At 35.8% G+C, this 71543-nt stretch overlaps 5 protein-coding genes, 1 long non-coding RNA gene and 1 other non-coding gene across 8 annotated transcripts; 2 read left to right on the top strand and 5 right to left on the bottom strand.

The window, feature by feature from the left end:
• The first annotated feature begins 6914 nt into the window (after positions 1 to 6914).
• Positions 6915 to 6996, top strand: TRNAS-AGA. The gene has a single exon. It is a non-coding gene; the product is annotated as a tRNA-Ser (tRNA).
• Positions 6997 to 13762: 6766 nt separating this feature from the next.
• LOC110886702 (nuclear pore complex protein NUP205) lies at positions 13763 to 29660 on the top strand. 2 transcript variants are annotated; one of them, XM_022134540.2, is made up of 42 exons: positions 13763 to 14059; positions 14810 to 14905; positions 15081 to 15155; positions 15248 to 15352; positions 15430 to 15540; positions 15633 to 15792; positions 15939 to 16024; positions 16103 to 16225; positions 16320 to 16532; positions 17088 to 17177; positions 17256 to 17357; positions 17433 to 17549; positions 17641 to 17847; positions 17951 to 18052; positions 18123 to 18257; positions 18330 to 18583; positions 18666 to 18786; positions 18855 to 19052; positions 19186 to 19304; positions 19696 to 19846; positions 19923 to 20035; positions 20119 to 20200; positions 21004 to 21090; positions 21182 to 21259; positions 21340 to 21537; positions 22307 to 22399; positions 22502 to 22615; positions 22703 to 22873; positions 23459 to 23587; positions 23670 to 23860; positions 23948 to 24074; positions 24162 to 24404; positions 24509 to 24679; positions 24762 to 24899; positions 24975 to 25118; positions 25216 to 25323; positions 25898 to 25993; positions 26073 to 26210; positions 26291 to 26391; positions 27988 to 28107; positions 28796 to 28871; positions 29382 to 29660. In XM_022134540.2, the coding sequence occupies exons 1-42, from the start codon at positions 13922 to 13924 to the stop codon at positions 29463 to 29465; spliced, it is 5505 nt and encodes a 1834-aa protein (XP_021990232.1). In that variant the 5' UTR covers positions 13763 to 13921; the 3' UTR covers positions 29466 to 29660. The 2 variants fall into 2 exon arrangements, with proteins under 2 accessions (XP_021990232.1, XP_021990233.1); XM_022134541.1 differs by having other exon boundaries at positions 13922 to 14059; positions 18333 to 18583.
• A 575-nt stretch (positions 29661 to 30235) lies between these two features.
• Positions 30236 to 32517, bottom strand: LOC110886703. Its single transcript, XM_022134542.1, has 8 exons — positions 32343 to 32517; positions 31977 to 32107; positions 31733 to 31820; positions 31074 to 31156; positions 30957 to 30995; positions 30797 to 30867; positions 30576 to 30690; positions 30236 to 30482 (listed from the first exon to the last, which is right to left on the bottom strand). The coding sequence occupies exons 1-8, from the start codon at positions 32500 to 32502 to the stop codon at positions 30414 to 30416; spliced, it is 756 nt and encodes a 251-aa protein (XP_021990234.1). The 5' UTR covers positions 32503 to 32517; the 3' UTR covers positions 30236 to 30413.
• A 2972-nt stretch (positions 32518 to 35489) lies between these two features.
• On the bottom strand, positions 35490 to 39151 carry LOC118483245. Its single transcript, XR_004869995.1, has 3 exons — positions 38306 to 39151; positions 37458 to 37510; positions 35490 to 36506 (listed from the first exon to the last, which is right to left on the bottom strand). It is a non-coding gene; the product is annotated as an uncharacterized LOC118483245 (long non-coding RNA).
• Positions 39152 to 51509: 12358 nt separating this feature from the next.
• LOC110883431 (putative F-box/FBD/LRR-repeat protein At4g13965) lies at positions 51510 to 52208 on the bottom strand. The gene has a single exon (XM_022131188.2). The coding sequence runs from the start codon at positions 52206 to 52208 to the stop codon at positions 51510 to 51512; it is 699 nt and encodes a 232-aa protein (XP_021986880.1).
• Positions 52209 to 53188: 980 nt separating this feature from the next.
• Positions 53189 to 55638, bottom strand: LOC110886705 (peroxidase 25). The gene is made up of 4 exons (XM_022134544.2): positions 55374 to 55638; positions 54581 to 54760; positions 54088 to 54250; positions 53189 to 53796 (listed from the first exon to the last, which is right to left on the bottom strand). The coding sequence occupies exons 1-4, from the start codon at positions 55581 to 55583 to the stop codon at positions 53375 to 53377; spliced, it is 975 nt and encodes a 324-aa protein (XP_021990236.1). The 5' UTR covers positions 55584 to 55638; the 3' UTR covers positions 53189 to 53374.
• Positions 55639 to 59758: 4120 nt separating this feature from the next.
• Positions 59759 to 62405, bottom strand: LOC110886706 (SPX domain-containing protein 1). The gene is made up of 2 exons (XM_022134545.2): positions 61933 to 62405; positions 59759 to 60480 (listed from the first exon to the last, which is right to left on the bottom strand). The coding sequence occupies exons 1-2, from the start codon at positions 62233 to 62235 to the stop codon at positions 59908 to 59910; spliced, it is 876 nt and encodes a 291-aa protein (XP_021990237.1). The 5' UTR covers positions 62236 to 62405; the 3' UTR covers positions 59759 to 59907.
• Between the last annotated feature and the right edge of the window lie 9138 nt (positions 62406 to 71543).

Here is a 71543-nt window from a genome sequence, read left to right as displayed (position 1 = left end):
CCTTAGGAGGGAGACCTTTAGTCATCGGATCCGCAAGCATATCCTTAGTACTAATATACTCGATACAAAGATTATTTTCCTCAACACGTTCACGTACAAATAGATATTTCGTATCGAGATATAAACCAGCTCCAGTCGAACTGTTACTGTTCGAGAAACTAACGGCAGCTGAATTATCACAGTAAAGCTTCAATGGTCTAGAAATGGAATTAACGATTTTGAGTCCAGTGACCAGATTTCTAATCAACATTCCATGACAGGTTGCGTTATAAACAGCAATGTACTCTGCCATCATTGTGGAAGTTGTGGTCAACTGTTGTTTATGACTCTTCCAAGAGATAGGGCCGCCTGCTAACATGAAGATATAGCCCGAAGTGGATTTCTTGTCATCTTTGCATTTGGCAAAGTCAGAATCAGAATAGCCCACCACTTCTAAATGATCACTTCTTCTATAAGTCAGCTTATAGTCTTTCGTCCCTTGCAGATATCGAAGTACCTTCTTAGCTGCTTTCCAGTGATCTAGGCCAGGATTAGTCTGATAACGGCCTAGCATTCCAGCAATATAAGCGATATCTGGACGAGTACAGACTTGAGCATACATCAAGCTCCCGACTACTGATGCATAAGGTATCTGGCTCATTTGCTCCTTCTCAACCTCTGTTGTCGGACACTGAAACGAACCGAAAACATCTCCCTTAACTACTGGAGCGACGGAGGGTTTGCACTGTTGCATGTTATACCGTGTAAGGACACGATCTATGTAGGCCCTTTGGGACAATCCTAAGATCCCTTTGTTTCTATCTCGGTGAATTTCGATGCCTATGACGTAAGATGCATCTCCGAGATCCTTCATGTCGAAGTTATGCGAGAGTAACCGCTTCGACTCATGCAACATGTCTAAACTATTACTTGCCAATAGAATGTCGTCAACGTAAAGGACAAGTATAGTAAAGTTGCTCCCACTCATCTTGAGGTAGGTGCATTGATCCACTTGATTCTTCATAAAACCTTGCTTCTTCATGACTTCATCAAACTTGAGGTACCACTGACGTGATGCTTGTTTTAACCCGTAAATGGATTTCTTCAGCTTACAGACTAGATGCTCCTGACCTTCAGGCTCAAAGCCTTCAGGTTGCTTCATGTAAACATCTTCGTCCAAATCTCCGTTAAGGAAAGCGGTTTTAACGTCCATCTGATGCAGCTCTAAATCGAAATGAGCTACTAGGGCCATGACGATCCTTAATGAATCTTTACGAGAGACAGGTGAAAACGTCTCTTGATAATCAATTCCCTCTTTCTGAGTGTAGCCCTTTGCAACCAATCTTGCTTTGTAGCGTTCAACGTTCCCATTAGGATCCAGTTTTGTTTTGAACACCCATTTGCATCCTACGGGTTTGACTCCGTTGGGTAATTCTACCAAATCCCAAACGTCATTTTTCTTCATGGAATCAAGCTCATCAATCATTGCTTTATTCCATTCAGAAGACTGATCACTGCTAATGGCTTCATTGTAAGAGATAGGATCAATGAGCTTTCCGGGATCCATTTCAGTCAGGTAGGTAACATAATCATCCCAATTAGGAGGCCTTCTTTGCCTGGATGACCTCCTGAGTAGATTATCGGGTTCAGCGTTGTCTTGGTTTTGAGCGTTTGATGTGCCTTCGTCATGAGGTATAATGGATTCTGATTGTAGAGGTGCAGTAGCTCCAGGTGTAATAATTGCATTGGGTACAAGAGGAGTAATCGGAGTAATGGTAAGCGACGAGTCTCTCCCCCCCGCGTCTTGTACTTCTTGCAATTCTTCGTAAGGGTTGGTACTGCTCCCACTGACCTTGAAATCCTCCAGGAACGCGGCACGCTTGGTTTCAACAATACGGGTGACATGGGAAGGACAATAGAAACGATAACCCTTAGAGTTCTCAGGATACCCGATAAAGAAACAGGTAACTGTCTTAGGGTCAAGTTTCCTTAGGAAAGGATTGTAAAGTTTTGCTTCAGCAATGCAGCCCCATACTTTCATATATTTAAGACTCGGTTTCCTTCCTGTCCAAAGTTCATAAGGAGTTTTAGGGACAGACTTAGAAGGAACTCTATTGAGTATATGAACAACTGCTTTTAACGCTTCAGTCCAGAGGAATAATGGTAAGTTAGTGTTGGCTAACATACTGCGCACCATGTTCATAAGGGTACGGTTTCTTCTTTCAGCGACACCGTTCTGCTGAGGTGTACCAGGCATGGTGTATTGGTTTACAATCCCCTGGCCCTTACAAAACTTATAAAATGGACCAGGAGCTTGACCCACATCAGTATGTCTTCCATAATACTCACCGCCTCTATCTGATCTCACAACTTTAATCTGACGATCTAATTGCTTTTCAACTTCAGCCTTATAATCTTTAAAAGTTGTTAGAGATTCAGATTTCTCCTTAATAAGATACAAGTACATGTAACGAGAATAATCATCAATAAAAGTGATAAATGAAGTATGTCCTGTTATGCCAGCGATTTGGTAGGGACCACTAATGTCAGTGTGAATGAGTTCTAATAAATTAGAACTCCTAGTGGCACCTTTCTTATTCGCTAATGTCATTTTACCTTTAAGACATTTGACACATGTTCCAAAGTCAGAGAAATCAAGAGGAGGTAAGACTTCATCCTTTACGAGACGATTTAATCGCTCTTTTGAAATGTGGCCTAAACGCTGATGCCACAACATGGATGAAGTCTCTAAGTCTCGTTTCTCTTCCATCTTTGTGAGTGATTCATTAATGTTATATGACAACAAAGATTTGGAAAAGCCATCATCTAGTTCTAATCTATAGAGACCTCCATCCAGAACACCAGTACCATAAAGAACAGAATCATAATGGATAGAGAGTTTGCGATGACCATGTGAAACAATAAAACCGTCCATGTCTAACTTTGGTCCTGATACAAGGTTCCGAGTTACCTCAGGAACATATAAGGTATCATAAAGTTTAATACATAAACCAGTTTTCATAACTAATTGTAATGTTCCAATGGCCTTCACTTCTAATTCTCGATCATCCCCAACCTTAAGCGTTCTTTGGTTTCTTTCCAGCTTCCGGATTGAAAGGAATCCCTGAGTAGAATTGGTAACATGAACCATAGAACCAGAGTCAAACCACCAAGAATTAGCAGGAACACTTAAATTATAGGACTCAAGTATCATAAAATAATCGTTACCTTTCTTAGCCAGCCACTCCTTAAAGTCAGGGCATTCCTTCTGCATGTGTCCTGTCTTTTTACAGAACTTGCAGCGGATATTGCCTAAGGAGTTCTTAGAGCTGGAAGGTGCACTTGTATTAGGGTTAGGATTAGACTTATGGACTTTAGAAGCATCCTTCCTCTGATAATTGTGCTTCCTTTTCTTAGGATTTGAGGTAGTGAAATTGGCAACATCAGTATGGCGATCCATCCTCATACACTCCTCCTCCTGTACGCACATGGCGACCAGCTCACTCATCGTCCATTTTTCCTTCTGAGTGTTGTAGTTGATCTTGAATGCTTCAAAAGAAGAAGGAAGCGAAGTAATGATGAAATGAACAAGGAAACCATCACTGATTTCCATTTCCAGCCCCTTCAGCTTATTGGCCATGTCATTCATCATCATGATGTGCTCGCGAATGCCGCTCCTCCCATCATACTTAGTTGTCACCAGCTTGAGAATAAGAGTACTAGCGTGCGCCTTAGACGTCCCTTTGAACTGAGCCTCCACATGTTCCAAGTAGGTCTTAGCATCTTCAGAATCAGGAATAGCTCCCCTGATTGCATTGCTTATGGATTGCTTCATAAACATAAGAGACATGCGGTTACACCTAGTCCACTTTTCATGAGTTAACTGCTCAGCAGCAGTACTTTGAGTGGTAAGGTCCGCTGGCTTTTTCTCTCTTAGAGCATAATCAAAATCAAGCAATCCGAGAGTAAGCATGAGAGCATCCTTCCATGCAGCAAAGTTATCACCAGTCAAAGGTGGAATCCCGCAGTTGGGTGCTGATAGTGGAAATAAGATGAGCAAGTTATGATACTAAGGAAGAAAACTAATGTGATCTATGGGCACGTTAAACTAAGGCAGGCAAAATAATGACCATTTTACATAATGAAGCTGTGATAATGTCTATTACTAACATCAAAATAATAGACTTAACTAAAAAATTCTACTTAAACGAAAACAAAACAGCTTTGGCCAGAAGTGTAATCATTTAAGCATATGTGCAAAGTGGTTGTAACAAATCAGCTTTGGCCAGAAATTGAAACAATCACTTTAGTTATGCACTTGCTAAGTATGCCATCTATGAAAGAATTAAATCAGCTTTGGCCAGATATTAAAACATTCATGCTTATGATGCACACATAGCATAGCTTTCGTAATACTTGAATGATAAGTAGATGTATCAAGTCAGCTTTGGCCAGAAATGATATATCAAAAGCTCATTCAAGTTAAGCTATTCTGGTTTTGTAAAACATTACATTATCTGATTCTGATTAATTAACTAAGTAAATTACAAAACCATTTATTTAATAGCAAACTACCCGTTAGCGCGGATCGAACTAAGTAAAAAAATTTTCGTCATGGTTGCGAGTCACATTTAAACAGCTTAAATAATGAGATTGCGAGTCGCAACCACGATCTCGACTAATGATGTTATGGTTGCGAGTCGCAACTACGGTCTCGACTAATCACGTTATGGTTGCGAGTCGCAACTACGGTTTCGACTAATCACGTTATGGTTGCGAGTCGCAACTACGGTTGCGAGTAGCAACCTCATGGTTGCGAGTAGCAACCTCATGGTTGCGAGTGATGACGTTATGGTTGCGAGTAGCAACCTCGTGATTGCGACTAATGACGTTATGGTTGCGAGTAGCAACCTCGTGATTGCGACTAATGACGTTATGGTTGCGAGTAGCAACCTCGTGATTGCGACTAATGACGTTATGGTTGCGAGTAGCAACCTCGTGATTGCGAGTCGCAACCTCATGGTTGCGAGTAGCAACCTCGTTAACAGCTGTAATTGTGATATCATAACCGAAAATTCGAAATCTAAGGGATTAAGAGATATCCTTTCCTGTTTAAGCTGATCTAATTTTGTCAACAGATTTCGAAATTTCAATCTCTTTATCTTTTAACAGTTTTCTAAAAAATTTAGAGGACAAAATTAGATCAAAATCAGGAAAAACACTTAATAATCCAAATCATATTCCAAAACATAACAGAATATTCGAATTTTCACATGAACATGATGAACCCTAATCATAAAAAATAAAATTCTGGAACCCGAAACCTGAATTTTAATAATTTTACTAAACAGATTTCGGCTAAAATTATAATCCAGTTAATTCGGTGAACAAAACAATTAATCTTTTCATCGAAAATCATGATTTCGAGTCGATTCTTATGACTCGAAACCGGCTGTTAAGGTCATTCGGTTTTTAAAGAAAAATTCCGTTTTCCAAGTTTCAATCCCAGAATTATGGATACGAAAACAGAACTGACTAATCAACATATGCTCTGATACCACATGTTGTTTCAGTTCTGTTTAAGCATGAAGGAAAACATATGAATCATACCTGTCACCGCAGATAGTGCAGAGGAGAATCCTGTGAGAGAGTTCGACATGCCTGTCATCTTGATTCGGTTCCTCCTTAGGGTGCTGACTGATGATGGTGACTTAGAAACCGAAAAGGGTATCGGTTATGGAGAGGAGGTTTCGTGATGATGTTATGGCTTATGGGGTGTGAATTGTGAAACTGAGTAACCCTTAAACCTCCACCTTATTCTCCTTATATAAGCACCCAGGAGGAAACCTAATTAGTTACTAAGGGTAATATGGTCCATCAACAATTACCAACTAATTATTTAATAGGTTCTAATATATTTTGATCTCTATAATGTAAATGATTAAGATGGCTATAGATTAAATATTAAACATAACAATATTTAATCTTACAGAACACTAATGATGATTTACACTATTTGTAGTTTTGTACCAACTATCTCTAAAGTACTTGATTCAAGTTTCTTTCAACTATATGCAACACCAATAAAAGATTTTAAGAACAAGTAAAATACAAGCAAAAAGATATAAAGTTGTGTTGTATGCTGTATGGCATTGATCATAATTAGTGGTGGAAAACAAGATTCAAAATCGAATCTAAAAAGCTTAGAAAGTAATTTTTTTTTTGGTTAAATAATCATCCGTTCACATTGATCAATCCACACGAAAAATGACAATTACAAAGCAATGGCAGGTAGTCGGGCAACAAGTTGCGCGGCCACCCCTTTTTGAATAGAAAAACCAATTCTACTAAATACAAAGTTTGAAACCTTTAGCGACGAAGAATTACTAATAACGACTTTTTGAACCCGATTCAAAAGGTATTAGAAGTTGAGAACGCATAATCAGTATGAAATTTTCAGAATTTACTCGGTTGTAAATAAGTGACAAAATATAAAATGCATTTGTTATAAGACACAAGAATTGTACAATAAGATGTATGCCGGATACAAACATTAAGTTTAAAGCGGTTGATACAATCGTCATAATTAGTTATACCTATAGTTTCTAGAGTTAGAATAGTCGTAACTCATCTGTAATTAGCTCGTTAAAAACTCTATTAAAATTTATTTAGCTCCGGCTAGTTGATTCTTTATGAATTTTCGAGTCGAATTTGAGTTAAACATGGCCCGCTTTAATAAATTCCCATCCTTGCCCTCTTCTTATATGTAAATCCTTTTCATTTGAGTTTGTTAGCTTGCTTTAAAAACTCTTACTAAATCATCAAACTAGATACCAGTATAAAAATATGTAAATAGCTGAATACATGCATAAACACAGCACTGTGTCACTGTATAATACTTCTAGTAATTAAGTATGGTAAAAAAAGCATAACAAGTGGACGTGCCGGAGTGGTTATCGGGCATGACTAGAAATCATGTGGGCTCTGCCCGCGCAGGTTCGAATCCTGCCGTCCACGCTTTTTTTTAATAATACTATTTACGTTGTTTGAGACTAATTCTTTTTGCGCGTTCGGTTTGAATCTTGTGGTGTTTTTGCTTGTTGGGAAAGCGTCAGCTTTGACAATGAATGTCGCGCGTGTGGTTAAATATTGGTTGTTGATTGCGTTTTCATGGTCCGTGATTAAGGATACGGTTACACCAATTAAACTGTTTGGTTACGAGATTGCTTTCTTGGGTGTATCTTATTTAATCATGCAAAGTTGCAAGCACTTAAGGCTTGAGAAGCTGAAAGTAAGCCTGCTGAAGAGGCTGGTAATATTGGTTGTTGATTGCGCTTTCATGGTCCGTGATTAAGGATACGGTTACACCAATTAAACTGTTTGGTTACGGGATTGCTTTCTTGGGTGTATCTTATTTAATCATGCAAAGTTGCAAGCACTTAAGGCTTGAGAAGCTGAAAGTAAGCCTGCTGAAGAGGCTGGTAAGCTTTTGGAGGAAAGTAAAGGTGATGATGGATCAAGGAAAAATGAGTCAAGTTCTTAGATTTGATGCAATCTTTTTATGTTTTGATTTTGTCACTTGGTTTGCATGTTTATGATTCATGGTATTTAGACCGTGGGGTATCGTGGGGCGGGGGTTTGGGGCATGGGTTGACACGTGGATATGGGCACTCAATACACAAACCCAAGTTCACATAGGGGTATGGTGGGCGTGGCTGGGCTGGCGTGGCCAAGCCACATCATTTTTTTAATATATACTAGTATTAAGCCCCTGCGTTACATTGGTTGTTGTAAAACTGTGTCAAGTAGTACCAATGCTATACCACTGTCAGCGAGCACCAACACCGGAAAAACGCGTAAAAACAAATTAAATAAAAACGAAAAAAATAACGCCGAGCGAAAAACATACATGAAATCTATGAATCACGAACGCTCGTTGCAGAGAAATTAAACAGAAACGTAAAACACATAAAAAAATAACTAAGTCAATCCAGGACCCACGCGTTGGTCGAACTTGTTAAACGGAGCAAAATAGATGTGCTGCGACGGGCCAGTCAAACGGGAAAAAATGTACGAAAAAAATGTTGAACCCCACACGCACGTTGCAGTGCATTAACTCACAAAATTTAGAACGAAAAGAAAAAATTGGGAAAGATGATAAGTATGGTGGACCAAAATTGAAAATAAAAAAGAGTTGGGATTAAATTGTAAAAGATGAAAAACTTTAGGTTAAAAGTAAAAAAACAAAGGGTCTATATTGCAAAATTGAAGTTATTTATTAATCTTAGATAAAGACAAGGATAAAAATAAATGATATATATTAGTTATTAACATTAATATTAATATTAAAAAAATTTATTAAATAAATATAAGTAAAATTTATGAGGTTGAAGGAGAGAATGTCATGTGACATTATTTGGAGTCTTTTATTATAAGTTAGATATATCTATCTATCTATATCTCTCTCTCTCTCTCTCTCTCTCTCTCTATATATATATATATATATATATATATATATATATATATATATATATAAACCACTAAAAGCTACATAAACATACATAATAATTATAAAAAACATAGTATCAAAATAAAAACAATCATTCTTCGTCGTCTTTGTCGGTTTCGAACCCAGGAATCGTTGAAACATGACCCACCAAACCAGATTGAAGGTTGTGATGTATATCCTTTGACTTGATCAAAAATTCATTTGACGATTTATCTTCGTCTGTAACTGTTACGTTATCTGGTTGGGGGTCATCGTCATCATAGCAGGTAACGACCGCTCTACCTTCATCCTCCAAAATCATGTTGTGAAAAATTATACATGCGTACATCACGTTTCCAATCTGATCCTTGTCCCATAGTCGACAAGGCATTGTCAATATTCGCCACCTTTTCTTTATAACACCGAACGCTCGCTCGACGTCTTTACGTGCAGCCATTTAGATCCTGTTAAACTTTAATCTCTTTGGATCTATGGTAACGTGTCTTGTGAACGATTTTACGAAAACCCCCCACTACGGGTAAATCCCATCAACTAGGTAGTACCCATACACGTACTCAACCCCGTTTACAAAGAAACTTCCTTTGGGTCCTATACCATTTACCCTTTCATTGAAAAGGGGCGAGTGGTTTATGATGGTAATATCGTTATGTGAACCTGGCATACTGAAAAACGCATGCCATATCCAAAGATCTTTGGACGCAACCGCTTCAAGCATGATGGCTGGCATCCCGTGAAATCCACTCGTGTGAGCGCCTTGCCATGCGGTTGGACAAAGTTCCCAAGGCCATTTCATACAATCTAAACTACCTAGCATCCCGGGTAGCCCATGATAATCTGCGTGATGTTCCAATATTTGTTGCATGTCACTGAAGGAGGGCTTTCTCAAATATTTTTTTTATAAAGTTCTAAAATACACGAACAAAAGTTGTGAAGACTTTCTCTAGCTACACGTGCAGACATTTTTAAATAGTCATCCATAATGTCCGAACTATTGCCATACGCTAACTGTCTAAGTGCGGCCGTAACCTTTTGCCACGTACTAAATCCTAATTGCCCGGTTACATCCGGTTTTTGTTGGAAATAAACATACATCTCTTCAAGATCTATAGATATCCTTAAAAATAGGTTTCTACTCATACGAAAACGACGCCTAAACATTTTTTTCATCATACTTAGGTTCCGCTGAGAAATAATCGCTTACCAACAAATTGTTAGCAGTGTGCCGTTCACGAGCGATGTACCTCCTCCGTTTAGGTTGCGAAGTCTCTTCCTCATCGTCTTCCACGATAGCTTTCGCCACTGTCGCGATCGTTTGTAGAAATATTTCCGCACCATCGTCAGATGATGATGACGATATATTCACTTGAACTTGAAGAACTCATGGCAAGATTGTGTTTTATGTGTTTGATATTGTGTGAGAAAAATGTTAAATATGGTAAGGTATTTATATAGGAAAAAAGGTTCTTTTTTTTTTAAATAATGCCCAACGGCTAGTTTTGTTGGCCAATCACATCCCGCCATGTCACCTTGATAGCCCCGTCTAACGCCCGACCTTAAACTCCCGCCCAAGGGGCCACGCCCAAACCCAAGCCCACCCGGGGTAGTGACTTGGGCGTTTATGACCAACCCACGCCCCAACCCTCGCCCCATACCCCATATTCTTATTGATGCTCCTAGTGGAAATGAGTGTAGAATGTTTGTCCAATTGTCAGTATAACAGTTGAAGTGTATGTTGATTCCTTTTTAGAATATAGTTATATAGTGTTGTTGGCCACCTGTTGGTACTTATTGGGTGTAAACGAGCTCCGATCGAGCTTGTCTATGCTCGAGCTCTAGTTTGACTTGTTTAGAGATCCCATTCTAAAGCTTGACCTCGATTCATAGGTAGCTTTTCAAACTCAATCTCGATTCGTGATTAGCATTTCAAGCTCTAGTTCAATTTGTGAGTAGCTTTTCAAGCTCTAAGTCGACTCAAGTTTGTTTGTTATTTATTGATTAATTTATTTATAGACATTTATAATTATTTATAATAATAATAATAACCATTAGGGCGGATAAATATCTAATCTAAGAAAAAAAATATGGGTCAAACTTAAAGATATATAAACGTAAAGATATATTTGAAGTAAGAACGGATATTAAGTTAAGGATTTTAAAATAAACACTGTTGTCATCTTTTGATATTAACCCGATTTAAAAAATCGATTTTGATTAAAAACGATTTTACGAGGGATGATATGGTGTTGATACGTGACATTTGGAATCGTTTATTAAAAGTAAGATTCAACTTACGGTAAGATATAAGAGAACTATTTCGACCGGTAAATATATAGAGTTTAAAATATGAATTTCCAGTGGCAGAACCACTTACTCGGCAACGGGGGCGCCCGACATCATTCAAATTTGTGTTTTATATGTAGCTTGTAAAGGAAAAAAAATACTAATAACAAACAAATTTTTAGTTTAAACTTTAAATCATTATGATTTTTCCAACTTTTCAACCCAGTCAGTATTATAGTTCATATCCAAATAGTTAATTAATTTGTTAAACCTAAATTTAAAAAAAATGCATGAATCCTTGTTTCTTGAATCGCAATCGAAATCTAATAGTCACATATGAGGGAGGGACTGAGGAAGTAGAGGCCGATTGATTGAATGATTGATTCTTAATAGGATTCCGATGCAAAATCGATCGTCAAATGACTCACGATAAGCCACGAGGGTCATGAGATTTAGTGATTTAAGACGAGGCGAAGCCATGAGGGACAAGGGTTGATAGTATAAATTGTATTTTTTTTATAGAGTTAATTACATAGTTAGTCCCTGTGGTTTGCACAAAATAACAAATTTAGGTACTAATAGTTTAAAATCACCTTCTAGGGTACTAACTTTTCATTTTGTAACATTTGTAGGTATTAACTTCTATGGTAATAACATACGTAGTCCCTGTGGTTTGCACAAAATAACATACTTAGGTACTAACAAAATGTGATTTTAAGCCTACAAATAAGCTTAATACCCTCAAACGTTACAAAATGAAAAGTTAATACCCTAAAATGTTATCAAAAACTATTAGTACCTAAGTTTGTTATTTTGTGCAAACCACAGGGACTAACTATGTAATTAACTCTTTTTTATATTTCAAATGATTTTTGTATAAATTATATTTCAATTTTTTTTTATATTTCAATTGATTTTTTTTTATTTATGTAATTCGACCAGACTCAACCCAACGCGATCCGAGAATTGTGACTACAACCCTGGTACCGAAAAATAATAATGACAACATTGGAAAAAGATCTTGGCTCCACTACCGTGAATATCATAAAAGAACTTAGAGCGCACACGAGAGATGTTTTTGATGGTGTTTTTTAAGAGAGCGAGGATGGCGTGGATGGGGGAGCATGTTATGTGGAAGGGATATTGTGTGATTTAGCTTTTCTAAGAAGACAAGTATGTATATGTGATTAGAGGAGAGAAGAAAGAAGAAAGAAGAAAGAAGTGAGTGTTTTTATGTTTTGTGGGTGGGTAGAAAAGATAAATTAATTGGTGGGGCAAGTCACGGAGCACATAAAAATATCTACCAAAAACACTTATATTTTGAATGCTTTAAGATTAAAAGTATTGCTATTATATTAAATATTTTTATACTATCAATTAGCAACATGTTGTTGCATTTGGTGTTTGTAAACCCTATGCTTATTGGTTTGTTTGTGTTTTTGGTGGTTGTAACTTGTAAGTTGGGTTTATTGTGTTTTCCAGATGGGGTTGCTTCATTTTGAAGCACATGATTCTCTCACATAACCACCGCCTCCTTTGCATCCTTCCTCTCTTTGTCGCACCACTGCCATTACACCACCATCGCCCCTCCTTTTCGATCCTTTTTCGGTAATATGCGTTTATGACTGAGATTGCCTTGATGCATAGCTTTTTGGTTAGCTTCTTTGACCGGGCGGCGTTATGTTTTTTTTTGGATTTTTTCGCCGATGGTTAACTTTTTGCTCGGTTCCTTTTACCAGCTAGCGTGATGTGTTTGTTTTGGTTATATTTCTCGATGTTCTTTTGGTGTGGTACTATAATGTAGGTGCATGTGTTTTTTAGATGTAAACGACATTATCTGTAACCCCATGGTCATGTGGTTATTCTGATTTGTTGTTGTTGCTTTGTGATGAAGTTGTTTTGATGTAACATTTTTTTTGATGGTTTGTTGGGTTGTTGTGAACTTTGATTTAGTCCGATTTGGTTGCTTTATGAGTCGATTTCGATGACAATGATACTTGGTTGTCCATCCGAGACTTTTTTTTGGTGCAACAGGTCTTGTATACATTTAAAGACTTTATTTTGGTTATTGCATGCCTCTTTGGTCTCGATGATGATGCTTTGATGGTCATATTAGAATGTGGCTATGATGGTTCTTCATTTTTTGTTTGGCACTTTTTGTTGCAGCCTACTACTAAAGATTTTGAGCTTTATTTGTGTTCGTCTATGGCTATGAGAACATGCATTCTGATCTGCATATTACCATTTAGCAACATTTTGTTTGCTATGGAATGGTGCATATGTATCCATATCCGGATTGTATGTTTATGTACTGTATATATTAGTAACATGTTAGTGCATTTTGTGTTTGTACTTGATGCTTATTGGTTTGTTTATGTTGGTTGTACGTTGTATTTATGTTGGGTATTTAAGTTTGTTTTTTTGGGTGGGGTTACTTCGTTTTGAAGCCATATTGTTGGGAACTTGAGTTTCGATGAAGATGGCTCTGTCATCATCCGAGATTGAATATATTGTTTGGATTTGTTGGTTGTGACGGTACATGTCCTATGACGGTACATGCATTTGACATGTTGCTAATTGATTGTATATAAACATGCAAATTTAAGGTTGGTAATTATGTTACTCTTGCGTTACGTGTAAAAAGGCTATGATGTATAAGATCTTGGTTTACTAAATTGTGATGGCCTATTACAAGCAACCGGTTAAATGAAGATTTCTAAGCCTAAAGACTACACGTTAGTGTTTGTGTTAACATGTAATTTTCTTTTTTACGTGGTCCCCTACTGTATATCAGGTTGACGTCTTTATTGGTAATGACGATTAACATCAAAGAAACATAATGTTAAAAGTGATGTGTACGAGTCTTCTTTTTCCTAATAATAAAGTAGTTTGCGTTATTTTGTTTGTAGGTTTAAAATTTCAAGTTCGAACAAATAACATCTATATATATTTTTCACCAAGCTTGGTTAATAAGCGTAAAAATAACGTCTATATTTTCTTTTTTTAACACTTAAGCACCACGCTCCTGAACCACCACCGGCGTTAACACAAAACCCTTGAAACCCTCCTTCGTTCTCCTCTGAACCAAATTAGGGCACTTTCCCGCCTTTCTACCTCGCCGGAAAACGCACCCTACGACCGCCGGAATCGTCGATGGTTTCCGCCAAGCAACTGCTCTCCACCATCGAGTCCACGCTCTTAGGCTCCACTCCATCGCCGTCGCAGCGGATTGAGCTCATTCACGCTATTCGTCACTCTCTCCCCTCGCTCCGGTCTCTCCTGTCATTTCCGGTACCGATTTCTGTTCTATTTTCTGTTATTATGTTTAAGTAATGTAGTATCTCTATTGTTTTGTTTCGTATGTACGCTGATTGTAGCTATTATAGCTAGTAGTGTGTATATTGTATGTATAGCTAGGGCAGTTACGGTTAGTTAGTTGAGTTTGTTACATCTGTTAGTTAGTTCTGTAAAATTAGGTCTATATATATATTGGATAGGTTATATGTTATGGATCTGAGAGGACATTGCATATTTGATTAGTTGTTTTGAAAACAATTAGGTCTATATATAATTATATATCAAGGTTTTTAGTATAACGATAGAAATAGAAAGAAACTAAGAGAGAAGTTGAGTTTTTACGAATGTATTGTGTCAAGTGCTTGTAATGTACAGTTCTGTGACACATATTTGTTGTGATTATTACATAGACAGATTTAGTTTTTGCCGCTTAAGTATTCAGATTGATATATATTATGCTAGAGTGTATAGTTTGTAAGTTTGTTGTTTCTTTGCGGTTATGCATATTTGTTTAAAATTTAGGATAGAAATAGAGAGAGAGGAGTTGAAGTTATCAGTCTGTTTTTGCTTTGAGTGCTTTTAATGTACATTTATGTGATATGCATTCGTTGTGATTATTACATGGACTGATTTAGTTATGGGCTTACGGCTGCTTAAGTATTCAGATTGATGTTAAGACTTGTAAACTGTAAGTTCGCTGTTTCTTAACAGTTATGTGTATTTGTTATAAAATTCTGTATGTAGCCTCCGAAGGCCTCTGACAGAGCACAAGTTGAGTCTAAAGAAGTCAGGCTTCCTGATTCAGGGCTAATCCCACTTGATGATCAGGATGTTCAAATTGTAAGTTCACACGCTTCAACTGTTGCTCTCTTTTAGTTTACGTGTAAAGAAGAAAGTCAACTTCTGGTCAAATTGACAAAGTTAGGATGGTCTGAATAGTTTTGAGAAGTCAGTTTTTTGCCAGCAATTAATCAGTTTAAGTTTAACTATATAAGTTTAACCACTTGTAATATAGGCTCTCAAGCTGAGTGATGATCTTCATCTCAATGAAATAGACTGTGTGAGACTGCTTGTTTCTGCTAATCAAGAGGTAGACTTTCACTTGCAATCTATTCATTCATTCAGTGTTGTTTGAATTATATTCTCATATCTGATTGGTACAACTGCATCAAATCTATTTAGTGGGGATTACAAGGACGGGGTCCATTGGATATTTTACGCCTTACATCAGGGCTTTGGTATACAGAGAGACGAGACTTAATAACAGCACTTTATACACTGTTACGGGTATCTTTCCATCTTTCATCATCCACCAGTTAATTTCTTTTCCTTTTCTTTGACATGTTATCGTTTGCATATTGTAGGCAATTGTGCTTGATCAGGGACTTGAGGCCGATCTTCAAGCGGACATTTTAAAATATGTTGAAGATCTAATCAATTCCGGGCTTCGCCAAAGGCTAATATCTCTTATAAAGGTATTGTTTTTGTCATCTTTTGTTGCTTTTTTATTTCCGTGAATTTTGCCTCTAGGTTATCTGTGAGTCAAAATGTCGGTTATTACTTTTAGGAACTCAATCGAGAAGAACCAGCTGGTTTGGGTGGGCCCAACTCCGAGCGCTATATTCTTGACTCAAGAGGTGCTCTTGTGGAAAGACGGGCTGTTGTTTGTAGGGAAAGACTCATTCTTAGTCACTGTCTTGTTCTATCACTGCTGGTTGTACGTGCAAGTAAGCTATTTAATAATAGTTTCGATTTCTTTTTGTTTGAATTGTTTAGTAAACACATGAGATTATCTAGTGTCATAGTGATGACAGTGCCCTTGGTATCATTATGTTGTATTTTAACCAAAAAATATTTTTTATTTTGCTTCCAGGCCCAAAAGATGTAAAAGATATTTTTACAACTTTGAAAGATAGTGCAGGGGACATCAGTGGCAGTACCGACATTGTAAAGAACCAGGTATATTTTTAACTTTTTTTTTATATTTTTTTCCTTTTTTTCTTTCATGGTAACTGATTAAACTTTTATGTATTGCAGATCACATTTAGCCTTCTTTTCTCTCTTATAATTTCTTTGATATCAGATGCTCTTAGTGCATCACCAGACGAAATGTCTATCTTGTCACGTGATGCTTCATTCAGGCGTGATTTCCATGAAACTGTAAGTGCAAAACCTTTTTGTAATCTGTTATTAATATTTTTAAAGTCTTAATTCGGAACTGTTAGCACTATTTTTTCAACTATTTTTTTAATAGGTGATGGCTATTGGAAACGATCAGATAATTGAGGGGTGTATGCATTGTGTTAGACTTGCATGGGCCGTGCATTTGATGATTTTACAAGATGTAACTGATGCAAGTGAGATAAATAACGATGTGAGAAATATAAATTCATGCCTCGAAGTTGTTTTCTCAAATAACGTTTTCCAGTTTCTGATTGATAAAGCTCTTCGAACGCCAGCCTACCAGGTTCTTTTTTTTTTGTTAAATGTTGTTTTTTTTCTGGAACCTTAAGAAGAGAAGTTAAATATTAAAATAGGGCATAAAATGCCATTTTCATATCAGAGGTTTGGTCAGTTTTGCGATTTTCGTCCAAAGGCTTGTTTTTCCGCATTTGGATCCAAAAGATTTGAAATCTTGCCATTTCATCCATCTCGTTCACTCCATCTATTTTTCTCTGTTTAGTCAGGGGTAATTTTGGCTTTTTTGTTAACTTAAAGGCCAATTCGGTCTTTTTCACTTAAGGACTCTTTTGTACACTATGGTAAATACTTGTACATAAAGTGAAAAAGACTGAATTGCCCTTTTAAGTTAACAAAAAAGACGAAAATGCCCCTGACTTAACGGAGAAAAATGGAAGAAGTTAACGAGCCGGATAAATGGCAAGATTTTAAACCTTTTGGACCCAGATGTGGAAAAACAAACCTTTGGATGAAAGTTGCAAAACTGGCCAAGCCTCAAGGACAAAAAATGGCATTTTACTCTTTATTTGTCAGTGTAACTTCATGTGGGTATACTTCACAGAATGATGATGAAGATATGATCTACATCTACAATGCTTACTTACACAAGCTGGTAACATCTTTTCTATCTCATCCACTTGCAAGAGACAAGGTTAGTCATGTTCCTTGATAATTCATAATTTATTAACATTTATGTTCTTGATATGATATTTTTTCACATGGTTGGTAGGTGAAAGAAACAAAGGAGAAGGCCACACCTTCTCAGCAAAATGCCGAATCCGCCCCTCAAACTTTTGTCTCACTTATGGAGTTTGTTAGTGAAATATATGAGGTCAGTATACTTTGGACCTGTTTGTTTATTCGAGCTCTTGATTATTCTACTTAACGATTTGATTTTTTACCACAGAAAGAACCTGAACTTTTATCTGGCAATGATGTCCTATGGACATTCGTAACATTTTCTGGAGAGGATCACAATAATTTCCAGACACTTGTGGCGTTCTTGAAGATGCTTAGTACACTGGTAGTTGAATTTGTAACCTTGGTTTTTGACGTATTTACAATGTTCTTGTGGTCAATGATGTAGTTCCCATGTTCAAATTTTCAACTTTCAGGCTTCGAGCGAAGAAGGTGCTTCCAAAGTATATGAGTTATTGCAGGGCAGAACATTTCGGTCTATTTCATGGAGCACTTTGTTTGATTGTTTGTCTATATATGAGGAGAAATTCAAGCAAGCCCTTCAAAATGCGGGCCTGATATTACCAGAGATTCAAGAGGGTGACGCAAAAGCTCTTGTTGCGTATCTATGTGTTCTCCGCAAGGTGTTTTAGCCTACTTATGTAATATATATCAGTCTATTTCTTGCTCAATTTTTTGCTCTTTTTGACTAACCTTCAGGCAATGTTCTTTTCTTATGGTTGATAGGTGGTGGAAAATGGGAACCCTATTGAAAGAAAGACATGGTTTCCTGACATTGAACCGTTATTTAAACTTCTTAGTTATGAAAATGTACCCCCTTATCTGAAGGTATGTTCATCTCTGCTACTACAGTTCTTAGTATTCTTTTTGTTTTCTTATATCGTTTGTTGCGTTGTAGGGTGCTTTACGCACTTCGATATCAACTTTCATCGATGTTTCCCCAAACTTGAAAGATACCATTTGGGGATTCCTTGAGCAGTACGATTTACCGGTAGTTGTTGGATCTCAAGTTGGGCAAATGATGGGTACCCAGGTAATTTATTTGTGTTTTATAAAATACCATTTAAAACTGTGACTGCAAGTTAAACACTTTGATATGTAATAGCAGGTTTATGATATGAGATTTGAGTTAAACGAAGTAGAAGCAAGAAGTGAACATTATCCCTCCACCATCTCATTCCTCAATCTGTTAAATGCTTTAATTGCCGATGAAAGGGACACAACTGATAGGGGAAGAAGATTTATAGGTATTTTTAGGTTCATATATGATCATGTGTTTGGGCCTTTTTCCCAACGGGCTTATGCTGATCCATCTGAGAAATGGCAATTGGGTGTTGCATGTCTCCAACATTTTAAAATGTAAGTCGTTTCACCTGTAAAATCATTTAGCTGATTTCTAGTTTGTCTACTAATTTTGGCGTAATATATGCAATACATACAGGATATTGAGTATGTACGACATAAAAGATGAAGATATTGACATTGTGGTCAATCAGTCTCAGCTCATCGCATCACAGTCAACTCCACTCCAGACACAGCTTCCTGTCATAGAATTGCTCAAGGTAAACTGATTTATTTGATTTGTTTATTATATATGTTCATACGAATTACTGATTTGTGATGTTTGCAGGACTTCATGAGTGGGAAGACTGTATTTAGAAATATAATGGGCATTCTTTTGCCTGGCGTGGATGCCATAATCGCTGACCGGACCAATCATACTTACGGTTTACTTCTTGAAAAAGCTGTGCTTTTATCTTTGGAAATCATACTTTTGGTTTTGGAGAAGGATTTATCAGTTTCTGAATTTTGGCGCCCCATTTACCAGGTTACCACACATTGTTAAAAAAGTGTTTATTATCATTCCTGTTATCCCTCTCCCTCCAAAGACTCATAAATATAACGTATGGGTCTGTTTTTTAGTTTTTACTTATAAGTTGTGATTGGTTTTATCTGTGCAGCCTTTTGATGTTATACTTTCCCAAGATCATAATCAGATTGTAGCATTGTTGGAATATATCAGATATGATTTTCACCCACAAATTCAACAATGCTCGATAAAGATAATGACCATTCTAAGGTATTCTTTGCTATTCATCATCTCTGGCGTTTATTTTACTCTTCTATATGCGTCTGATATACCATATACGCTATTGTTTGGCTCATGTATGATGTATCTTGTGCATTTGTGACTAGAAGTGGCAGTTCGACTTATGTTTTACTATTTTTCTAACGGGTCAAATTTAAAATATTAGCTATAATGGAAACATGTTAAATGGGTTGAAAATAAAATCATTAATCATCCCCATTCAAAGTGCATAAAAAACTTTTAAATCATTTTACGTAGGAGTTGGATTGTTATATAACAGTTTCTTAACACAATAACCATCTGTAAAAAAATTATAAGAGAGCAACATCTTTGTGGGTCAGCTCATTATCAAACCCGAGAGGGACCTGTTTTTTCATGACAGTTCTCGCATGGTCGGGCTTGTACCATTACTACTGAAATCGAACTCAGCTGGTCTTTTGGTTGAAGATTATGCTTCTTGTCTTGAAATAAGCTCAGAAGGGAGTCAAGTTATAGAAAACAGTTCTGACGATTCTGGTGTGCTTATAATGCAAGTTAGTATCTTTGCTCTTTTTATCTTGCTGACATCATTCAAATTCAAATTCTTATTTTTATTTCTTTACATTGTAGCTTCTCATTGATAACATTAGTCGCCCAGCCCCCAACATAACACACTTCCTTTTGAGGTTTGATCTTGATTCCCCTATAGAGAGGACAGTGTTACAGCCAAAATTTAACTACAGGTAACTTTATGATAAATAAATAGTTAGTTGAGTTATATTATCTTATGTGTAATGCGTTATTCTTTTTGAATACACCGTTTCAGTTGTTTGAAGGTTATTCTTGATATCCTGGAAACACTGCCAAAGCCTGATGTTAATTATTTGCTTCACGAGTTTGGATTTCAGGTAATGTACTCCTGATTAATTCTAGATATTATCTATATTAATTGAAAGTTGCGATGAACAGTAACAATAATTTATTAATTTGTTGTTATTATTATATATATTTTATTAGTCTATAATTTATTTTACCCTATATTATATATACTATTTAATAATTTGATTTTTATTCAATTACTTATATTCTTTTGTTTAAAAAAAAGTTAAATATGAAGTTGTGTTTGATTTTTTTTTCTCAACGTTCACGTATAAATTTCATTAAAAACGTCGTTTGTTCGAAATATGGTCTTTTTGGTATCTGGTCCGTATCAAGTGTTGGTGTCATAGCGGTACCATGGCGAACGAAAACAACACCGACACCGACCGAGCCATGTTGATACCCATATCGGTATTCTCGGAACCGGTATCGATATATACTTACAAAAATATATGCTTTTTACCCGTTTAGTTTTATATTATTTGATTTTCATCTGATATATCGCATTCAAAATATTTTTTATATAGTAGAATATGTGACTTTGTTTTAAAAAAAATCTCGCCAGCCAACCGATACAGACATTGGTATGCTTTAGTTATTATTGGAACCCACACCGGTATTCGTTTCTTTATGATTTTCAATGTAAATCACACTCTTTTCTGGACGTATCATGACTTTAAGCCGAGTGTCGGTACTATAATAATATGTATGGTAACAAACTGAACCGAACCGACCGAATTCCCGCCGCATTGCGCGGGCAAATCCACCTAGTTTTAATAATTAGTAGTCTGTTATTTCTTACTTAAAAAGAAAAGTTTCGTATCTCTTGCAGCTGCTTTATGAATTATGTTCAGATCCGCTTACAAGTGGTCCTACAATTGATCTGCTTAGTACAAAAAAGTATCAATTTTTTGTCAAGGTACAATCTGTCAACCTATAAAGTGGAGCTGTATTTAGTATTTTAAATAACTGTGCAGTTGTGTGATTTACTCTTGAAATTATTACAACAGCATTTGGATAACATTGGCGTTGCACCACTACCAAAAAGAAATAACACTCAGCCGCTTCGAATCAGTTCTCTGCATCAGGTTTCACCAACTTCCTTGTGTTTATTAAGAAAACTAAATAGAACTTGTTTAACATTCAAGCATTCTTTTCATTGGTTCAGAGGGCATGGCTGTTGAAGCTTTTAGCACTTGAATTACACATAAGCAATGTGACATTATCCAGTCATCGAGAAGTGTGTCACAGCATTATTGGTCATCTGTTTGGTCAAGGTGAAGCTGAATATTATAATGAAAATAATTTACTTTTACTTCAAAGTAGTCCTGAAGATACTGCAAACAGAGCCATCAGCAGGAGTAAGGTATATACCTCTTTTTTTAATTTACTCTTTAAACCTGTTGGCTTGTTTAAAAATATTTAGTGGTGCAAACGAGCCGAGCCAATCCCAATCTCAACTAGGCTCAAGCTTGTTTAACTTGTGAAAGCTCGAGCGCGGCTTGTTTACTTGTTTATATTTAACATAATACACAAACACACACACATATATATAGGGTTGGGTTCATTTCAGAACTCTAAATAGTTGCAGAACTTTCAGAACTACTAAGAAACAATCAGTATATATATATATATATTATATCATATTTTGGGTGCTTTTATCATTTATTATATGTATATTTATGATTAGATATATGTTAAGAGTAGTTTACATATGTGTAATCATAATATTACATATAAAAAATGATAAAACTACTCTGAACATCTATGCAATTATAAAAAAAGATATATAATAAATGATAAAGTGCCCTAAATAAAAAAAATATAAATAAAATGATTGTTTATTAGGAGTTCTGAAAGTTCTGTAATTATTTAGACTTCTGAAATGATCCCATTTCATAGTTTTATAAATAATAATTATTATTTAAATATATATATTTAATATGTTAATTAAAAGTCAGATATGTATGACTTGCTTAGGCTCGCGAGCCGGCTCGGGCTCATGTACTGAACAAGCTTACTTTTAAGCTCGAGCTCTTTTTGAGTTATTTTCGAGCCGATCTCAAGTAGTCCGGCTCGTTTACACCCTATTTATGATTATTATTCTAAAAATATTTCATTTTGACTTTTCTCAGGTATTAGAATTGCTTGAGATAATCCAGTTTAGGTCCCCAGATACAACAGTGAAGCATTCCGAGATTCTTTCTCACACAAAAATTGGACGAATGGTAATCACTAATCACCAAATTATTCTCTAGGTTTCCATTACACATTTACACTTAGTCATTTCATACAATTAGGTTAAAATATGATTAAATTCCTTTTAACAGGCTGATGATATACTTGAGAATCCAACAACTAACGAAAAGGGAGGTGTTTATTACTACTCAGAACGTGATGATCGGTTGATTGATCTAAATTCATTCCGAGACGCACTTTGGCAGGTATCTATTTTCATATTAATTTCTGTTGACTTTGACCACTTTTCCATCTTGGTAATAAACGCGTTTCCTCTTGTTATACATCTCCAGAAGTGCAATTTTGACAATCCACAGTTGAGTTCCTTTGGTAGTGAAGTTGAACTAAATGAAGTAAAGAATACCGTTCAACAGTTACTTCGATGGGCATATAAACACAACAAAAACCTTGAAGAACAGGCTGCTCAACTTCATATGTTAGCAGGATGGTCACAAGTTGTTGAGGTAAAATCATCCATTGCATTTAGGGCTGCAAACAAACCGAATAGTTCGTGAACCATTTGGCGGGAAGTTTGTTTGTGTTCGTTCTTTTATTAAAGAAACGAACACGAACAAGAAATTTCATTCGTTTAGTTAAATGAACGAACATGAACAGAGGCCACGTTTGTTCATTTATGTTCGTGAACGTTCGGTAACGTGTTTGTTTATGTCCGTTTGTGTTCGATAGTTTATTTGTGTTTTTAGTTTTATATTTTATCTAAATACTTTGAAGCTCCCAAAAAATAAAATACTTAATAAGTATCAATATATTATATATTATGTTCATGAACACTTGTTTGTGATCGTTTGTTTACATTTGTGTTCATGAACGTTCGTTTGCATTTGTTGCCTGAAGTTAACAAACGAACACGGTTATAAAATCTCGTTCGGTAAGTGTTCATGAACAGTTTGTGAACACATATCTTTCTTTAACAAACGAACACGAACAAGTTTGTTCGTGTTCGTTTGCAGCTTGTATGCCCTTTTATTTGAAAATTTGTCAACACTTTAATCTATATTAATATTGTAAGAATACCTTCTTTTTGTCAGATTTCAGCTTCAAGAAGATTATCCTCCATGGAAAATCGATCTGAAATATTGTTTCAGTTGCTTGATGCTTCTTTAAATGCTTCTAGTTCTCCAGACTGTTCGTTAAAGATGGCACTAATGTTAACACGGGTAATTGAAATATTTTAGTTAATTATCATGGGGTTCTTTCACTTTTCCTATAATTTAACTTATGAATAATTTAAATTTCAAGGTTTCAATTACATGCATGGCGAAATTACGTGATGAGAGATTTATTAGCTCAAGTGCGCTAAACTCTGACACTGTAACATGTCTTGATGTTATTATGACAAAACGACTGTCGAATGGTGCATGTCACTCTATCTTATATAAGATCATGATGGCGATCTTGAGAAATGATACATCAGAAGCATTAAGGAGACGGTATTATTTTAATTATATTTTTTTATGTTATGTATTTGTTAATTTAATTTTTTCTGATTTTTTTAATTTTTAATTTTTAATTTTTAGCCAATACACTTTACTTCTAAGCTACTTCCAGTACTGTCAGCACGTACTTGATCCAGATGTCCCTACTACTGTTCTTCAGTCTTTGTTAGTTGACGAGGAAGAAAATGGAGATTTGGATCTTGAGAAGGTGACAAATGTCAAGTTTAATCATTAAATAAAATCGTGGGTTTATATTTATATCAATTTTCACTAATTTGTTTGTTCTTATTTTTAGATTGATCACGATCAGGCTGAGCTGGCACGTGCAAACTTATCGATAATAAGAAAAGAAGCTCAATCGGTTTTAGATTTGGTCATTAAAGATGCCACTCAAGCTAGTGAATCTGGAAAGATAATGGCACTCTTTGTTCTGGATGCATTGATTTGTATCGATCACGAGAAGTTTTTCTTAAGTCAACTTCAAAGTAGAGGCTTTCTGAGGTCTTGCCTCATGAGTATTAGCAATGTTTCATATCAGGTATGATATGAATTTATTGAACTAGTAAATTCAGTCTTTATAGTTGCGTTATTGCCTTTCATGTATTTTAATAAATTTTCATATATTTTTTTTCCGTTAATTAGGATAGCATGCATTCAATTGATCCATTACAGCGGTTGTGCGCTCTTGAGGCACAACTTGCTCTATTACTTAGAATCAGCCACAAGTATGGTAAATCAGGGGCTCAGATTCTTTTCTCCATGGGTGCATTTGAGCATATTTCTTCATGCATGACACAAAACATGCAAGTCAAGGTCAGTATCATATCCTTTTTCCGAGTTAATTACACAAAAAATGATATAAACTAAAGTCAAATCTTCATTGCACATCACACAGGGAAACATAAGGCGTTTTGACACTAGTTTTGGGAAAGATTCATTTGCTGATGTTCATAGACAAAGAATGGTGGTTTCTCCATCACTTCGTTTGGTGTTCTCTTTGACCTCATTGGTTGAAACTTCTGAATTTTTTGAGGTTTGTTTGGTCGAATCAGTAATTTTACTACATTACGTATATGACACTAACCCTCTCTTTCTTTTGTTTTTGTAGGTAAAGAATAAAATAGTTCGTGAAGTAGTTGACTTTGTCAAAGGTCATCAACTACTTTTTGATCAAGTACTTCGCCAAGATATCGCTGATGCTGATGAACTCGCAATGGAACAAATGAACATTGTTGTTGGAATTCTTAGCAAGGTTTGTCATTTTTAAAATATTAATCTAACTTTTGTAATTTATTTTTGGTATTTTACCCGTTTTTCATATTTTTTTGTCTGATTTTTCTACCCTTTAGGTTTGGCCATATGAGGAAGGAGCTGAGTACGGTTTTGTTCAAGGACTTTTCGGATTGATGCACACTCTCTTCTCACGCGACTCTACGTTTCTCTCTTCAGCTCAGTCAGTAAGTTGTAGTAGTAGCATCTTAATACTTGCTTATGGGTTACCATCTGCGCTCCGCAGCGGGTTCGAAACGTAGATAAAAATAAGCAAGTTTTGATGTTTTAGTTAAGGGTCTAAACATGTCATTATTATAGTTGACGGGCTAAACATGTCATTATTAAAGTTGAGGGGGATAAAGTTGTTTATTTTTTAAGTTGAGGGGCAGGGGCTAAAGTTGTTTTAGTTAAGGGGCTAAACATGTTATTATTAAAGTTGAGGGAGGGTCTATTGTTGTTTATTATTATAAAAAAGTTGAGAGGCTAAACATGTCATTATTAAAGTTGAGGGTCTAAACTTGTTTATTATTAAAGTTGAGAGGCTAAAGTTGTTTTAGTTAAGGGGCTAAATATGTCATTACCAAAGTTGAGGGGCTAAACATGTCATTATTGAAGCTGGAAGGCAAAAGTTGGTTAATGCCAAAGTTGAGGGGTCAAAGTTGGTTGATGTGACAAAATAACATATTTATAGTATATATAACGTGTTATAAATAACATAATTCCTACTAATATATCTTTTACTGACCAAATGATTTCCAGAAACAGAAGAAACCTGAATCAAGCGCGTTTCGTCTATGTTTCAGCCTAAGCTCTTATCTCTACTTTCTCGTGAAAAACAAATCATTGAGACTTCAGGTGCGTATAAACTATAAAATAACTATTTTAATATGAAATCGCCTTTTTTGCCCATGTTTGACCGAAGTGATTTGACCAGGTTTCCAACAATTCTACCGACTATAGTGCGCCAGCTGGACAACAGCAGCCAACATTAAGCTTACTTGGGTTTCTTCTGAACTCGGTGACCACCGCTCTTGAAAATGCTGCCGAGGAAAAATCCTTATTGCTTAATAAGGTCACTTGTTTTCTTCATGTTTGGTTTATCTATAATTTCCACGTCAGCATACAACTGAATTTATTTATACTGTGTTCTAGATTCAAGACATAAATGAACTACCGAGACAAGAGGTAGATGAAATTATTAAAATGTGTGTTTCTGAAGATCAAGCAGCATCATCGGACAATATTCAGAAAAGGTACCATAACAAGCAGTGGTTAAGTTTTATATGGATTTGAGTTGTATTGTTTTCAAGTCGGGGTAACGAGCCGAGCCCGAGCTTGACCAGGCTCAAGCTCGAGCTCGGTTAATTTATGAGAGCTCAGCGTGGTTCGAGCTTTGTTTTCAAAGCTCAAGCTCGGCTCGTCAGTAGTTTCTCAAGCTTGAGCTTGGCTTGTTTATTACCTATTAATTAATTAACTAGAATTACGACCCGCCGCAATGCGGCGGGGATTCTTTAGTTATAACTAAGTAGATTTAGGACGCACACGTTATGTTGAACCTGTCAAACGGGAAAAAATAGACGATGTAAAAACGTTCACCCACACACGCACGTTGCGTCGTGTTAACTCGCAAAATTTAGAACGAAACGTAAAAACGTTAAATCAAAGACGCACGTTGCGATGTGTTAAGTCACAAAATTTAGAACGAAGCATAAAGCGAAAAATTTGTAGAAAATGAAAATTATAAAGGACCAAAGTTGAAAGTAAAAAAAGTTGTGAGGATAGATTTGTAAAAGATAAAAAGTTTTGTGTTAAAAGTAAAAAAAAAACAAATAATTTTGGGTTAAAAGTAATTTATGAAATACTTTTCGGTGAATAGTAAAAAAAATCAAGTTTTTTTTTTTTTTTTTTTTTTTTTTTTTTGTAAAACCCCAAAGCGAAGGTTACAACAACCATATGCATAACCATTTTTTCTTTGGAAAACCCCCAAAGCCAAGATTACAACACATAAGTAAAAAAAATCAAAGTGGTTAAATCGCAAAAGATGGAAACTTTTGAATTAGAAATGGAAAATCAAGTTAATGAAAGGGGTTAAATTGTATAAGATGAAAACTTTTAAATTAGAAGTGAAAAATCAACTTAATCAAAGTGGTTAAATTACCAAAGATTAAAACTTTAAACTCAAATTGTTAAAGATTAAAACTTTAGGGTTAAAAGGGAAACAAAGATTAAAACTTTAAACTTAACTTGCCAAAGCTTGAAACTTTAGGGTTAGAAATAAAAAATCCATTTTTTTTGAAAAACTCTCAAAGCCAATTTTACAACTACAATATGCATAAAGTTGTTGGTTATTAATAAGGTTTTAATATATCAGATAAAATAATATAAATAATAGACGCGTTTAGGCTCGCAAGCTCGATAAGTAAAGCTCGGGATCGGGCTCGTTTTTTTATCTATTAATTAATTAATACAGCATATAAAATAATATAAAAAATAGACGCGTTTAGGCTCGCAAGCTTGATAAGCGAAGCTTGGGATCGGGCTCGTTTACCACGCAAGCTTATTTGTAGGTTCGGTCTCGGTTCGTAAACAAGTTTAAATAAGCTCGGCCTGGCTCGGCTCATTTACTAGACAACTTTAAATAAGGGGTTAATCTTATTAAATATTAATAAAAACTAATATTACACTAAGGCTCGACGAGACTGATGAGCTTCACATGCAAGGCTCGAGCTTGGGCTTTATAGATAAATAAATGAGCTTTATTTTACGCTTGGGCTCGATAAGTCTCGGCTCATTTGTACCCCTATTTTCAAGCTATATTCATTTTACATGATATTTGATGATGCATGCAGGAGGTACATAGCGATGGTGGAAATGTGTCGGGTGGCGGGAAACAGGGATCGGCTTATAACTCTATTGCTTCTGCTCGCAGAGAACTTGCTCAACGTTTTTCTCATCCATTTTCAGAACAGGTTTGCTGTTAGAAAGTATATTTTAGTACATAATATATATAGAGTAAAGTTCTTGTACAAATAATCTTAACCTACTAAACATACAAATTGAAGGAAAACTCAAAAAGACAAGGTGGCATTTTTGTAATTATCAATAACTATCAAAGTTACTCTACAAATATATCTAAAAAAACCTAACCACTCCCCCCACCCCAAAAAAAAACCTAAACCCCCCACCCCCCAAAAACCTAAAAAAAACCTACCCCCACCCCCCAAAAACCTAAAAAAACCTACCCCCCCCCCCCCCCCCCAAAGCTAAAATGCTAAAAACTAAACCCACCAAAAAACCTAAAAAAATAAAAAAAAAAAACACACAAATTATTTTATTTTATTTTTTTAACATTTTTTATTAAAAAATCGCTGCTTTTAGTAGCAGCAAAAAAAAAAAAAAATTTTTTTGCTAACGAAATGTAGCGATTTTTTAATAAAAATGTTAAAAAAAAAATTTGTGTTTTTTTAGGTATTTTTGGTTGTAACTTTGATAGTTGGTGGTAATTACAAAAATGCCACCTTGTCTTTTTGGGTTTTCCTTCAATTTGTATGTTTAGTATGTTAAGATTATTTGTATTTGATCTTTTGCCAATATATATAATGATTATATATTATTTTGCAAGTTTTGACTTTTCTCCTTGGCATGATCTGATTCTAGTCAAACTGGAGAAGACCTAGATTCATTTTGTTCAAAGCTCCTTCCAATTTTGGAAAGACTTGAATTGCTAAGAGAGGTATGAACTATCACTTTGGTTTATAATCTTAAGAGTGAATTTCAAGTATTGTCCTTTATCTTTATACCCATTTCCAGTCGCTGTCCTTTATGTTCAAAATTGACGAGTTTTGCCCTTTATGTTTTCATAACATACACGTTTTGTCCTTTAGGCCTCACCCAGTTAGTTTTTCAGTTAAATTTGGTCATGTGCTTTGCACACAAGGGCATTTTTGTCAATTCAAAGGTAAGTTCAACGGCAGATTTACAGTTCAAAGCTTCTGCAACCTTTGAATTGACACATGCCCTTATGTGCAAAGCACATGACCAAATTTAACTGAAAAACTAACTGGGTGAGGCCTAAAGGACAAAACGTGTATGATATAAAAACATAAAGGACAAAACTGGTCAATTTTGAACATAAAGGACAGCGACTGAAAATGAGTATAAAGATAAAGGTCAATACTTGAAATTCACTCTAATCTTAATTTAATAAATAAATAAAAAAATTATGGTTTGATGGGTTGTGCAGGATAAAGTGGGACATAACCTCAAGGTGTTCCAGAGATTAGCGACTTCTATTAAGGAACTCACAATACAAAAGTTAGCCGTGTGAGAGTTTTCTCAAACCCATTTTGTTTTAAGCTTTTGCGAGTGTCGAGCCGGCTTGATTGGTTGAAGTGTAGTATAATGTATTATATATTTATTTTTTGCACTTGAATTTGAGATGAAGAAAACATATGACCACCTCAACAATGTAACCAAACTAGCTAAACTTAATCAATTGCAATTTACTGTTAAGCTTTTTTAATCAGCGTCCTTCGTTTCCTGACTAACGTTTCATGATCTCCGTTACGTTTCTCGGATTCTAGCTTAATGACGTGTCGCATTTTTTGACACACATAAATTGTTTTATACAGCGAATTTTCTTGATTTAGAGCATTCACAATAATACGTTTTTGGGTATTGTTTTTACTCATTTTTCCACATCATCCATTTTTTCTTATTGTAGACCTTGTTTTTGTGCCCCATATTTGAGATATGTTCTTCTACAAAAATGACTAAAAACAACCAAATGGTGGGCCACCTTGTCCTTTTAATTATATATTATTTAGATAGAGAGGGATTTTTTTAGAAGGTGGTGATGATGTGGTAATGTTTTTTGGGTATTTTTAGTTTCTCTTATTGGGTCGGTTTAGGTGTTCTTAAAGAATTGGTGTTTTTATGATGTGGCAGCTGACGTGGCACATTTTTATGTGTTTTTAGGCTTCCTTATTGGTGATGCTCTTAGAGTTGTTGAAAGTTCCTATGTGGTTTTGATGTTTTGGTAAACATCGGACCGTCATAGCATTTAAGATGTTAAAACTTAAAAGTAAGGTTAGCATGTACGAAAAAGAAGGGTATCTATTATGTTCTATGCTTGCCATGAATATATACAAGTCCTCATATGATCAAATAACAAATAAGTGTTGGTCAATTGTTATGAACAATATACTTGAATTCAGAGCAATTTTATTCAAAGCCTGCAGCGAGCCGAGAAAACAATGGATCTCTATTGCTGGTACTAATTCGGGCCACTTGTCTTTGAAGGACCGGCCCGTTCCACCATAACGTCATATAACTGTTTCCCGTTCTAGTTAAAAACCATACAAAAAAACACATCTTAAAGAAGCAAATTCATAAATAAAAAAAAGCAAGAAATGTCTAATATGAACCGGAAACTCACAAAAATCACTGGGAAAAAGTGAACTTGTCCTTCGGGTTTTGTTTGTGTTTCTTTAAAGTAAACCAAAATTGGGAAATTCGGCCACCAGAGCTCCCAATTTACAAATGTAGAGTATCTGTTATAATGTCAATTCATATGTAGCAAATTTATATTCTGATCTGAATTTTATTTTATAAAATTCAGATCAGAATATAAAAAATATGCAGGAAGAAAACACTCACTTCCAACGATTTTTACCACCAACAAACACGTTTTCACCCGACTCATCGAGCTCTTTTCCTACTTTCACCTCCTTTAGTATGTAAATACACATAAACTTTAAAAAAATCTATTGATTGAATAACCGATATAACGATATTAAGTCAAGAGGGTGGCACAAACCAGTGCTTCATCATCGAAGACAAACCTCACTCTAGTCGTCTGTATTATAAAAAAAGAGCAACTTTTTAGTAAATAAAAGGGTTTAAAATAATTAAGTTAAAAGTGTCCAAAATGTACCTGGAAAAGTAGAAGTAAACCTAGGAGACCAACAGGAGCAGCTGCTAATAGATTATCTTCATACACTAAACCGCCAGCTAAACCTGTTTAATCATCAATCTAAATTAATTATCAGAATTAATTATCTCTAATTACGCAATCATTTAAAAAAAACAAAGGTTAAAGACAAAAGGGGGTGTTAAAATCAGAGTGTTTTTCAAACCATAAATAAAATTGTTTTATCTTGCATAACTTGTAAGATTTAAGCAAGAAAAATAATCTATTTAGATAAATGTCACATTACCTTGTTGGCCCAGACGGTTCAAACAACGACTCTTTCTATTCAATCAAACGAACATACGAACTTACAAAGAAAAGGGACAAATAAAACAATGACCTAGACCCCTATTTATATTTATAGTACTACTAAACTTGCTCTCCAAGACAATTAAATTTTTCCTAAACCAATTACAATATAATTACCTAAAATAAATCAAACTTTAATAATAACTAACTATATCAATCTTTCACTTTAGTCCTTCAACTTTCAACTCATACGAGTTTTAGGATTAACTTTCAACATACCTTACCATCCATAACCCAATTATCTTCTTCAAATAATCACTTATTAAAACTAATGAAAACATGCATTATGAAAAGATTATGGAATGATTACAAACCAAGAAGAACAACAGGTATTCTGTAATCTGGATCTGGGACAACAGTCTCTCTCTTGGTTGCCTTCACCTTCTTCTTGCCAATTGAAAACTTAAAAAAAAAAAAAAAACACACACACAAAAACACTAAAAATTAAAAAAAAAAGAAGATTTTTTTTCAACAAAGCAACCAAAATATCTAAAATTCCCATGTTAGCAACACATGTGAGGAACAAAAAAAAAAAAAAAAAAAAAAAAAAATCTTTACCAAAGATGTAATCTTGAAGCTACTTCTGTGGTTTATATATGCATCATTTCTTCTTGCAAACTGAGTGTTAGCAACCACTTTCCCACAAAATGAGGACTGAAATTGCCTCACATTGGCACTGAATTCTCTGCCTAATTGGAAAAAAAAACATTATAAACTCCATAAGTGTATAAAATAACACACACACACATACACACAGAGTTGCAGGACTAGGGTTCATCAAACATACAATATAGAAAGAAAATATGACTCCATAACTTAAACCAAATATGACCCATTTCTCAAGTTCATAGTCTAATTTTTGAACTTATGAAACAAAATTTAAAGAACCCAAATTTATTTAATTTGAAGATTAAAGATACTTACTTTGAATGGAGAGAAATCTGGGTGCTAATAAGAGGGTGCTCTCCATGGTTTTCTTGAATTTGTGGAGAAAGAAATTCAAGATTGTGTAACGGTGAAATGGGTGGATGATGGTTGAGATTTCTGGGATTGTTTTTAAGAGTAAAATGACAGAAATAGCCATGGGACTTTTGCCTCCAAGGCTCCACCATGATCAAGATAATGACTTTATAGGGGTATTTTTGGTAAAGAACTAAAATCCACAATTTTATAGTTAGTCATATCACACCTTAACCTAACAAAGTAACTGTAATCTACTCTAGTGACTATTTGAGTAACAACCAAACAAATCACAGGGAGCACAAATGTAATTTCTAAAAGTTAGGGACTATAGGTGTTATTTAACAAAATCACATGAAGCATCCGCGCATTTTACTTTTTGAACAAATACACAAAAGTATATAAAACTCTAAGATGATGTTTTAGAGAGTTGAGAGCGTGTAAGTGTCACACAAAAGTTAAGAAAAAAATATATTAAAACACAAAAAGCTCGACTATTAATTGGAACTAGTTAAATTTTCGCCCGTGTGTTGCGGCGGGGACCCAATGACTGCAAAACGCGTGTCAGTGACGGCAAGCAGATACCGAATATCAAAACATAAATAAAAATATGGTGAAAAGGATAGTCAATCCGTCCTAAAAAAACGATTTTAAATAACCTAATATATAATAATAGGACCCGCATGTCCTACACGTTGGAAATTCGGTTGTTTTCAGTTCAGATATTACGGTGCTAACACGTTAAAACATGGATGAGCTCGGTACCTGTAACGGCACCGAAAGTGCCGATCTGGAAAATCATCGAAATTAGGTACCGGCACCGAAAATGCTCGGTAAAATACGGTATGGTATTTGAAGGTAAAAATCAATAAATATAGGTATGGTGCTAGACCGGTGTCGAACCGAAAGTAACGATTCTGAAAACGCCAAAATGTGGGTATCAAATTGGTACCGAAAATGATTTGGTATAGTAAATTTGGTACCGATACGATACAGGTTTGATTACAGGATTTGATACGATTTGCTCATCAATAATCTAAATATCCAAGTTAATTTTACATGCTATAATTCATTCATTACGTAAAAAGACAAAAAAATAAAGCAAAATAAGTTGTTGTGTATATAAAACCTCATTCAAACGAAATACAGTTTACTTACTCTGTGTATGAAAAGTAATCTAAAATGTGCAATTACTTGCATTGGTACGTTGCTACAGGATTTGATGAGCTCGGTACCAACCGGTATCGAAAATACCGTTACCAAAATCCCCAAAAATGGGTACCGGTACCGAATATACCTGGTACAGTACGGCTTGATACGGACGGTACTGGTACGACACCGGTATTTGAGGGTAGAACCCGATGAATACCGGTGCCAAACGGATACCGAAAATACACTCAGTTTGGTAAATTTGATACCGGTACCCGATACTATTCATTGATTTATTTTTCTATTAGTTTTCACTGAACACTCTTTTGAATATTTAAATTGGTACCCGATACTATTCATTAGTTTATTTTTCTATTAGTTTTCACTGAACACCCTTCTGAATATTTAAACTTATTATTACTGTTCAATTCGCTTTCTTTTTAATATATAGGTCAATATATAGGTCAATATATAGGTCAATGTTGAAAATTAATATATTGAATAATGAATAATCGGGCTTGAAAACTATTTGTATTCGGTTTCTGAATCCTCTTAACAAATTTAACCGAATTTTAATGTTTGATTATCGGACCGATACCACCTAACTAGGGCTGTTCATTTTTTATCTAAAACCTGAAACCCGAATCCGAGTTAGCAAATATCCGAAAAATCCGAACCCGAGAAACCCGAACCCGACCAACTCGAACTTTAAATGGTTCGGTAATCGGGTCATTTTTCCCCCACCAAAAACCCGAACAAATCGACCCGAAAAACCCGAAATACAAAACCCGAACATTTGTTGTTTTTTCCTTATAGAAGTGTTGTGGTTTGGAGTCTTTAATATATGGAACATTAAGTTTTTGGACTTTTAAATATTTTAATAGCATATTGTCAAATAATGTTTAAACTTTGATGATATTTTTAAAGTACCAGTATGAATTTTAATGATATTTTGTAAAAACAAAACATGATTTTTCATTTTATATCTAAACCCGAAAACCGAATAACCCGACCCGAACCCGAATAACCCAAACCTGACTAACCCGAACTTTAAGTGAGTCGGTTATTGGGTAAATTTTTTCTAGACAAAAACCCGAACAACCTGACACGGAAAACTCGAAACCCGAAGAAAAAAACCCGATGAACACCCCTACACCTAACTGGAGGGTTCAAATGAGATATTTTTTTTAGTAAGAATAGAAAGAATGTGTTCTAAACTAATATAAATGTTTTATTTAATACGTGTATCTAATGTTATTGTAAAGGTATATCGGTAGATTTGTAATTTTAATTAATGAGTTAATTACTGTTTTTGTCCCCGTGGTTTGTCAAAATCACTATTTCAACCCATTAGTTTAAAAACTGCGATTTCAGTCTCTGTGGTTTCACTTTCGTAACCATTTCAAATGGGAAAACGGGATTATATAAGATCGAGTTTATCGAAAATGTTTGAACACTTTTTATATATAAATCTTATTCCATTTAAGACTTTGCCATGTTTTATTGTTTTTAATACAAAATGAAAGTAAATTAAATAAAGTTAACATGTGATTTGCATGGTATCATCATGTGGAAATTGAATAAGCCAATATTCATGCATAATTGCACATCCCATAGGCACAAGACTCTCCCTTTTTGCACTTGTTTTGACACGCCCCACAATTTCTCTTATCAGAATACAATTCCCTTTGCAACAACTCTCATTGTACCTACATTTCATCCCACAAAGTCCGCAATTCGACCGACTTGTTGACACATCGACACACCTCCCTTTGCAACAAGCCTCACCGGACTTGCACTTCTTCCCACAAGACCCACAGTTCAACGAATCTGTAATCACATTCACACACTTCTTCTTGCAACAATGGGGGGCGACACCGCCCTTTGCTAGACACACCCTCGGGTATATGTCACATTGGTAGAATGGGTTTAGAGCAAAAAGTTGAGTTGTAGAGTTCATATGAGGGTTTACATGGGGGCGGAACAAAATCAACGCGTGATAGCATAAAATAGCTGCCGCCACTCTTTGTTCAACGCGTGATACAATAACGAAAACCCGATTTCGTTATTTTTTTAACGGCGTGATGGTTTTTTTGGCGAGGGTAATTGTTGGTTGGGGGGAAATTGTTGGGTGTGGTGGTGAGTGATGACCACCGCCACTAAAAAAGATTGTGAGTGATGGAAAAATGATTGCTGACATGGCGGAACATGATTGGATATTGTGAGTGATGGAATTCTATCACTAGTGACCACCCCCACCCCCCTTAAGAAAGCTTGCTACTTTGAGTTCCAATCAAGAACTCAGATTTTGGATATGATACCCTCGTATCACAAGTTAAGCAAGTGTACACTAGAATATATTATAAGAAAAATATGTTTCAATGGCCACATACCGCCAATGATCTCTAGATCAAGTGGTGGAAGGTTTGCATTTCTCTTGAAAGATGCAGGTTCAACTCCCACTTGGTGCGGAGTGAGGCACTGGTGGGCAATGATAGGAGACCCAGGGAAACCTGGGTTGGGTTCTTGAGCCAAACGGGTTTTACTGGTAATTTCACCGTCGTGCCTACGGACGGGTGGGTTACCGGGTAATCTCACGTGATTTCCTTCCACCAGTAACGTTGCAAACGCTAACGCTTCTGCAACTGCCCAATCAACACCTTCGCCAGTTTCAATCATCTTATAACAGTCTGCAAGTATTTTCTTAACTGCTCTTGTAACACCCCGCATTTTTCTTTAATAAAAATATTAGATTTCAATAATTTCTTTCGCAGCGGAAACTCCCAGTCATATATTTAAACCATAAAACCATTTAAAAAAAATGATTTAATTGTCAAAAAAAAAGTTGGGTGTTACTTGTCGTTCATAGCAACAACAGAATCATAAACGAACCTTTACATATAATTAATAACATAAACGTCCTGTGAAAGTTTCTCTACCCGTTCCTCACCGGCTTCATGTCTAACAATCTTAACTAACCTGAAAATGATACACATCGATTTTCGAAAACAAGTGTCAGCTTTTTAAAAGCTGAGTAAGATAAAGGGTAAATTATAAAACAAGTAAAATATCGTTAATTTATCAAATCATTTGTTTCACGTGATTGCAAGTTATGATCCAAACACTACAACATGATCAAGTAAACAATCCTAAGAGAGTGCCTATCGTCTTAAGCAATCTTATCTAATCTTTATCTTTTCATCTTATCGAGTTCATATCATAAACCTTTATCTTTATCGAATCACGTGGTTTTATTCATTATCTTTCATCGTTCATCTTTCATCGTCGTAAACCATGTGGAGGATAGTCCTTAGGTCTCCAGAACTACACATGGTAAACCATGAGTATCGGGTAGACCGGTCGGGGAAAAGTCCACTACAACCGACTAAGTGAAGGAGCACAAAAGCAGTTCACCGTTGTCGTTAGCCATCGTCCGTAGACAATAGCGAGCAAGTACTTCACGCGTGTGGCTCTTGGGCGTGTCTTTAAAATCTTAGTTGCCACGTACCGCTCCTGGTGTGTGCATGAAACACACCCACACCAAATCTTGGGATGGATCCATCGGAGAGTATTACCTCTCAATCACGTTCGTTCTCTTTTCTTTAATTATTTATGTTCTTTTCTAAGTTTTTCTCTAGTCTATATTCTTTAAGGGCCCTTAACGTGCACGTGTCTTAAAAATTCATAGTCTAGTGTCTTCTAGATAGTTCGGTATCATAAAGGGCTATTCTCATCAAAGACAAGCAAGATAATTATCAAAGCAACTAATCCAAGTCATTATATAAACAATAGCATGAATAAACCCTACACCCATACCACAACCCATCATATAAACATATGCATATAATACCCACATGAATCAAAATTAACTTGCAATAACAATAAAATACTTTTGATGTGTACCCATGATTTCAGAAAACAATATCTTACCTTAACAAAGTTAACTAGTCAAACAACGTTGTGATCGCCTCTCTCGGGAACGCCTACATTTTTATCGATAACATGTACTAAGATCATAGATTAAAAGAAAATGATTTCGCTACCAACATTTGAGTCCCTATTCGACTGGTTGAGTTTCTCAAATACGTCAGTTATCAAATTCCTATTTTGTTTAGGTTGTTAATCTTCAACTCTACAATCAACTCAAAAATGCTAAAATAACTTACCCGTAAAACAATAATATTGTTATAAAATATTAATAAGATCAAAGTACCTGTTAAACTCATATACTTGATCGTAATCCAATACGATTCATATTTGGTTAACGAAAATTCCAGCTAGTATTAAAATCATATGATTTGGTAAATCACCCACTGATATGTAAATTTTCTTAGTTGGCTATAACAGCCAATAAGTTAGATATATGTTTTCAATTAAATAACGAAAAAAAAAAAGAATTTATCTCCACCACATCTTTATTTACTACTTTATTCAACCAAAAATCAAAAGAGAAAATTTAAAGATTTATGTCATCTTCTTCCCTGGATTAAAAAAAACACAGTGGCTTACATCTATAGTTTCCACACATAAGTTTTTCCAAAACTTGATGGTTTTTCTTTTGATGGTGCGTGAGCATGTATGTATGTATATCTATCATCATAACATTGTTCATTTAAATCACCCTATGAGCATATTTATGATCCTATAGAAATTGAATCTACCCCGTTACGAATGACACTACGTAAAATGATATGATTAACCGTCTAGGAAACTCGACCAGTCGAACACTTTTAAGTAACTAGTACATGAATCGCAGCATGATTATGGATGAAGTTTACCTTAACAAGACTCAAATGACGGCCACGCTCCGGAACAACTCGAACAGAAGCTTTCGTCTTCTCCCTAAATCTATGTCTAATGTTTACCTAGAGTATGCGTCTATGTATTTATGGGAGGGCTTCATCCTTATTTGTGGTTTAATTCGGTAGAGATTTCAGCCAACATTCATGGAATGGATGATTGGATAATAAAGGAAAATAGTCATTTGAATTACTAACACTTATTCACATAATCCCTACATATTTGCAAACCTATCGTAATAACATATCATTTTTCTTTATCTCCTTGAGATTTATTATTTATTATTTAACCATAGAAAGAAAAGTAGTCAAACAGAAACCAAATTCTATTATTTGAATTCAAAAGTAAATTACCTAATACCTTTGCATTATACTAATTATAGTCGTAACAAATAATTTATTTAGTCTTAAAAAAAACATAATTATTCATATTTATCACATCATATTATAAACGTAAGGAAAAAAAAAACCATAACCATAAATCTCGTTAACTTTATTTATTTCTAAAGAATAAACTAGTATTAAATAAATAAAAATAATCGGGTATCACAGCTCTCCTTCACAAGGCCAGCAATATCTAACAATTCTATATGAGCGTTGAGATTTGCTGAGTACTTGCTGAGCTTTTCCGTTTTCAACCAATTAAAGATAGATTCTTAATTTAATTAAACTAAGAGCAGAAATAATAATAAATGTACCAAAAGAAATAAGTTACACTAAAAGGTTCATAGTTTAATAAGAAAACCAGAACAAAAGAGAAACATGCATGCATAATAAATAAAAGGAAAAATTACAAGTTTTGTCCTTTATTTTTATACCACTTTTCAGGCGGTGTCCTTTTTAACGAATATTAACAAGCGGTGTTCTTTACTAGGTATTTTGTTGCAAGTTTAGTCCTTTCCACCCAACCCAGTTAAAAAACTTGTTAATTGTTGGGTGTAAAGGACTAAACTTGCAACAAAATGCCTAGTAAAGAACACCGCCTGTCAACAATTAACAGGGTTTTTTTAACTGGGTTAGGTGTAAAGGACTAAACTTGCAACAAAATACCAAGTAAAGGACACCGCCTGTCAACATTCGTTAAAAAGGACACCGCCTAAAAAGTGGTATAAAGATAAAGGACAAAACTTGTAATTTTTCCTAAATAAAAAAGAAGCTGTTGACATGGATATCAATCGGTGGGTTTCTTAACCATGACTTTGGGTCGTGCTCTTTCGAGAGTTTGAGCATGGAGATTCAGCGTTTGGATCGTTAATTATGGTACACTTGGCGTCATGCGACTTGTGTAGCATAAGCTTTTAAACCTGGAACAAGTTTTAAAGTTTCACTCAAAAACAACCTGCTTTGGACATACATATGGCGTGGGCTGAAATCCAGCTTCAAACACTTCAAATCCCAAAGAGGTGGTGAGCATGGAAACAATGTGAGCAGATGAATAGTACATGCAGAAACTGTAAGCGATTTAGCAGCGTAAAAAGTATTAAACATCATTAGCAAATTATCAAACATTATCTTCTCTTGATCTTTGAGGCAATGACCATTGTAAGCGATGACCACTGTGTCAAGAACAGGAAGATGTTAATCGAGAGAATCATTCTCAATTATTAGACTTTTATTTAATTGATTGTAATTTATCATACCTTCCTATCTTGTATCCTAAATTGTTGTACTCTCTGCCTATTTATGTGAACATGATCAGTAGACTTTTGTGTGGACAAAATTTATTCTTTCCTTCTCTTTTAATATGGTGTCAGCCAATTGATCCATCCCCATCACATCCCTCGTTTTTCTCTACCTCTCTTTTCATCTTACATGGCAACTTCCTCTGACACTACTCTCCCAATGAACACCCTCCTCCACATGCTCACTATAAAACTCAATTCTTCCAACTACTTACTTTGGAAAAATCAAGTCGAACCTCTTCTGCATCACCAGGATTGGTATCGATTTGTTAATGGTTCATACACCGCCCCTTCGAAAACCACTACTGTCGACGCCAAGGAGGCGCCTAATCCCGAATACGTCTCTTGGCTTGAGTCCGATCAACGCATTCGTTTACTCCTACAATCATCTCTCACCGAGGAGGCCATGGCCGAAGTCCTTGGTCTATCGTCATCTCGAGAAGTCTGGCTCGCCCTCGAGTCCGCATACAGTCATGATTCTATGGAACGCTCTCAAAATATCAAGGATGCACTACGTCAGTTGAAGAAGGGTGTACTCTCTGTTTCAGACTTTGCTAAAAAATTCAAATCTCTTTGTGACCAGTTATCGGCTATTGGCACTCCCGTTTCCGAAGATGACAAATGTCACTGGTTCCTTTGCGGTTTGGGTCCGACGTTTGAGACGTTTTCTACGGCTCACCGAGCCATTCAGCCACGACCCTTATTTCGTGATTTACTTGCAAAAGCCGAAGGTCACGAATTATTTATCACATCTCTACACGGTTCCAATCCCGCCCCTTCCCCGGCTGCGTTCATGGCATATCAACAGCAGTCACGGTCACAATTTCGGGGCGGAAGAGGACGGTCGGCTTGTGGTCAGTCTCCTCGTGGTGGTTATTCCTCTCGTGGAAGGGGAAGGCGTAGTCCTCATTGCCAACTATGTCGCAATGATGGCCATTACGCAAGCTCCTGTCCAGATCTGGCCTCCTACGCGAACAAGTCGTCTCACTCCGCTGCCAACTTAGCGCAAGCTTTTCATGCCGACTGTACTCTAAATGATTACACACCTGATTGGAACTCGGACTCTGGAGCCACGCTACATATGGCTCCTTCACCAAATGATGTTTATGGCTCCTTCACCAAATGATGTTGATTCCTCAGTTCCATACCGCGGTAATGAAAAAGTCTATGTTGGAAATGGTAATGCTCTTCACATTTCTCATATTGGAAATCTTAAAATTAGTCCACATTTGCAACTAAAGAACGTTTTAATCGTCCCGCAACTCACTAAAAAGTTGTTGTCAGTTAGTAAGATGACTAATGATTATCCGGTTGATTTTCTGTTTTCTCGTTCTCATTTTCAAATTCAGGACAGGGCCACCAAGAAAACACTCGCAAAAGGAATTCTTAAAGACGGGCTCTATGTTCTCAATCCCAGTTTTCAAGCACTCACGGCATCTACTATCTTTCCATCCATGGCGTCTTTTGAATTATGGCATAAACGCCTTGGTCATGTTGCTTTTGATGTTATTTCAGTTTTGAATAAGTTTGGATCGTTACGTATTATGTCTATTTTACCTAAACCAAATGTTTGTGAATCTTGTGAACTTTCTAAGCAACACAAACTTCCGTTCTCGTTAAACGATAAACGTGCATCTCACGCACTTGACCTGGTGCATTGTGATTTATGGGGACCCGCACCCGTCACCTCTAAAGATGATTATCGTTATTATGCCTTATTTATTGACGACTATTCCCGATTCTGTTGGTTTTATCCATTAAAAACAAAAACCGAATTTTATGGGGTGCTTAACGTTTTTGTCACGTTTGCTCAAACTCAATTCTCACGCAAACTAAAGGTATTTCAAAGTGACGGTGGAACCGAATTTCTAAATCATCAAGTTCAACGATTCTTTCAGGCAAACGGAACACATCATCAAATGTCTTGTCCATACACCCCCCAACAAAATGGACGGGCAGAAAGAAAACATCGGCATCTAACCGAAACCGGTCTCGCCATGTTGTTCGGTGCAAATGCCCCGGCTGAATTTTGGGCAGACGCTTTCTCCTCTGCTGCTGATGTCATCAACCGTCTTCCTACCAAATTATTGAATAACAAATCTCCGTATGAGTTGCTATATAATATGGTTCCGATATATAACAATTTCAAAGTATTTGGCAGTCGCCTCTTTCCGTATTTATGTCCGTATGCTCCTCACAAGCTTGCTCCTAGAAGCATTGCATGCGTTTTCATTGGATATTCCACACAGTATAAAGGTTACAAATGTTACGATCCAACTACCGGACGGACGTACATTACTAGACATGCAAAATTTGATGAAAATTATCTTCCGTTTTCTTCTCATGCATCTACCTCCAACACTGACACCACCACCATTTTTTTAAGTTCCTATCATAAAGAATTAGACACACCTACAAATCCTAAACCACCCTCACCACTGAAATCCCCACCAAAACCCTCTACAAATGAATCTCCAACACACCCTTGTCCTTTATGCTACCCAGAAACAACACACACTCATCCTTTGGCCCAACATCAAGCCACCACTCAAACTGAAGATATTTCCTCACTCGACCCTACTAACACTCCAGTCGATATCAGCACACCTACAGCCTCCCCTCAAATCGATGTCACCCAACCAGCCTCCCCTCAACTGACGCCAAATTCCGTCTCACCTCCGCCCTCTCCTACCCGTACCGTTCCACCCTCACATCCCATGATCACTCGCCAAAAAGCTGGATTTCAAAACCCAAACATGTTATGGACCTTCATGCTATAACATCTACGTCACTTCTTCATGCCTTATTATCTACAACCGATCCCAAAGGTTTCAAAACAGCCTTTAAAGAAAAGCATTGGCGTGACGCCATGCACACAAAGATGTCGGCGCTTCATAAAAAAAAGACATGGACACTTGTTCCCCGTCCATCTCGTGCTAACGTAGTCGGATCGAAATGGATATATCGCACCAAATACCATGCGGACGGCTCCATTGATCGATATAAAGCGCGTCTCGTCGCGCAAGGCTTTTCTCAAATTCCGGGTTTCAATTTCTCGCATACCTTCAGTCCCGTTGTTAAAGCCACCACCGTCCGTCTTGTGCTATCTCTCGCCGTGTCAAACCGGTGGAAATTGCACCAACTAGACGTAAATAATGCCTTTTTAAATGGTCGTCTTGGTGAGGTTGTCTATATGGAACAACCACCAGGTTACATTGATCCTCAAAAACCCAATCACGTGTGTCGCCTTGACAAAGCCCTTTACGGTCTCAAGCAAGCCCCACGTGCATGGTTTCAACGTCTTAGCACGTTTCTTGTTCAACAAGGTTTCAAATGTAGCCAAGCCGACACCTCATTGTTCATTTTCCATCGTGGTGCTTGTCTTGTATATCTTTTGGTATATGTCGATGATATCATTGTCACCGGGAATCATGCTCCATCCATTCAACACTTCATAAAAAGATTGCTATCTGAATTTGCAATTAAAGACCTAGGCAAACTCAACTATTTTTTAGGTCTCGAAGTCTCTCACACAACGGATGCCTTGTTTCTTAGCCAAACCAAATATGCTCGGGATATTCTCACTCGAGCAGGGCTCCTTGATTCCAAACCCGTCGCCACACCTCTTGGCACAAATGATGTCTTCACAAGTCATGGAAAACCGTTTCACGATCCGACTTTGTATCGGTCCTTTGTCGGCGCTCTACAATACCTTACCATTACACGCCCGGATCTTTCTTATGCTGTAAATCAGGCAAGTCAATTTCTCCAATCCCCAACTGAGGACCATTTTCAAATGGTTAAAAGAATCATGAGGTATGTTAAAGGCACTATTACGTATGGGTTGCGATTTACTACTCCCACTGTCTCGAAACTTATTGGATATTCAGATGCCGATTGGGCCCGTTGCATCGAAACGCGTCGTTCTACATATGGGTACTCCATTTTCCTTGGCGGAAACTTAGTATCTTGGAGCGCTAAAAAGCAGCCCACTGTCTCTCGTTCCAGTTGTGAATCTGAGTACAGGGCTATGGCTAACACTGCAGCTGAACTCATATGGATCACTCATCTTCTGAAGGATCTTAATGCCTTACCAAATGAGCGACCTACTCTGCTTTGTGACAATCTTAGTGCCATTTTTCTAAGTCAAAATCCGGTTGCTCATAAGAGAGCAAAGCACATTGATATTGATTATCACTTTGTTAGAGAACTTGTATCATCCGGCAAGCTGCACACGAAGTTCGTTCCGACCAAGCTCCAGGTGGCAGACATCTTCACTAAACCGCTACCTAGACCTCTATTTGAATCCTTCCGAAAGCAGTTACGAGTATGCCTACCTGTTTCGCTTGAAGGGGGGTAATCGAGAGAATCATTCTCAATTATTAGACTTTTATTTAATTGATTGTAATTGATTGTAATTTATCATACCTTCCTATCTTGTATCCTAAATTGTTGTACTCTCTGCCTATTTATGTGAACATGATCAGTAGACTTTTGTGTGGACAAAATTTATTCTTTCCTTCTCTTCTAATAGATGTGCTTTCAGCCTTGGGAGGCTGTTCCCTCCCCACTCGCAGGGCCGGCCCAATGCTTATTAAAACCTAGGCTCGAGCCTAGGGCCTCCAAACTTTTAGGGCCTCCATTTAATATAAAAATGATATATGATATATAATTGTTTTGATTCTATAGATTTATTAACTTTGCTAGTGTAGTGGTATTAGTCCTGCCCTAGTTGTAAAGACCCTAGCTCAAATCTCATAAGCAAAATATTTTTTTTCCTTTTGGTGCATCGTTCTGGTGACATTAAACGAAAGACTCATAAGCAATATATTTTTTTTCTTTTTGGCGCACCCTTCTAGTGACATTAAACGAAAGACTGAGATATATTAATTAAATAAAGTTGTGATACTGTAACTATTTAAAGTATTTTTATCAAATACAAAGCAAATTAAAAAATAAAATCGATTTATGTTGTATAAAAATAGAAAACGGGGTACTAATGTCTAGGTATCTAAAAACCCGATTTTCTAATACTCGATCATACCGAAACACGGTTTGGTTACCGAAATTGGGTATTCGAAAAACCTGATTTTTGCACCTCTAAAGTTAGTCAATAACGAAATTGGGCCTCCACTTTATAGTTTGTTTAGGGCCCCCGAAAACGTAGGAACGGCTCTGCCACTCGAAATATCTAAGTTTCAGAGTCATCATTTTTCACAGTGTTAAAATAGATGGGTTTATATTTCTTGTAATTCATATTACAAACATATTCTTATTGGGCTGTTCAAATATGTTCGTTATTGGGTTCTGGATATCTTGTTGTGGGCTTATCTAGTTGTTACAAGTTTGTTATGGGCTCAGGGTGTTAAATGTAACATCAAGGGGTTTTGTGTATTGTGCATAAAAGTTCAAGGGCTTTTTTGTATCTTATGATGACTGCTGGTATATAATGGAGGAGAGAGATTGAAGCTTCTCAGTTGTTCCGGATATTTTCTAGGGTTTCACTTTACTTCTCTGAGTATTCGTTCTTGTGGTGTTCATCTGGATTGTTCACCTTGGTTCATCTGGAGTTGAAGATCTTCATCATCTAGAGTTGTAGATCTCAGTGTTGAGATCGTGATTGTATTAGAGATCTTGTTGATCTCAGTTTCTGTTTTTTACTTTGTTTGTATTTCTGTTATGTTCAACATATTTTACTAATCTGTTGAACTTGTATTGTATTTCATATAGATCTCATAAGTTTGAGAGCTAGGGTTATTGGTTGGGTGTTTTTGGTTTGGGTAAATCAATAAAAGTTTTGTCACTGTTTTGTCACTAGATCTGGTGTATTCCTTTATATCTTTGTTAGATCTATACCATTTTACATGGTATCAGAGCATTTCAGGCTCTGAACTTCAGATCTAAGTCTTCCGCTGTTAGGGTTGTTTGTTTCTTTGTACTGATTTGTTTGTGTTGTTGTAGATCTGTTGTTGGCTGTGGATCTTGGGAACTGTGACGGTATAGATCTTGGTGTTGTGAAGGCTGCGTTGGTCTCTGAAACCCTAGAAGGCTTCAGAGCAAACTAACCAGTTTGTTATTTGTGTTCTGGGAACAAGCTGTAACCCTAGAAGGTTACAGTGTTCATATTGCTTAAAGTTGTTGCACCCACTGTGAGAGTGCTCTTTCCCTTGTCTTTTTTATTGGTTGGATTAGTTGAAGTCGGGGTAGTGAGGACCGGCACCTTTATCTGGTTTTCTGTTTACTTCTTTTTTTGTATTGTCTTTGTGTTTTTTATTGGTTGTGTTGATCTTAGAGTTTGGCTCCTGTATTAAGATCTGTCCAGGCACTATAAGTGATGAACCTGGAATCTGGACACTGATACAGCTTCGCCTTAGGGTTTTTTTGTGCATTTGTGTTGTTATTCTCTGTTTGTGAATCTGTTCTGTTTGGTTACTGTGTTGTGATTGTTAAATCTTGTTATCATGGGTGATGCTGATCCAAATGCTAGTACATCCCAGACCTTAATAAGTAAACTAGATATTGGAGATCCTTTGTATCTTCATCCTAGTGACTCTAGTGCCCTAACTATTGTTAGTGTTAAGTTGAAGGGTACTGAGAATTATTCTGTGTGGTCTACATCTATGAAGCTAGCTTTAGAAGCAAAGAATAAGTTTGGTTTTGTAAATGGGAAATGTGAAAGATCCACTGAGGATCATGTGCTTGCTAGTCAGTGGGATAGATGTAATTCTGTGGTGTTAACTTGGCTTTTGAATTCTGTTTCTGAGGAGTTGTTTCTAGGTCAAGTTTTTTCTAGTTTAGCTTCAGAGGTTTGGGAGGATTTAAAAGAAACCCATGACAAGATAGATGGTTCTGTGGTTTATGATTTGTTCAAAAAAAATCAATTGTATTTCTCAAAATGGTTCAACTGTGGCTGATTATTATAATAGATTGACAACCATGTGGAAGCAGTTTGATGCTATGCTCAAACTGCCTACATGTTCTTGCAAAGCAGCTAAAGACTATAATGATTTTTCAATGTTAATCAAGTTAATGCAATTTCTTATGGGACTTGATGATGTTTATCAACCAGTAAGAATAAATCTGTTAACCAGAGAAGTTTTTCCATCTGTCAAGGTTGCTTTTTCTGTGGTTTCTAGAGAAGAATCACATAGGATGTCTAGTAGTAATGGGTCAAAAGGTCAGAGTGTATCTTTTGTATCTAAGTCTAATCAATCTTTTGAGTCAAAAAGGAAAGCATCTAATCAAAGAGGACCTAATCCTGGTTTAAAGTGTACACACTGTAATATGATAGGTCACACTGTTGATAGATGTTTTGAGTTAATTGGCTATCCTCCAAATTTTAAAAAAAGATCTAACAATCTTTTTGGTAAAGCAACTGTTACTGGTAAATCTAATGCTACTGTTGGGTCTTCTGGTAGTGGGTCTACTTCTGGTATGCCTTTTACATCTAAACAGATAGCTAAGTTGTTAAGCTTAGTTGGTGAAAAATCTGCTAATGTGTCAAATTCTGGAGTAGAATCAACAGGTGTAGGAGGTGAGTCCTGTTTAGTTAATAATTGTGTTAGTTGTTCTAGTTCTTTATTCTTTGGAGGTGCATATAGTTGGATTGTTGACTATGGGGCAAGTCAACACATGGTTAATGATGATAAAGATATGTTTAATATAGTTGATGTTTCTGAATTTGATATTAAAGTTGGTCATCCAAATGGTACTAATGTTAAAGTGTTAAAAATTGGTAATATCAAATTAATGAATAATGTGGTTTTAAAAGATGTGTTTTATGTCCCAGGGTATCATGTCAACCTATTATCTGTACATAGATTAGCTAAGGATAATAATATTGAGGTTGTTTTTAATGAGGATAATTGTGTGTTACAGGATTCCAAGTCAAGGAAAATCCTGGTGACTGGTAGTCAGGATAGTGGTCTGTATTTTGTTGGTAGAAATGGTAATTCTGTGAATTTTGATTTAATAGTTTTGTTAAGGAAGTTTATGGCATAGTAGATTAGGTCATCCATCTGACCAAGTACTAGCTGTGTTGAAAGATAACTTTGATGTTAAAAGTGTTGAACATGGGCCTTGTGATGTTTGTCATAGGGCCAAACAAGTTAGAGTTCCATTTCCTCTTAGTGAACATAAAACTAAGTCTGTTGGTGAGTTAATACATCTTGATTTGTGGGGGCCATATAAAGTTACTAGTTATGAGGGGTTCAAATATTTTCTAACTATTGTGGATGATTTTTCTAGAACAGTTTGGTGTTACTTGTTAACAAGTAAGACTGAAGTGTTTGACAACTTATGTAACTTTTATGAGCTGATGTTAACACAATTTGAGAAGAAAATAAAAATTATAAGAAGTGATAATGGAACTGAGTTTGTGAATAACCAAATGAACTTATTTTGTAAAAACAAAGGGATTTTGCATCAAACTTCATGTGCTTATACTCCACAACAGAATGGTGTTGTGGAAAGAAAGCATAGACATCTTTTAAACACAGCTAGAGCTTTGATGTTTCAGGGTAACTTGCCTCTTAGGTATTGGTCTGATTGTGTTTTAACAGTTGTTTACTTAATCAACAGGTTACCCTCATCTGTGTTAAATGGTAGGAGTCCTTATGAAGTTGTTTATGGTTTTAAACCCTCATTAGTTCATCTAAGGAACTTTGGATGTCTTTGTTTTAGTACAATCTTGTCTGAATCTGATAAATTTGCTTATCATGCTGATAAGTGTGTTCTCATTGGTTATTCAAATGTAAAAAAGGGATACAAATTGCTGTGTTTAGATAATAGGAAAGTATACTTTTCTAGAGATGTGAAATTTTATGAAAGTGTGTATCCTTTTAAGTCTAACTTGGATAAAAATCAAGAGCTGTTTAATAAAACTGAGTTAAATCAGATTAATTTTTTTTGATTTTACTGAAACAATAACATCTAAGGTTCCTGCAGTTCCCAATGATGAAGAGGGTACAACTGGTGCTCAAGATCACTGCAGTGATGATCAGCAGCCAGTGTCACCCTCTACATCTGCCACCGCTCCAAGTGTTGATAATGTTCAACATGATAATGAACAGTTAGGTAGTAGTTTGGGTAACATTGGTGAGGCAGAGGACACTGTAGGATCACATGTTGAGACCAACCTATCTGAGGGACAATCTGTTAGGAGATCATCTAGAAAAGTATCTTTTCCACAAAGGTTTAATGAATATGTTGTAGAAGGAAAAGTGAGATATGGAATTGAAAAGGTGGTTAACTATGCAAATTTATCTGCTGAAAATTTGTGCTTTGTTTCATCTTTGAATAAAGCTGTTGAGCCTAGTTCTTATAATGAAGCTGTAAAAGACCCTAGGTGGATAGAGGCCATGAACAATGAAATGGAGGCCCTGTATAGAAATAACACTTGGGTTGTTGTAGATTTGCCAAAGGGTAGAAAACCCATTGGGTGTAAATGGGTGTATAAGATAAAGTATAAGGCAAATGGTGAAGCAGAAAGGTATAAAGCTAGACTTGTAGCTAAAGGGTTTAATCAAAGAGAAGGTATAGATTTTGGTGAAACTTTTTCACCTGTTGTTAAAATGGTAACTGTTAGAGTTATATTAAAGCTTGCTATTAATAAAGGTTGGCCTTTATATCAACTTGATATAAATAATGCTTTTCTGTATGGTTCTTTATCTGAAGATGTTTATATGTCTTTACCTCAGGGTTACTTTGATAATGAGAAAAATAAAGTATGTAAGTTAGTTAAATCCCTTTATGGGCTTAAACAAGCCCCTAGGAAGTGGAATGAAAAGTTAACTTCTGTTTTACTTGATATGGGTTTTGTTCAAAGTCTGTGTGACCATTCTTTGTTTGTTATGTGTAAAGGTGATGTGTTAGTTGTATTGCTGGTCTATGTTGATGATATTGTGGTTACTGGAAACAGTTTACCAGAAATCACAAGAGTTAAGAGTTGTTTAAGTAAAAGTTTTCAAATCAAAGACTTAGGCATACTGAAGTACTTCCTTGGTATAGAAGTCTTGTATTCTGGTGGGTATGTGTGTTTGTCACAAAGGAAGTACTGTCTAGAGCTTCTCAATGAGTTTGGGTACCTAGGGTGTAAACCTGTTGGTACTCCAATTGAGCAGTCTCATATTATTACAAATAAAATTGACAAAGATGAGAAGTTTTTAGAAAATGTGAATGGTTTTCAAAAATTAATTGGTAAGTTGATATACTTGTCATTAACTCGTCCAGATATAAGTTATATTGTTCAGTTCTTGAGTCAATATATGCACAAACCTTGTCAGTCACATCTAGATATAGCTTTAAGACTGTTAAGGTACTTAAAGCAAAGCCCTGGCAGGGGTGTTATGTTCAGGAAAACAGGTAGTCTTGATTTGTCAGGATTTATGGATTCTGATTGGGCAAAGTGTACAAAAACTAGAAATTCTGTTACTGGTTTTGGGGTGTTTCTTGGAGGAACACTTGTATCTTGGAAGAGCAAAAACAAGGTATTGTTTCTAGATCTACTGCTGAGGCTGAGTACAGGGCAATGTGCTCAGCCACTTGTGAAGTAATGTGGATTAAGAACATTTTAATTGAGTTAAATGTGAAATGTACTTTGCCTATAACACTATTTTGTGATAGCAAGTCTGCTATTTCTATTTCTTTAAATTCTGTGTTCCATGAAAGAACAAAACACTTTGAGTTGGACTTGCATTTTTTGAGAGAAAAAATTGCAAGTGGCATTATTGACCCACAAAAAATTGCATCTGATAATCAGATAGCAGACATTTTCACTAAGGGCCTAAATGCTGGATAACACAGTGTGTTGTGTGAAAAGTTAGGTTTGTTTGATATGTTTGCTGTATGAATTATGGGGGGATGTTAAAATAGATGGGTTTATATTTCTTGTAATTCATATTACAAACATATTCTTATTGGGCTGTTCAAATATGTTCGTTATTGGGTTCTGGATATCTTGTTGTGGGCTTATCTAGTTGTTACAAGTTTGTTATGGGCTCAGGGTGTTAAATGTAACATCAAGGGGTTTTGTGTATTGTGCATAAAAGTTCAAGGGCTTCTTTCTATCTTATGATGTCTGCTGGTATATAATGGAGGAGAGAGATTGAAGCTTCTCAGTTGTTCCGGATATTTTCTAGGGTTTCACTTTACTTCTCTGAGTATTCGTTCTTGTGGTGTTCATCTGGATTGTTCACCTTGGTTCATCTGGAGTTGAAGATCTTCATCATCTAGAGTTGTAGATCTCAGTGTTGAGATCGTGATTGTATTAGAGATTTTGTTGATCTCAGTTTCTGTTTTTTACTTTGTTTGTATTTCTGTTATGTTCAACAGATTTTACTAATCTGTTGAACTTGTATTGTATTTCATATAGATCTCATAAGTTTGAGATCTAGGGTTATTGGTTGGGTGTTTTTGGTTTGGGTAAATCAATAAAAGTTTTGTCACTGTTTTGTCACTAGATCTGGTGTATTCCTTTATATCTTTGTTAGATCTATACCATTTTACACACCGCAATTCACATTCTGATTGCGGAAGAAGAAGGTGAATTCTGAAAGTTGCAGAGCGTGTACACGCAAAGCCTTGCCATTTGTTTTAACAAAACAATGGAGCAATCTTAACTTGTCAAGCACTGGAAACCCTGAGAACATATCAAGATCCTTGATTATTACACCTTGGAGATGTAAAGTGGTGAGATTCTTGAATGACCCTGATCTTGGTTCCAAATACGGACAACCCACAACAAAATTGCACCGTAACTTGAAGCTTGTTAACGAATCCGATGACCAGATGGGCCAAGTCCAGCTCTCGTGGTCACGTATAGTCTGTACGATGTGTGCTTCCAATTCTCGGACACCGTGTAAAAACACGTAATCAAAAACAGTTTGTAAAAGCTTGGCGCTGCATTTTCCATCACGTTTGAAGGTTAATCTATCCAACGTCACGGGTGCGCGATGGGATAAAGCATTAACGACAAAGTCATCAAAAACATGGAGATGTTTAAAACCCTCATAGGAGCTGAAATTGAGAATGGGAACACGAGTCCACAAAGAACCCCATGACTTCGATAACACCGATGTTCCAACGGCATGACACGCGTCAAGACAAGAAAGAATGTGAAGCTGCAGGGATTCCGGCATGTCTGATAGCCTGTCCACCTTTGTTTCTTCTTCTTCTTCTTCTTCTTCTTCATGGACCGCCATTCTGCACCAGTTTTGTATATATAAAGTTAAGATGTTGGATAACTGTACTTTCTAACTTAAATCGCCAATTATGAACAATTGAATTGTATGCAATCTTTCAAAGAGATAACTGTGATTTCTAACCTCAATCGCAGATTCAGAGCTCCGATTTTGATTCCTTTTCGGCGACTTGGGCTAGAGTTTCGGTGGTTGGTACTTGGTCTTGGTTGTGGTTGCAATTTTTAAACTCGGGTGGTTTTAACACTAATCTTTGTTAAATATACATACGGGTCGAAACGGTTCAGTTTGAAACGGTACTGGTTGAAACGGTACGCGTCGAAACGGCTCGCGTCGAAACGGTTCGCGTCGAAACGGTTCGATTCGAGACGGTACAGGTCAAAATCGTTTGCGTCGAAACGATACTGGTCGAAACGGTTCGAGTTGAAACGGTGCAGGTCGAAACGGTCGAAGATTTCAATGAATTTGCTTTAGTTCTTTTACATATACAAAGATTTTGAATTTCTTTATTTAAAGGAATTTGAAGAAATTCATGCCTAATTCTAATTTTAATTCCATTGTCAACCAAACACATGAATATTGGAATTCCAATTTTAATTCCAATTTCAATTCCATCAAATGTGAACCAAACATTTTAAGAGATGAAATTCAAATTTCAATTCCCTTAAATTCCATTGAATTCTTGCGAACCATCGGAAGTTTCTACAATAAAATTGTATAATTCTTCGTATCTCTTACATATAAACGAGTAATTATTGGGGAAAAAAAAATTTTCATGGATTTTTGTTGAATTCGCATATATGTTTTTAGACTTTATTTCTAATAATGGCTCTTTAAAACTTATAAAAAAATATTATAAAAAACCATTTTTGAAATTATCTTTTTAAGGATTCTAAACATTTAATCATAAAAATATACATTTAAAAAAAATCAAGTAACTTATTATTATGTTTATAAAACCTAAGGATTTTAGACATGAAATAAAATATATAAAGGTTTTGGGATTTATGTACATTTTCAACAAAGTTTTCAATACAACCATACAAAAACTTCATCAAAACAAAAGATACACTGTCCAAACTAATCACTTTTATTGCACAATACACAAGATACAATACCGTTAAAACAGTTAACCATAAACAACCTGTTCTTTAATCTTTACACAATATTTAGTTGATCTTGGAACAAACCTTTCTAATTTCCCCTTGTGTACCAGTTTTTACTTCAATGCTACTCATTTGGATCATAGAATTTTTAAACTCGAAATCGAATCTCAATCCCAACAACCCTCTAAATGTTCCTGCATAGTTTCTCACAATCTTTTGAGTCGTCGGGTCGCCCCATAATCTCTGATCCGACTCCAAAACACCATTTCCATCGCGCACGTTCTTGAAATAGTTAACATCAAACTTTGTTGGGCTGTCTTTATCCAATGCCACTCGTTCTGTGCCATCGGTGTTCTTTGGACACAAGCTCTGGAACTGGGCTAGAGCCGACTGGCTCAAGCTCGGGTCTGAATTCCCTGTTGTTGTGAAGTTGTATAGACGGTATCGAAAGAATCTACAATCTGTTTGGCCTATTGTATGTGCACCTACATCACAAAATTATATATGCTTTTTCATAGTGAAGTTACAATAATCAAATGTAAGATTATATATGGTAGGTTTATGTAACATCTGACCACTCATATCAACCAATATTGTCTGTTTTGTGCACGCTTACCCGTAAAGTTTTTTCTTATTTACAGTTGGTGTGCCTAAAAACGCGTTGTTGATATTTAAGAAATGATATTTTGTGGCCCGATATCTTTACTAAGGACCAAAACATAATGATGTAAGATTCATCTAAGGTGTCATGTTTGTGAGGATATGATGTAACGTACCAGATAGTGTCACTAAATCTTTATCGTCAAGGCCTTTAGCAGCAAACTTGCTTCTTTGGGTGTCAACCGAATCTAACGGTGATGGTAAACTTGATACTTTAGAAGCCAATGATACTCTGCCATCTCGTCTCCCCGTTGGTACCGGCCAATTTGGGCCGTCACTCTTAAACGTGACATAAAATACATAAGATAATCATAATCAGGATTATATATAGGGGTGGGTTATCGTACAATAGCCCCTTAACGTGCGAAGAATACGAAGTCCACATTTCGTAATTACGCATCATATATATAATTACGCATGTTATAAAATTCAAATCTTGCATGCCATCAAACATGAATATTACGCATGGTTAAAACTCACCCTAATAACGCATGCTTTATACATAATTACGCACGTTATTTTGGTCACTTCGTACTGTCGCACGTTAAAACTCGTTTGTATTTAAAACTTTCACTATATATATTTAGCAATCAAGGACAAAAAGATTACCAAATCAACCGAATCGCGCGCAGCCAATGCAAGAATATCAGCACAAGAAACAACACCAGGGCACAAAGCTTCTAGTTGTGTCTTAGCATCATCAATGACTTCAAATCCTCTTAATCCAAGATTAGCCAGTGCAGTAATCTCAGCAGATTTTCCCTTGATCAAGATTGACCCATCACAGCCCTAAAAAGGAAAATCCATTAATAAACAATTAATAAACAGGGGTGTTCAAAAAGCTCGCAGCTAGCTAAAAAAAAAACCTCGAAAAATACTGAGCCGACTTGGCTCGTGAGCTCACGAGCCGGCTCAAATTATTCTACTAATATAGATGAATTTTAATTTTAAATGTATTAAAATAAAAAATATGTGAGAGGGGTTGAAGTGTTAACATTTTAAGTTTAATTGATTAATAACATATACATATAATACTTTTAATGTCTTTCGTATTTAAAATATTAGAAAAATAAAAATAACACATATAGATATACCATATATGTGTATTTTTTATTATCTTTTGTTTCTTATGTTATCAATATTTCCAAAAACAATCAAAGAAAAAAGTAAAACAAATTAACGAGCCAACTTGATTTGGCTCGAGCTGGCTCGAACATTTTACGAGTCAAGCTCAACTTTTCAGCTCCATAAAATAAATGAGCCAAGTTGAGATGACTCGTTTAAGTTCGAGCTCGAGCTTGATCTCAACCTGGTTCAGCACAACTCGGCTTGATTACAACCCTATTAATAAAGTTTAAAACTTTTTTTCATTCCAAAAACACCCTTTTAAGTAAACAAGTACCTCAACAAAGCAATCATGAAAATGAAGCCTGAGAAGTCCAGCAGCAACAGTAGGATCATCCTTGAAGTGTGCCTCAACCGTTGATCTCACTATCGCTTCAGCTTTGGGACATGTAGACGAGTAAAACCCGGTTTTTAATCCTCCTTGAGGTTTAGCAAAAGGGATTAACATTAAACTCAAACTAATGACAATGAGGACATTAATCTCCATTTTTGTATACAGTATGGTTCTAATGTTCTATCTAACAAGCTCTATATATAGTGCTAGTAGCTGACTAGTTCAAGCCCATTAATATTAGTGGAGCTCGATCGATCGACTGACTCATCGAACCAATAAAGAGGAAAAGACAAGGAGTTGATACAACAGATTTGGTGTCTTTTTCGATAGTGTAATGGTGGCGCTTTTGCTCCAACTTAACGCGGTTTAAGTTTCTTTTGGTGATATGTTGTTCTATATTCTGAAATTGTCAATGGGTTCACATTAGCTTTATTTTTAAGAGAAATTTACGAAAATAGCCAAGAAATAAGTTTGACTTACCAAAATGGCCACCTCATGCGTCGGTGGAGCAGGGCATCACTGATTACGAGAGAGCTTATGCGTCTGCAGGGCTCATTCATGCGTCCCATGCGTCACATGCGTCCGTGACTCGTAAAATTTACTTTTAGGAGATTTGAGGCATCCCATGCGTCCGTGACTCATCCCATCATCCCATGCGTCCGTGACTCATCCCATGCATCCCATTTTCGTACTTGCTGCTTCATCCATACACGCATCCATTTAAAGAATTAAGGACACATAAGAGGGGTGATGCCCCGTTCCAACGACGCATGAGCAGACTATTTTGGTAAGTCAACTTTATTCTTGGCCATTTTCGTAAATTCCTCTATTAATTTTTAATAAGATAGTGAATTCATGGATCAGCATGCATGATGAGTTAGATCAGTTCTTTATTTTAATATATATATATATATATATATATGGTCTGCATGAGTGCATGCATTATGTTTAGACCATGAATGACAGTTTTCCAACTAATGTTTGTTTGTTTGTTTTGTCCATTTTAGCATGCTTGTAGTATATTGTATGTATAGTTGCATGACCATAAACGTTATTATTAATATTATCAAAAAGGAGAAGTGTTAGTGGTGGGGTATAGGTGGTCTCAAAGGTTCTTTAAAGCATGACTTCTGAATAATCTTTATAAAAAAGATGTATATATGATGATACCTAATAATGTACTCACCAATAATCGTTTAGATATCCTAGAGTTACGGTTGCTTTAGAGTAAGGAATAAGTTTAAACCTTTACATGAAACGTTCACACTGACAAGGAAACACAAAAGAAAGTTCAATATAAAGAGGCAAAGAGCACAAGAATTCTGAATTCATGTGATCAAAAACAGTGGCGGACCCAGGATTTTTGGACAATGGGGTCCAAAAAAAAAACACAAAAAAACTAAGAAACACTATCGAACCCATGACCTTTTGTGTGTAAACAAGGAGTTTTACCACTACACTAGGCTCACTTTCATTGTTATGGGGTCCAACTAAATTATTTTATGGGGTCCATAGACAATTTTATATACCGTTTCTACTACTTTTTAAAAAAAGATTGGGGTCCGGGGACCCCGTTCCTCGTAACGTAGGTCCGTCCCTGATCAAAAACCCAAACTCGAAAAAAACCCGGACCCAGGTATTAAAAAAACCTGGTATTTTAAACCAGATCCTGAATCCGATCCTGTCCGTAGGGTAGGGTCCGGGTATGGTATTTCAGCTAAGTACACGAACCTGAACCCGGGTTTTTTGTATACCCGTACCCAGGTTTTAGGATTACACGCACCAGGTTTTACGAATACCCGATACTGGGTTTTAAAAATGTATGCACTTTGATTATTCTAGTTGTAACGTGTAATTTTGTTAAATTAAAATTCATATTTATAAACCCAAAAATAAAGTTTGGAAACAAAAACCTACAAAGTTCATGTTTATATCCATCCATGTTTTTTTAATACCCGCCCGGTTTTTTTTTTCATACCCGAACCGGAAAATAGAGTATTTTAATACCCGGGTATAGAAAACCCTAACCCTACCCGAACTCAGGTACACAGGGTATGCTTTTCCTGACCAATACCCGGACCGGACCGAACCCAACCCGGATATTGGCAATACCCGAAAAATTAAAACGCGGTCATAACCATACCCTGGTATGTACCCAAACCCAGGTATTAAAAAAACCCAGTTTTATGCACCTCTATCCCAAATTGTTGATTGTTTTTCCAAGGATGCCTTTATAGTTTATATGGACTTGTATTATGGGGCCTAAAAATCCATATGGGCCAAGCCCATTATTCTATACTTGCAAGGACCCCACACGCAGCCAGCAGCCCAGCAGCTCCCCTTGGCCCTTACTCATGCCCACATTTTTAATAGTTGGGCTGAAACAACACGTAAACATAAAATAAATCTAATACTAAATTCACAAGGTTTAGATTTATGTTTAGCTTAAATTGAACCCGCAAGTATATTTAGCTAAATGGGTCGCTTAGGCCATCCTTGTGGGTCGACACCGGTTTGTTTTTATGACCTTCTTTACATATGTTTTATGTCATAACTTAACTAATTGTGTATTTTATATCAAAACTTAAAATCAACATCGTATTTTATGTCAAGTGTTTAAAAAATGGAGATCATGTTCGGTAGCTTAAACACGACTTTTTTTATAGGCATGTGTTTTTGTGTCAGTCTACGAATAAGCATGGTGTGTTCAGGTCCGTGTGTCACATCAAGTTTATCCAGCCAACCCATGAATATTGTACGTTTAACATCCTTTGGTACCTACCATACAACTCATAAAGTGGTATACGAGAAGTGTAGGATCTTTTGACACCCCTTGTATGACTCGTATAGGAGTATGCTAGTCATATCTCCCAATAAAGGCTACTATGGTCATATTAGTGACTTTAGGTCACGTATACGATTTGTATAGTCATACGGACCATATAGCCTACCTCGTATGGTTGAATACGAGACTCTATACGACTAGTATGTTCTTGTATTAGTCGTATAGGTACATATTTTTTAATTTAAGAATAATTTGACATGACGTAAAATTACTCGTTATGTGCGCCAATTATTTGACCTGACATAAGATTCCTCGTTATGTGTGCCAATTATTTAAAGCGATGTAAAGTTCCGTAAAAACGTACTATAAACCGCTATATGCTACTTCAATTTTCATTCAATTCTCTTTGTTTAATTTTCTTTATTCGGTTCTCTTCATTCTAATTCTCTTAGTTGTCGTTTTGGGACAACAACTTTTTCTTTGACGGTGAATCTTCTAATGAGTATGGGGCGTATGATATATATCTAGGGGTCGTGTATGGCAGTGAATCTTCTAAAGAGTATGGGGTGTATGATATCAATTCGGGGGTTGTGTATGGCGGTAAAAATCCTAACAAGTACGGGGTGTATGAAACCAATAAGAAGTTCGTGTCTGGCGGTGAAAACCTTAACCTGAGCGTTGTGTGTGAAACGGATAAGGTATAACATCTGTTGACGTATTTGTCGTTAGCTTTATAGAAGTCTAACCATGCCGTTGTTTTGATAACTTCGTCTCCATTGATGAGTTGTTGGGTTGGGGTTTTTTCCAGAGCACGTGAGAATGGTTACGTCCTCTAGTCACCCAACGAGCGAAGTCAAACGTTGTCGGCACAATGAGAAAGATATGGCTTAGATGTGATAGTGGCGGCAAACACAAGGACATGGAAGTATGGCCGTGGAGGATGGTGTCAGGGCCGGCGATGAGGATTTCGTCGAGCCTCATGACTTCCTGAAGGGGAGATCCCGCGTCACAAGGAGGCACTTGCTTGATCTGCCTGTGCACGATCGATGACATCGTTGTTTAAAAACGGACTAATCAACAACAATTCCACACAAATACTGAAATAAGCAGTCTTCAAGGCATGGTTGTAAAACAAGGTTTCCAAGGCCGAGTGCTCTCCGAGTAGTCGCTACAAGGTAGGCTGCCGAGGCGACTTTCTTTGACTCCGCCTAATTACTTGGAATCGGTCAAACACGGTCAACCTCAGCCAAAATCGTATCTAGTAGGTCAACTCAGGCCTTGTTTTACTTAAAAAATAATAAAACATAATTTCTATGCCTATTATATTAAAGAATGAATATCATTGTCACGTATTTTGTTATAGATATTAGTAAATTTATGTTATTTGACATATATTTACTTTCCAAAAAATTATTTCTTTATAATTTAACATGTCCGAGTACTCCCCGAGTACTCTCCGCCTAGGCCGAGTACTCTCAACTCCCCGGTCTGCCGACTAGGGAGCGCCTAGCGACTTTTGCAACCATGCTTCAAGGTATTAAAGTGAAGACAAAGGTTATGGTTAATCATCATCATCATCATCATCATCTATGCATGTATACAATGCATCATGCATGTATGTATTTTACAACCATGGTTAGCATCTAGTTTAAAGCACCATATGTAACAAACCAAATGTAACATAACATAACATTATTTTGCAAGTTGCTCATGAAGAGGAAGTTTGTTCCAAGTTTCCTCGATTCCGCTTACTTGCAAAGGGGGCAACGAGAAGGCGCTAACCGTTGAACTTTTGCTTCTTATTTCTTTCAAAGCTTTCAAAGCCGAAATCGTACTTTTTGTGTACAAACTCTTCATGTACTCCAACATAGCAACTTCTTTAGCCTTTGATGGCGCCTCACTGGCATCAACACTAGTGGTCGGTCCTAAACCGCCTTCATCGCCACCACCAGTTTCATTACATGGAGGTGGTGGTTCGGTTAGCGGAAAGTGGAGGTCTAGCATCGCCTCACATTCCTTCACTAGCTTGTAAAGCAAGTCGGTGGTGAAAAACGGTTGTTGCAGGACTTTTTGAATGAATGGTAAACGAAGGAGAGCTCCGGTTCTTTTGTCGTATTTCTTTAGTATTTTCACTATTCCTGTGTAGTTAAGCGCGCTATAATTCTCTAGTAAAACCATCTCTCCATGAAAATCAACAATTTCTTTTCTTATCTTGATCATTTCTTCATTTGAATCTTTAGCTTTAGTAACACTATCCTGAAACTCCTGTGTATATATAAACATGTTAAGATACAATAAAATCTTGAGTCTTGACTAAGCATAACATACCAAATATTGACTTCAAAGTGATGTTTGACTTTTGACTTTTAGCATTGACTAAAGTATCTTAATTCTTATATGCATAATTCCATATCCACCACTTCAAATTCTGAAGGGTTGTTATATGTTGGTTTGAGAATAAAGAATCTTTGCACAAGACAAAAATCAGTAGAGTCTACAGTGAAGTCCTCTATTCAAACTCTCTATTGGCAGACTATAATATTCGATCAGTCAATTCACTATTCAACTTAAATATCTTTAATAAAATACCAATATTTACTTTAATAAAATACCGATATAAGAGCATCTTGATATCCAAATTTCAATTCTCTATAAGATTATAATGAAAAAAATTCCATTTTATTATATTCTGGCAATCTGGCAAATATGAACGCTTGAATCCCTTGTTTTCACCCTTAATCAAGCCAAGACACCGTCGAATTTTTTACCCAGTGGACACTAGTTCATATAAACACTTATGTAACAACATGATGAAACTTTTATAGTTTTAAGGTGTGTAATATGTGAATGACATAATAATGCTCTCTTTGATATTGATTTGGCAGTATACTTGTATGTATACACACAATGTACATATAGATATACCTGTGAATTCAATCTCTTGCATTGTATACTATCACTATGTCTCATAACTTATACTTGAAACATGCTAATTGCCTATTTGAAACATGGTATTCATATACTCTGCCAAACATAAATGGTTTTTAACCTAGTGAAATTAGCTAATATGAACACTATTATGTAACAGCATGATTAAAAATTTTATAGTCTTAAGGTGTGCAATATGTGAATGATAAACTGAACACATAAACAGAGAAATAACATGTAATACGTTTTTGTTTTAAACCTGTATGGCTGTATGTATAGTGTATACACACAACCACACACTACATGCTTAACATTCACTAAGATACATGAATTCAACCTCTTGCATTGTCAATCTCTCATAAACTGAACTCTAAACATGCTAATTGTCTAATTGAAACATGACCTACTATACACATATAGATTTGTTTGTATACTTGTAAGTATACAGTCAATATACTTGTATACTCTAAAACATATGTTTTACAATTTTCAGGTCTGTAATAAGTGATTGATAAATTAACATCCTATCCAGATACTGAAATTTGGTTGTATAGTTGTATATTTGTATGCATACAGTCAATATATACACCTATGAAATATGAATTCAGTCTATTGCATTGTCATGCTCAAATTGCATCCTATCTCTCACAAATTGAACTCTAAACATGCTAATTATCTGATTAAAACATAACCTAATGAAGCATATAACAGAATTAGGGCAAAAAAGTAGCTACAACTACAGATCTATCATCTACACTAACAGAATTGTAACAAATCCAGATCTGATACCTTCAATTTGATGATATACTCTTCCTCTTTCTCAACAAAAAACGAATTAAACTTCTCAACCTCCTCTTCCAACAACTGGACGAAATCAACTTCTTCCTTGGACAACTCACCACCAGCAGCCACCGGACACTCTTCGTCGGAGATCCGCAATCTCTTCGCCGGACGGTTACCGTCGTGGTCCATTTTCTCCACCGGTTTGATGAGTTTCAAGCGTTTTTTGAGGTCTTTGTAGGAGAGAAACTTGTCTCTCCATTCCGGCAACGTTTCCTCGATCTGATTGCTCAAACTCTTGCCGAATTTCATGATAATTTGATCGGTGAATGTGAATGATGTGAGAATTTGGTTATGAATGTGAGAAGGAGAAATATTATACGGAAGATGGAGGGGAGAATATGCGGAGGGAAAAGCATATTCTTAGAGAATATTTCCGGTTTTATTCTCCGGGAAGGTGACGGTGGTGGACCGGCTTCTAATTCAAGCTACTTATTATTAGATCTTCTTTCTTTGTTGTATTGTTAATAGTATGTTACAAATTTTAAGTTCCACTCGGTTGGTCGTTCGTCTTAGGGTGTTTATCGAATCGAATATTAGATTTTTGAACTCTTTTATTTTTGCTTGAATTCGTATTCGATTCGAAATCGATTAAGAATCGGTCAATTCGATTCAAATTCAGATAAATTTGAAAAAATCCGTTTTGATTCAGATTCAATTAAAACGTGTAACAAAGTCGTTTAAGTTATGAGCCTGGTAATGAGTTTGGCAATGAGCTTTTTTAATACTTAGAATAAATTTAAGAGATTAATTTATACTATAGCCCAATAAAAGTTATATATGCTTTATATATAAAAATAATAAATAAATATGTATAATTTTAATTTCGAATTGAATCGAATTTAAAATTATAAATTCGTATTCGATTTATTGGACTCGAATTGAATCGGATTCGAACTCTTGATAATCGAATCAAATCAAATTAAATTCAATCGAATTTCAAATTCAAAACCAATTCTGAAAACATCTAAGTATAAGGCAAAGACTTTTAGAACACTTAAGTGTAAGGTATTGGGTTTAAGTATCACAACCAGTTAGAAACTCGTTGTTAAAAAAATTAATATTAAGTAAAGTAAGTATGATATGATTTAGTGTTGTGATAAGGGGATCCGCAACGCGAAGTACACGAACGGAACGTTTATGAACTATTTGGCGGTAAAGTTTGTTTATTTAATTAAATGAATGAAAACAAGCATATAGTTTGTTCGTTTATTTATATTCGTGAACGTCCATTTATATTTATTCAATTATGTTCGTTTAAGTTTGTTTGTTTGTGTTCGCGAATTAATTATTTAGATTTTAAATAAACAAACACGAGAATGCCCATTTTATTAATGAACAAAAATGAATAAAAAAATTTGTTCGATTATATGTTCATGTTCATATTCGTGTTCGATTAAAGTTAAATGAACAAACACGAACATGACCTCGTCTGTGTTCCTTTAGTTCATTTACATGCCTATCAACACTTCATGTAAAATTTCAAAATCTCCTTAAACATCCACAAACCTCTACGTTACAACCCATTTTTGTATATGAGATATAAAAATAATATTGTTTCTATGTGTGTGGGTCCGTGAGTTGATCCGCGAATTCAAATTTGTTCCACATAATCTTCGTTGTGAATGCTCTTTAACTTATTTTAAATTGACATGCTTTTTTTTTATAATGTTACATAAGATAAAATAAAGAAAGGGTTGATGGGATAGAAGAGCATATTACGAAAGATCCCTTAATTTTTCAACCTTTCGAAAAGAAGGCATATTCTAAGATGTGGTTCTTTTGTGCTCTTTCTTTAGCCCCACCCCCCATAAATCCATAAACCCACTTGTTCATCTTTCTTTCCTTTTTTTCTTCTATTAAATTCTTCACATTTTAATTTATAATAATAGCTAACAAAACAAAATTCTTATAGGTCAGGGCCGTCTTCGAAAAAAAATAATAAAATAAAATTAGCCCAGATAAAAAATTGAGCCTGTTCATTAATCCATTATGTTTGTTTATTAGTTTGGGCCAAGTCCTTAGTCCACCACATACTAAAACAATTTGCCTTCTGAATTTAATTGACAAAAACAATTGGGCTTTAACGTTTTGGTTCATAAATTCAGGCCCTTTAAGTTTTTTTTTAAACATACAGATTTTTTTAATATATATATAATTTTATAAAATTTTTCAGGCCCTATTTTGATTTGGGCCCAGAGCGGTCGCCCACCCGACACTTGCTCTTGGGCGGCCTTGTCATAGGTCATATATCCATCCAGCTTTGAGATTTATTTAAAAAATAAAAAGAAAGTCTGAAGTTAAATATGTAGTAGTAACAACAGTAGACATGATAGGCTCATTTTCATATTTATCTTTCTTTGAACGTTGAAGAGTTGATTATAAAGTCAAATCTACTCACGTTGATCAAAGACAAATATCTGTTTCAGATCAAACGTTCACGTATGGCTGCCTGCTTTCAGGATTTGAAGATTAAGATATAAGGATTGAGACTTCATTCCAACACTGATGAAGACACCTTTCAACTATGTAAAACAAGAATACATGATGTTTAGAAACAATTATTCATAATCAAATGAGTTGTAAACTATATATATGTGAGATCTTCTCCATTGAAATCATAGTGGCTCCACTTTCCGTCGTATGAAATCGTTCCTAGTGGCAGGGGGGGGGGGTCCTCAGTGTCAAACTACAACATACTATGTACCAGGGCCGGCCCTGAGAATTCATGTACCCTGTTCGAGCTCGAAAAAACGTGCCCTTAGGGCCGCCCAAAATTCTTTTTTTTATTAGTTTTTAGAAAATATTTGGGTATTGGGCTCATTAACCTAATGGGCTAAATAGTTTAAAAATATGATTTTTTTAAGTGAGCCTATGTTAATATTTTTTTGGTTATACCCTATTAATTTTTTTTTTACATTTATAATATCGGATTTTTTTTTAAATTGTGTGCCCTACGAAATCACGGGCCCCGTTCGATTGTCCTCCCCGCCCTCCTTCAGGGCTGGCTCTGCTATGTACAATTGAACATCCATCAAATTTTAATAGTTTATCGTCGTCAATGTGAAACATGTATTAGATAAATTCCCAAATTTGAGTATCGTATTTATATATAATATACCTTTTTTGTAAATAAGGTTTTTCAGCTAGCAAGAACGTTGAATTATCAAACAACTTTTGTGTAATTTTGATTTCAGTATCATTAGGCCTGCTAAATCTACGCCGTTCAAAAGAAACTATTTGTGTGTGTTTTCTCTCTTATATTTTATTTGATATAGGGACTCTAATAAGTGGTATGGGAGTAGAGTATTCTTCTATACCATATCCTCTCTTTCTAATTTCATATTTAGTAGCATATTCATGCCCTAAAGTGTGTCTAAAAATGTGTTGCTACTAAACAAATATTTTTTCACACTAGGGATAACATTTTATATTTATTTGTTTGTAATATTCTTTTTTTTTTTTCACTTTTGGCGTTACACTATTAATTTTATTAGTTTTATGTTGTCACTTTTTTTTTTTCTGTACAAGCATACAAAATTCTGATATTTGTAAAATAATGAAACTATTTCTGTTCAATCCAATTTTAGTTTTAACCGAACCATTTCACTCGTTTCAAATCATTTTTTTTTTTAAACAGTGAGAATCTTTAACATGTTGATGGAAAGATCTCACACTCTTTCAAACAGAGGGCCTTAACCTCACTCTGGCCAGACTATGTTGTCTTAATCGGGCCCACGCTGACATCAAAGTTTGGCTAACGATGTTTCCCGGGAAACCATATCACCCACTGCTAGTGGCAGGGGCTTGCGCCGCCACAAGAGAGAATCTCTCTGGCGTAACGCACGGTGGACTAAAACCCGGAGTGGTTCTGGCTCGAACTCTTGACCTAAGGTCTAGGAGAATTAGCCACAAAATATGGCATTAGTGAGTATTGAACTTGGGTCTTCAAGGAGAACGCAAGTGTGTTCGACAAACATGTTTGTATGGGTTTGCATTTACTACACTATGCGGTATGGGGTACGTCCTCCATGCGTCGAGGACCGGCGCCGTCTTGAACACCATCCCCCCCGGTCCCCGTCCTCTCCGTCGGCATCTTGACGTTTGAGACGATCCAAAAGCGGTGGGCCCCCCTTGATTTGTTACCGTTAAATAAAAAAAAATTAATTTACCAAATTTAAACAAAAAGCAACGGTCATTTTCCCCGCACTATATAAAATTCAAACCTTTTTCACCTCCATTCACCATTTTTAACCCCTTTTCTCATCTCGCTCCCTTTATTTTTTATAAAACATCTTCCACTTTTATAAACTTATATTCTACCATGGATCCCTTCAACAACCCGAACAACCCGAACGTCCCCAACAACCCGAACAACCCCAACAACCCGACCCAACCGAATATTTTCTCGGTTCCGGGATATTATCCGACGATCGAACCGAACCATTTCTCTCAATATTCGTCAAACGCCTTTGCCGCATTCTAACACTCACCGAACCAATTCTCTCAATTCTTTCAAAATCAAGCCCTTTAACAATTGATGATGCGGGGTGCTTTTAATCTACAACCGAACCCGACGCAACCCGTTCAACCCCAACCGATCCCGACGCAACCCGTTCAACCACAACCGATCCCGACGCAACCCGCTCAACCCCAATCCGAATGTGGAAGTTGTTCCCGAAACCTAACTGCAAAAAGAAAAAGGCAAATGAAGAAAAGGCAAGCAAGTGGTGGGTGAGCAACCGTCCAAACCAAAGGCGAAACCGTGGACGCCAATCGAAGAAGAAGCCTTAGCTAAGGCTTACATAGGCACGTCTACACACCCGACAAAAGGTTGGCAAAACTAACTTTTTTTTCAAAAGTTTATATTTTTAGAATTAGTTTTTTATTTTTTGTAACATATTTTTTGTAACATATTTTATAGGTAATAATCAAACGGGTGACGGGTTTTGGAAGGCGGCTTTGGCGAAGTTCCTTGGGCTAATGGACTAGGGCCCGTATCGAGATATCGACTCGGTGTCATCAAAGTGGCGAAAAATGAACGGGTTCGTCAATAAGTTTTGCGATGAATATAATAAAATATATTCAAGTGGGCGTCGTAGCGGCATTAGCGAAAAGGATGTGTTTAAAAAGGCGTTGGAGATGTACAAGTCGAACAATGGCAATACCTCGTTCGCATACGTTCGCGCGTGGGGAATTTTGCGAACGCACCCAAAATGGGAGCCGATTCCCAACGAGGTGGAGATGGCGAAGCGGCAAAGGACATCGGAATCGGGTAGTTTTAGCGCCGGTGGATCGGACGCGAGGTGTCACATAAACTTAAACGATGACGCCGAGTTCGACGAAGAAGAATACGCCGTACATGAAGCGGAGCGTCCCACGGGCCGGGACAAATCAAAGAAGGAGCGGGCGAAGGAGAAAGAAATAGCAAAAGGTGGACCCGAAGATGGACGAGTTTATGGCACAATTTAAAACGTACACCGAGGTCTCGGCCCAAATGGCGAAGGAGCGGGCCATCGAAGAAAAGTCTCGTGTGGCGGGAGAAAAGTTACGCGAAAATGTCCGATTGTCCGATGAAAAAATCCGATTGTCCGATGAAAAGATTTGGCTCAAGGAATGGGAAATAATAACGATGGATGTCGATAATTATCCCGAGCCGAAACGTTCGATGTTGAAAAAACTACAAACTGACATCATGAAGAAGCATCAAATTTTTTAAGTCTATGTTTTTTTTTAAGTTTATGTTTTTTTTTAAGTTTATGTTTTTTTAAAGTTTATGTATTGTTTTTTAATATTAATGAAAATATTTTTATTAATTTATTTGTTAAAAGTTAAAAAAATTGGAAGATTAAAAAAAATAAAAAATATTAAAGTGGTGAGGTAGGATCATCTAGGACCATTCTCTCATTTCCACTAGTTTTGTGAGATGGACTATCCTTGGGAGGACTATGATGTGGCGCCTACCTAGCGGATCATCCTCCAAGAGAGGATGGATACCATACCCTCTCGCCTAAGTATTTTAATTAACCCTTTATGTTCATATGTCGTTCTCATATGTGTCATCTTTTGAGTTCTGTCTATAAATTTATTACGAGTGAATTTCAAGTTTTGTCCTTTATCTTTAGGTCACTTTGCAAGTTTTGTTCTTTATGTTTAAATTTGACGAGTTTTGTCCTTTATGTTTAAAATTCAAGCACGTTTTGTCCTTTATGCTTGATTTTTAAGGACAAAACATGCTTGATTTTTTAAACATAAAGGACAAAACGTGTTTCATTTTTAAACATAAAGGGTAAAACGTGCTTGATTTTTAAACATAAAGGACAAAACTCGTCAAATTTAAACATAAAGGACAAAACTTGCAAACTAGCCTAAAAATAAAGGACAAAACTTGAAATTCACTCAATTTATTACCCATCTCCTTATCCCTTGTTGTCTTTCCAAGAGTTGCACATTCAATATTCCCCAAAACATCTCCGTTGCCTGTAAAAGAAAAATACTAAAGTAAAACGAAGTACAAATTTGCTCAAGCTAGTAGTTTAATTTTGATGATTTGATGGCCGAGTTGTGAGGGAGATTGTTAGTAACAACTTTTTGTTTTTTTTTAAACCAAAATAGCATATAGTTGAAACTTTAAAGGCAAACCAAATTGTTTTTACGTTTTTGTTTAGGAATCACTAGGTTAGAACCCCGTGTATTACACGGGTTGAATAAATGTAATTTTATATACCAAATAATAAAAAATATATCTTTAAAAATCTGGTTTATTACACGGGTTAAATAAATGCAATTTTATATACCAAATAATAAAACAATAATCTCGTTTATTACATGGGTTGAATAAATGTAATTTTATATATTAAAATATATCTTTAAAAATCTCGTTTATTACACGGGTTGAATAAATGTAATTTTATATACCAAATAATAAAACAATAATCTCGTTTATACATGGGTTGAATAAATGTAATTTTATATATTAAATAATAAAAAAAAGTTATATCTTTACGGGTTGAGTAAATTTAATTTTATATATTAAATAATGAAAAAAGTTACATTTTTAAGAAACTCATGTGTTATACGGATTGAGCACATGTAATTTTATATACCAAACAATAAAAAGTTATATCTTTATAAACCCTATGTATTATATGGATTGAATAAATCTAATTTTATATACTACATAATTAAAAAAGTTATATTTTTTTTAAAAACCCCTCATAAATTTGGTTCGGTTTAATTCGAATCAAATCACAAACTTGGTTAAGTTGAATTTGAATTGATTAGAACCCAAATTTGAAAAATCAAAAACAGAATTATATTATTAGCTTCTCTTCCTAATTAGTTTTTTTTTTTTTTTTAAGTTTGATCTAATGTCTAATAAGTTATTTTGTATATTTTGTTTGTACTTTAAATTTTTTTATATGAGCATATTATTGTTTTTTTAAGTTTAAGATTATTGTTTTGTGTTATTATTTAAAAAATATCTTTAATTTATAACTTAAATTTGAAGATAATATATTGGATAAATTACACTTTTCGTCCTTTATGTTTGTACCGGATTGCAACGGATAGCCTTTAACTTCAATAATTACAGTCACAGTCCTTTATTTGTAAAAACAATTACACTGTACGTCCTTTAGCACTAACCAAGTTAAATTTATCAGTTTTGTCTGGTCATGTATAAGGAACTTGAGGGTATTCCAGTCATTTTACATTACCCTTTTGTTTAAAGTATATTTATAAATAAAACCTTATCCTTTTGTTACCACCACAACGACACCACTATAAACCGTCAACCCCACCACCATAAACCACAGCCACCATACATTGTTACCAAAACTCTTTCTACTGAAAAATTATGCATAAAACAGCAGATAATTATACAAATTTTGTTACCTATCGATTCGAACAACAAAAATCTTAAACAAAAATAACATATAAAATTTGGGGGTTTTTACTAAATATTTCAACAAAACCCTTTCTACTAACAAAATTTCACCAATCTCTGCATCTCTTGAATTGTTCAACAAAACCCTTTTTACTAACAAGATTTCATCAATCTCTCTCTGTACCTCTCGTATTTTAGGTTTTCAGAGAGAAAGGGTTGTAGAGTGATTCAATCGAACCATAAATTGAAAGAAGAAGAAGATAAACAGATCGATATCGAACTGAAAAACACCTTCTAATTCGAAAATTTCATCAAAAATCTCTTATATTTTAGGGGTTTCTAGAGAGAGAAAACAGTTCTAGAGAGATAAAGTAAGGAGATATTGTGCGGTCCATGGGTGTGGTGGGGTGGCGTGGTGCGGCGCGGTGCGGTGGTGAAGGAGGTGGTGCGGTGGTGTAGTGGGTGGTGGTCTTGTTGTGGTGGGGTGGATGGTGGTCTTGTTGTTGTGGGGTTGGGTGGTGGGGAACTGATGGTGATAGTTGACTGGTGCTTGTTGTGTTTCGAGCAGAGAGAGATATGGTAGAGTATAAATATAGGGTAATTTAGTAATTAGTTTTTTTTAATCCTTTTAAATTAAGGTTTTTTTATTATTATATGTAAATAGGTAAAATGTCTAAATTGCCCTCATGTGCATTGCATATGACCAGACAAAACTGATAAATTTAACTTGGTTAGTGCTAAAGGACGTACAGTGTAATTGTTTTTACAAATAAAGGACTGTGACTGTAATTATCGAAGTTAAAGGCTATCCGTTGCAATCCGGTACAAACATAAAGGACGAAAAGTGTAATTTACCCTAATATATTATTAGAAAAAATAGGATGATTCTATCCGACATTCAAAGTAAGATAAGATTTAATATTAATTGATTATTTATTATTTAATTAATTAATATAAGATAAGTATGAAAAGACAGGAAATTACAAATATAGACGCCTTCAATGAATGACACGTGCCACTTATTGGTTTCTTTTATTATAGTAGATAGATTCATATGATAAGTTTTAAAATAGCCTTATGGACACGAATTTAATCTTAAATAAAAGTTCATGCTCGGTGATGATGATCGTTTGAAGATTACGATGAGTTGATGACTACGGATGTTTACGAGTTGATCCAGGACCAGCTTGAGCTTCACACAAATTTATGAGACTAAGGGTCTGTTTGGCAACTTCTGAATGGTTAAATGCTGAACCAGTAAGAGGTCTAAACCATTATGTGCTGAACCAGTAAGAGGTCTGAACCATTAAGAACCAGTATAATATTTAACCGTTTAGAGGCAAATGTCTGACCAATTCAGATTAGAGGTCTTAACCATTCAGACTTTGTATAATTCTTAACCATTCAGAGGCAAATGTCTGAATGTCTGAACCATTCAGACATTTGCTGAGGAAACAAACAGTCTGAACCATTAACTCCTGAAACAGTAAGAGGTCTGAACCATTAAGAGTCTTGTTAAAAGCTAAAGAAACAGTTATATATACTATAAAATGGTTTCAATGAATAGTACCCATGCAAATTGAACCATACCAAGTGTTTTTATTTAGGTTTCACTTTTACCACGATGCTATATATACAATATACATTTTTAAACCGTTTAATTTTTTACTAA

This window comes from Helianthus annuus, chromosome 10, assembly GCF_002127325.2.
Source record: "Helianthus annuus cultivar XRQ/B chromosome 10, HanXRQr2.0-SUNRISE, whole genome shotgun sequence".
In the NCBI taxonomy this organism is placed as follows: Eukaryota; Viridiplantae; Streptophyta; class Magnoliopsida; order Asterales; family Asteraceae; genus Helianthus; species Helianthus annuus.
This window is presented reverse-complemented; position numbering and strand designations above follow the sequence as displayed.

What these genes read in the sequence shown, in the direction of transcription:
- LOC110883431 (XM_022131188.2), bottom strand. Translation starts at nt 52,208, where the DNA reads ATGGCGGTCCATGAAGAAGAAGAAGAAGAAGAAGAAGAAACAAAGGTG.
- LOC110886705 (XM_022134544.2), bottom strand. Translation starts at nt 55,583, where the DNA reads ATGGAGATTAATGTCCTCATTGTCATTAGTTTGAGTTTAATGTTAATC. An exon ending in TTCATGATTGCTTTGTTGAG is followed by an intron (nt 54,761 to 55,373) that starts GTACTTGTTTAC and finishes TTTCCTTTTTAG; the next exon opens with GGCTGTGATGGGTCAATCTT. An exon ending in AGATTTAGTGACACTATCTG is followed by an intron (nt 53,797 to 54,087) that starts GTACGTTACATC and finishes TTTGTGATGTAG; the next exon opens with GTGCACATACAATAGGCCAA.
- LOC110886702 (XM_022134540.2), top strand. Translation starts at nt 13,922, where the DNA reads ATGGTTTCCGCCAAGCAACTGCTCTCCACCATCGAGTCCACGCTCTTA. An exon ending in ATGATCAGGATGTTCAAATT is followed by an intron (nt 14,906 to 15,080) that starts GTAAGTTCACAC and finishes CTTGTAATATAG; the next exon opens with GCTCTCAAGCTGAGTGATGA. An exon ending in TTGTTTCTGCTAATCAAGAG is followed by an intron (nt 15,156 to 15,247) that starts GTAGACTTTCAC and finishes AAATCTATTTAG; the next exon opens with TGGGGATTACAAGGACGGGG.
- LOC110886703 (XM_022134542.1), bottom strand. Translation starts at nt 32,502, where the DNA reads ATGGCTATTTCTGTCATTTTACTCTTAAAAACAATCCCAGAAATCTCA. An exon ending in CAGATTTCTCTCCATTCAAA is followed by an intron (nt 32,108 to 32,342) that starts GTAAGTATCTTT and finishes TTTTCCAATTAG; the next exon opens with GCAGAGAATTCAGTGCCAAT. An exon ending in GGTGGTAAAAATCGTTGGAA is followed by an intron (nt 30,691 to 30,796) that starts GTGAGTGTTTTC and finishes ACATTATAACAG; the next exon opens with ATACTCTACATTTGTAAATT.
- LOC110886706 (XM_022134545.2), bottom strand. Translation starts at nt 62,235, where the DNA reads ATGAAATTCGGCAAGAGTTTGAGCAATCAGATCGAGGAAACGTTGCCG. An exon ending in AGTATATCATCAAATTGAAG is followed by an intron (nt 60,481 to 61,932) that starts GTATCAGATCTG and finishes ATATATACACAG; the next exon opens with GAGTTTCAGGATAGTGTTAC.